Source organism: Chiloscyllium plagiosum, unplaced genomic scaffold (assembly GCF_037043375.1).
Source record: "Chiloscyllium plagiosum isolate Xiang-an unplaced genomic scaffold, Cpla_swu_hap1 HiC_scaffold_13, whole genome shotgun sequence".
Classification (NCBI taxonomy): Eukaryota; Metazoa; Chordata; class Chondrichthyes; order Orectolobiformes; family Hemiscylliidae; genus Chiloscyllium; species Chiloscyllium plagiosum.
The window spans coordinates 86,878,033-86,950,121 of record NW_028270151.1 but is presented as its reverse complement, the minus strand read 5'-3'; the positions used below and the strand labels follow the sequence as shown (position 1 = coordinate 86,950,121).

The window sequence follows — 72,089 nt, the reverse complement described above, 5'->3', positions numbered from 1 at the left end:
TCACAGTGCTACAGGAAGAACCTGGAGTAAGGTCACAGTGTTATAGGAAGACCCAGTAGGGAGAACACAGTGCTATAGGATGGACCAGAAGTGAGGTCAAAGTGCTATAGGATGGGCCAGGAGTGAGATCACAGTGCTATAGGAAGGACCAGGAATGAGGTCACAGTGCTATAGGAAGAACCAGGAGTGAAGTCACAGTGCTATATGAAGAACTAGGTGTGAGTTTACAGAGCGATAGGAAGGATCTGGAGTGAGGTCACAGTGCTATAGGATGGACCAGGAGTGAGGTCAAAGTGCTATAGGATGGACCAGGAGTGAGGTCACAGTGCTTTAGGAAGGACCAGGAATGAGGTCACAGTGCTATAGGAAGAACCTGGAGTAAGGTCACAGTGCTATAGGAAGAACCAGGAGTGAGGTCACAGTGCTATAGGAAGAATCAGGAGTGAGGCCACAGTGCTGTAGGAAGAACCAGGAGTGAGTTCATAATGCTATAGGATGAACCAGGAGTGAGGTCACCATGCTATAGGAAGGACCAGGAGAGAGTTCACAGTGCTATAGGAAGAACCTGGAGTGACGTGACAGTGCTGTGGGAAGGACCAGGAATGAATTCACAGTGCTGTAGGATGAACTAGGAGTGAGGTCACTGTGCTATAAGAAGAACCAGGAGTGAGTTCACAGTGCTAAAGGATGGACCAGGACTGAGGTCACAGTGCTATAGGAAGGACCTGGAGTGAGGTCACAGAGCTGTAGGAAGAACCAGGAGTGAAGTCACAGTGCTAAAGAATGGACCAGGACTGAGGTCACAGTGCTGTAGCAAGAACCTGGAGTGCGGTCACAGTACTATAGGATGGACCTAGAGTTAATTCACAGTGCTATAGGAGGAACGAGGAGTGAGTTCACAGTGCTACAGGAAGAATCAGGAGTGATTTCACAGTGCTATAGGAAGGACCAGGAGTGAGGTTGCAGTGCTATAGGAAGAACCAGGACTGAGGTCTCAGTGATATATAAAGAATCAGGAGTGAGGTCACAGTGCTATAGGAAGGACCAGGAGTGAGGTCACAGTGCGGTAAGAAGGACCAGGAGTGAGTTCACAGTGCTATCAGGAGAACCTGGATTGAGGTGACAGTGCAGGGAAGGACCTGGACTGAGGTCACAGTGTTGTAGGAAGGACATGGAGTGAGGTCACAGTGCTATATGAAGACTGTGGAGTGAGTTCACAGTGCTATAGGAATGACCAGAAGTGAGGTCACAGTGCTATGGGAAGAACCAGGAGTGAGGTCACAGTGCTGTAGGAAGGACCAGGAGTGAGGTCACAGTGCTATAGGATGAACCAGGAGTGAGTTCACAGTGCTATAGGAAGGACCAGGAGTGAGGTCACAGTGCTATAGGAAGGACCAGGAGTGAGATCACAGTGCTATATGAAGAATCAGGAGTGAGGTCACAGTGCTATAGGAAGAACCAGGAGTGAGGTGACAGTGCTTAGGAAGGACCAGGAGTGAGGTCACAGTGTTGTAGGAAGAACCAGGAGTGAGATCACAGTGCTATGGGAAGAACCAGGAGTGAGGTCACAGTGCTGTAGGATGAACCAGGAGTGAGATCACAGTGCTATGGGAAGAACCAGGAGTGAGGTCACAGTGCTTTAGGAATGACCTGGAGTGAGGTCACAGTGCTGTAGGAAGGACCAGAAGTGAGGTCACAATGCTGCAAGAAGGACCAGGAGTGAGGTCACAGTGCTATACAAAGAACCTGGAGTGATTTCACAGTGCTATAGGTTGAACCAGGAGTGAGTTCACAGTGCTATAGGAAGGATCAGGAGTGAGGTCACAGTGCTATAGGAAGGACCAGGAGTGAGGTCACAGTGCTATAGGTTGAACCAGGAGTGAGTTCACAGTGCTATAGGAAGGATCAGGAGTGAGGTCACAGTGCTATAGGAAGGACCAGGAGTGAGGTGACAGTGCTTAGGAAGGATCAGGAGTGAGATCACAGTGCTATGGGAAGAACCAGGAGTGAGGTCACAGTGCTTTAGGAATGACCAGGAGTGAGATCACAGTGCTATGGGAAGAACCAGGAGTGAGGGCACAGTGCTATAGGAAGAACCAGGAGTGAGATCAAAGTGCTATAGGAAGAACCAGGAGTGAGGTCACAGTGCTATAGGAAGGACCAGGAGTGAGGTCAAAGTGCTATAGGAAGAACCAGGAGTGAGGTCACAATGCTATAGGAAGAACCATGGGTGAGGTCACAGTGCTGTAGGAAGGACCAGGAGTGAGGTCACAGTGCTGTGGGATGAACCAGGAGTCAGGTCTCAGTGTTAGAGGAAGGACCAGGATTGAGGTCACAGTGCTATATGAAGAATCAGGAGTGAGGTCACAGTGCTATAGGAAGAACCAGGAGTGATTTCACAGTGCTTAAGGAAGGACCTGGAGTGAGGTCACAGTGCTATAGGAAGAATCAGGAGTGAGGTCACAGAGCTATAGGAAAAACCAGGAGTGAGGTCACAGTGCTGTAGGAAGGACCAGGAGTGAGGTCACAGTGTTGTAGGAAGGACCAGGAGTGAGGTCACGGTGCAGTAGGAAGAACCAGGAGTAAGGTCACAGTGCTGTAGGAAGGACCAGGAGTGAGGTCACAATGCTGTAAGAAGGACCAGGAGTAAGGTCACAGTGCTATAGGAAGAACCAGGAGTGAGGTCACAGTGCTATAGGAAGAACCAAGAGTAATTTCACAGTGCTATGGGAAGGACCTGGAGTGAGGTCACAGTGCTGTGGGATGAACCCAGGAGTGAGGTCACAGTGTTATAGGGAGGACCAGGAGTGAGGTCACAGTGCTATATGAAGAATCAGGAGTGAGGTTACAGTGCTATAGGAAGAACCAGGAGTGATTTCACAGTGCTATAGGAAGGACTTGGAGTGAGATCAAAGTGCTAGAGGAAGGACAAGGAGTGAGTTCACAGTGCTATAGGAAGAACCAGGAGTGAGGTCACAGTGCTGTAGGAAGGACCAGGAGTGAGGTCACAGTGTTGTAGGAATGACCAGGAGTGAGGTCACGGTGCAGTAGGAAGAACCAGGAGTAAGGTCACAGTGCTGTAGGAAGGACCAGGAGTGAGGTCACAATGCTGTAAGAAGGACCAGGAGTGAGGTCACAGTGTTGTAGGAATGACCAGGAGTGAGGTCACGGTGCAGTAGGAAGAACCAGGAGTGAGGTCACAGTGCTATAGGAAGAACCAGCAGTGAGGTCACAGTGCTATAGGAAGTTCCTGGAGTGAGGTCCCAGTGCTGTAGGAAGAACCAGGAGTGAGGTCACAGTGATATATGAACAATCAGGAGTGAGGTCACAGTGCTATAGGAAGGACCAGGAGTGAGTTGACATTGCTGTAGGAAGAACCAGGAGTGAGTTCATTGTGCTGTAGATTAGATTCTCTACAGTGTCGAAACAGGCCCTTCGGCTCAACATGTCCACACCGACCCTCCGAAGAGCAACACACCCAGACCCATTCCCCCACATTCACCCCTGGCTATTGCACCTAACACTACGGGCAATTTAGCTTGGCCATTTCACCTAACCTGCAAATCTTTGGATTGTGGTTGGAAACTAGAGCAACCGGAGGAAACCCATGCAGGCACAGAATGTGCAAACTCCACACAGACAGTTGCCCAAGATGGGAATTGAACCCGGGTTCGTGGCGCTGTGAGGCAGCAATGCTAACCACTGAGCCTCCGTAATGCCTGTTTCCAAACTGTAGGGAATCTAATCTAATCTAAAACAGCATGAATCATCAGATCAGATTGGAACATAATGAAATTTTCAACATTAACTCTTTCAGAAACATTATCTTCCACAGTTCACAGTCTACAAATTAATCAAGAAAATAAAATATGTAAAAGCCTTTATTAGCCATAAAGTACTTTGCTTCAGCTGAAATCTTTTCAAATGAATGCTTCATATTTCAATAGAATCATTTCTGTCATTCTCTTTGTGGGTTCAGCTATGGGAGTGGGAATGAGGTTGGGGGAGAGGTAGGGTATGGTGGAAAGTGATAAACACACCCTTCTGGTTTAACCAATTTCTCAGCCAGTGCTCCTCCCTTCTGCTCTGATGTACAGCTGCCGGTGTTGGACTGGGATAGACAATGTTAAACAAATCCCACAACACCAGGTTAAAGTCCAACAGGTTTATTGGAAAGTACGATTTGCAAATGCAAATTCACCCCATACACTCAAAGGTATGTGTACATGCATGTGTGTGTGTGTCTGAGGGAGAGGAAAAACAAATGCATGTGTGAGAGAGACAGACAGACAGACAGAGTGTGTATGTATGTGGGAGAGAGGGAGAAAGAGAAAAAGAGAGCGTGTGTGTGTGTGCACACGTGTGTGCCTGTGAGAATGTCTGTGTTCATGTGAGTGTGCTTGATAGAGTGTATACGCGATTGTGATGGAGCCTGCAACACACTATCGATGAGGATGAGCACCTCACCAAGCTCTTCCACTACACCTCCACTTCTCATCCTTAAACCACTGCCAAGCCTTAAATAGACCATTGTTCACAGCAAACTGCCCAGCCTCCAGGACAACATCGACCACAACACCGTACAACCTTGTCACGTCAATAACTTCAGAGTGTCCACATGGACACTACCATTACACATGGGGACACCACCCACCACACATATGGTAGATATTCATGTGAATTGGCCAATGTTGTTTATCACATATGCTGCAGGCAAGGATGCCCGGAGACATGGGATATTGGCAAAACCAAGCAGACATTATGACAATGGACGATTGGACATTGCACAACAATCGCTAGACAAGAATGCTCCCTCCCAGTGGGGGAGTACTTCAGCAGTCCAGGACATTCGGCCTCAGGTGACCATCCTGCAAGGCAGAATTCAGTATATGCAACAATGCAGAGTCACTGAGCAGGGGCTGATAGCCAGGTTCAGCATCCATGAGGACAGCCTCAACCAGGATCTTGGGTTTATGACACACTACAGGTGACTCTACCACACTATGTACACACACACACACTTTCAGTCTCCCTCATACACACACACACATAAGTCTATAGGGTGAATTTACATTTATAGATTCGTATTTGCAGATACATTCTATTTTGTTCAAAAAGCACACAATCTATAGGCAGTCGATGTGACATTTTATAAATTCCTACTTTGGAAATAAAATCAGTCTGACTCAAGGTTGGGATACAGACAGACTCTAACCTCACACCTTTAATGCATTGTCTGAGCTGAGATATCACCTTTTTCTATAGACTGATAAAACCTTAAGTTATCTCAGGGCTGTGACTTGAAAGAAATTCAGGGATTTATATATTAATCATCTGAAATCTACATCACCATTCTCAGTGATTTAAGATTTAACATCAATCTAGGGTTTTTTCAATGCATTGCATGACAGTTTGATCTTTTACTATAAATTCTGTGTCCTGTCATCCTGAGCCACTAGCTACCTGCTGAAGGACCAGCACTCCAAAATCTTGTACTTTCCAGTAAACTTGTTGGATATAACCTGGTGTTGTGTGATTTTTAACTTTGCGCTTTAGCTCTATCGGACTCAGCTGCTCACTGGACCTTCAGGGGTCAACTCTCTGTTTTAAACTGAACAATGAGTCTGCTCACTATCACTCACATATCTCACTGTTTATAGCTTGTAAAACACCGTAAGTATGCACTTGAGATAACGTGTTAGCATTGCGGAACTTTTATTATTATTGCATCAAGTTATTTTACACCAGATACTGCATTCTGATAAAAAAACTCAGATTAATACTAGGATGGAACTGAACAAATACATTTCTCCCCTTGATAAGAATATTTACCAAAGGTGTGTATCAAAGGTTCATTATGTTTGTTCCAAGTTGCAAGTCTGGCAGCCTTAGTTACTGCCAGGATCAGTGTAACCCAGCCAGGACAAATGGCAAGAGTGTAATCCATGAGGAAGTTCACTGAAAAGAAAATCACTCAAATCCAAAAAAGGTAATCGACAGGAAGTTGATCGACCCACATTGTGATGATTCCGCCTGATGGGGGAAAAGTTGGAGGTGGAAGGAAGGATCCGAAAAATCTTCCAAATAAATCGTTGTTACTGATTGCATTGAAAGGTGTTTGTGTTGCAATGTGTTGTGTGTCAGTATGTTTCAACATTCAGGATACAGTGGATGTGTGAGGATTGAAACAACGTGATTTTCCCTGGAGCTATGGTCTATAAGGATATAGCAAAAGAAAGCTAGCCAGTAAGAGTAAAATATTGTTGATTGGTCCTTTTGAGAACTTTGTGGGATGTTTCATTGAGGCCAGGAATGTCATGAGTAGAATCAAACAGACAGCTCAATGTAGAATAGTGTGAGCAGCCTTAAGGAAATGTGGGGAATGTGATGATATTTGTAAACCATAGGCATGTGTTATATGATCAGATATTGTGTGGTCAAACCTGCAGGGTAACATGCCATCAGAGTTGTCATGAGCACTGATAACCTCTGATTACCTGCTGCCATGCTGACTTTAATTCCAGTTAGGGTTTTTATTGAGGAACAATCCACCCAAATGCCTGTGGCTGTAAATTCAGAGCCACCTGGAGAGAGAAAGACCCTCAAATGTCAGATCCAATGAGAAGTCAAGGAAACTTCAAAGGGATGGATGTAAACAAGAGAAATTTTGTGACAAAACTGAACTGTGACCTCCTGGGGTCTATCTCAGACTGTGAGCATCATAGGAAAATTAACAGCACTCTTGGCAAGTGACATGATTTGTTTCTCTCCCTTTTCAAGAATGGATAAGAACGGGCAGTAAGAGCCAGACTGACCCTGGTCTGAATGGACAAGTGGAGGAAGATGTGCTTGTGAGATGAAGTTCTTATATAACCAGTGGGTTGAGGTACTCGTATGCTAACCTGGTTTCATAGCACTAGTGTGTTGTGAAGGTCACAGTGAAGGAACTGTCCATAAGTCACCCCTGAATTGCAGGTAATCGTCTCTCTTGCTAACATCCAGTGAGAACGCAAACCAGTTAGGAGGGACCTGGACAGGAAGGTGTCTTTTTCTCTCAGTGCTAGAAGTCATCTTCATCAAATAGAAACAGGACAAAAAGATTTCAACTAATCTGTAAAGCCAAAAATTGACAGTTTCCACTCAGAGGACAGGCTAGGACCAAAGGGCACATCTCAAAGTGAAGGAACGATCCTTTAGTGCTGAAATGAGAAGGAATTTGTTCAGCCCGAGAGTGGTGAATCTGTAGAACTCCTTACTGCAGAAAGCTGTGAAGGCCACATCATTGAGTGTATTGAAGACAGAGGTAAATAGGTGCTTGATTAGTAAAGGGAACAAAGGTTACATAGTGATTACACATTTCTTATTCCATTTTCTTATTGTCTTGCTGGATGAGCCCTCCAAGATACCATTCTCATAGTATAGCTGTGACAGCTCCTTAATCAGTAATGCAACTCCCTCACCCTTTCACATCCCTCAGTATCTTGCCTGTAACATCTGAAAGCTGGAACGTTAAGCTGACAGTCCTATCCTTCTCTAAGACTAACACATGCTTGTTGCATGTAACCTGCAACTTCCCCTCCAAGTCACTCACCATCCTGACTTGGAAATATAACACCAGCTTTGAAGCAGACAACATAGCCACCTGGGCTCTCCCTTTCACTGTTCCCCTCACTATGTTATCCCCTACCACCCCTACATTCCTTCTGACATTCCTCAGTTGAGTGGCTTGCTGTACTACGATGTCATGACCACTGAGCTCATCATCCTGCATTCTTCATTCTCATCCAAACAAGAGGCAAACCTCAAGCAGTTTGGACAATTACAAAAGCTAAGGCTCCTGGGCTCTTGTCCTATGGGGCAATATGTGTTACTCGTGGTCACACTCTCTGTCATTGACCATCCTCCAAATTTGAAGAGCCTGTCCATATGTGTGTGAGAACCTCCTGGAATAAACTGTCCTCCTCCCTGTTGTGCCACAGTGCCTCCAGCTCAGAAATTCTGAACTGAGGTTCCTGCTGCAGCAAGTCCATCCCTCAAATATGTGTGCCCTGGAACAGCCGGATATTCAGAAACAACCCTCATTCAGCAAACATCATCTGACCTACCATCTCTAAGAGGGGAGTGAATTAATTAATAATTGTTAAATTATTTATGATTCATACAGCCTACATCTCCCAAAATGTTTTAGCACAGTCAGGAATCGTTACAATATAGGTGCCGGAAGACTGGAGGTTGGCAAAAGTGGTGCCAGTGTTTAAGAAGGGTGGTAAGGACAAGCCAGGGAACTATAGACCAGTGAGCCTGACCTTGGTGGTGGGCAAGTTGCTGGAGGGAATCCTGAGCGACAGGATGTACATGTATTTGGAAAGGCAAGGACTGATTCGGGAGAGTCAACATGGCTTTGTGCGTGGGAAATCATGTCTCACAAACTTGATTGAGTTTTTTGATGAAGTCATAAAGAAGATTGATGAGGGCAGAGAACTAGATGTGATCTATATGGACTTCAGTAAGGCGTTCGACAAGGTTCCCCATGGGAGACTGATTAGCAAGGTTAGATCTCATGGAATACAGGGAGAACTGGCCATTTGGATACAGAACTGGCTCAAAAGTAGAAGACAGAGGGTGGTGGTGGAGGGTTGTTTTTCAGACTGGAGGCCTATGACCAGTGGAGTGCCACAAGGATCGGTGCTGGATCCTCTACTTTTAGTCATTTACATAAATGATTTGGATGCGAGCATAAGAGGTACAGTTAGTAAGTTTGCAGATGACAGCAAAATTGGAGGTGTAGTGGACAGCGAAGAGGGTTACCTCAGATTACAACAGGATCTTGGCCAGATGGGCCAATGGGCTGAGAAGTGGCAGATGGAGTTTAATTCAGATAAATGAGAGGTGCTGCATTTTGGGAAAGTTAATCTAAGCAGGATTTATACACTTAATGGTAAGGTCCGAGAGAGTGTTGCTGAACAAAGAGACCTTGGAGTGCAGGTTCATAGCTCCTTGAAAGTAGAGTCGCAGGTAGATAGGATAGTGAAGAAGGCGTTTGGTATGCTTTCCTTTATTGGTCAGAGTAGTGAGTATAGGAGTTGGGAGGTCATGTTGCGGCTGTACAGGACATTGGTTAGGCCACTGTTGGAATATTGCGTGTAATTCTGGTCTCCTTCCTATCGGAAAGATGTTGTGAAACTTGAAAGGGTTCAGAAAAGATTTACAAGGATGTTGCCAGGGTTGGAGGATCTGAGCTACAGGGAGAGGCTGAACAGGCTGGGGCTGTTTTCCCTGGAGCATCAGAGGCTGAGGGGTGACCTTACAGAGGTTTACAAAATTATGAGGGGCATGGATAAGATAAATAGGCAAAGTCTTTTCCCTGGGGTCGGGGAGTCCAGAACTAGAGGGCATTGGTTTAAGGTGAGAGGGGAAAGATATAAAAGAGACCTAAGGGGCAACTTTTTCATGCAGAGGGTGGTACGTGTATGGAATGAGCTGCCAGAGGATGTGGTGGAGGCTGGTACAACTGCAACATTTAAGAGGCATCTGAATGGGTATATGAATAGGAAGGGTTTGGAGGGATATGGGCTGGGTGCTGGCAGGTAGGACTAGATTGGGTTGGGATATCTGGTCGGCATGGACGGGTTGGACCGAAGGGTCTGTTTCCATGCTGTACATCTCTATGACTCTATGACTCTATGAGATGTAATGTAATTTGCAATACGTACAATACTGGTAAAACTTACAGTTTGAAATGATAGTTACAGATTTACCTGCTCCTTTTGCTGCAATAATTGGAAAATAAATACTGGAGGCTGAAAAACAATTAGCAGTAAAAGAAATAATTCCTTTCTAGCTTTCACCAAACTCTCCATTCACCACATGTTGCTTCTTTCAGTAATCCTTACTTAAAGCATCACTTTCCCAATAGATTGAACCAAATTCCCAGAGATACATGCTTAGCCAGTCTCTCACTCTGGTGAAGTCTCCCTGCACTGACTGTACTCCTTACTGACTGAGAGTTCTAAAATGCCTTTTCTTATATAAAGCTGTGGTGAGTCACTCTAGCCTAGCTCCCCGCTGACAGATATCAACATCTACTCAGGCTCTAATTTAGTGCTTTATTTGGGTAAGGAGTTTCAAGAGATTGACAGATAGCCGTTACTACTAGCAGCTGCTTGTTTCAAAGCGACATACTCAGATGTAACCAAGTTATTAAATGTGGAACCAAAACAGAAATTGCTGGTGAAGTTCAGCAGGTCTGGCATCATCTGTAGGAAGAAAGCAGAGTTAACAATTGAAATGCAGTGACTCTTCATCAATACTGTATTATTGAATTTGGAGTTCATATACTTGTTATGATTCCTGTAGAAATGATTCAAACTTCCAGTACGATGCATCTCTTCCCAGCAAAACAATCTAAAGCTTCGCCGCACTTGTCTCTAATAATATCAACCCATATTCACTGAAAGGCTGCAGTAATGGTCATGTGACACATTTCAATTTATCTTGAATTTTAAACACACAATTCCCAAAGTTAAAATCTTATCAACATTACTTTCTTTTTTCAAATTGGTGACCAAAAGCAGCTTTTATCATCCACAAATCAAGCAGCTAGCTCTGTACAATTTTTTACCTTCTCATACCATCCAGCCAAGAGTGTGTTGTTGAACATTTCTTTAGGATTCAAGGGCAGGATGATGACATTCTTGAATGAAGAAAGCAGAGGGATGGCTTTGTACTCAGGTTCTCGATATGCAGATACATTCCCAGTAAATGCTTTCATGAAGTAATAAACTGGTTTGTTTGGGTTTAGTCTAGCTGCTGATTCAATGCTGCACATGGCCAATGGTTTAGTTCACTGGAGCTCTGTAAAAACATAATTCCAGGCTCTGTGCTTGGGTGTGGGTGTTTCACAATCACCGTGTTCTCAGCAGTGACCTGCCCAGACATTAGGTCACTGCAGGTTAGTTTGGCCGAGTAGTTTGCTAGTAAGATTGTAAACTCATTTGTTATTAATATTATCTTATTCAAAGAGGGGTTTAAAAATAAATATACAGTGATGGAAAACATTAGTGCTTGGGAAAATAATGAAAAGGTTTAACACATCCTCATTATCGATGTTGCTTGATCAATGATTCCTGTGAAAAGAAAGTAAAAATGCTGTTTTTATCCTCCACATTTTCAGTCTGCAGGAACAGAATGAAATTATTGTCTAGAGTTTACATCAGCTACACTTTAAGTTTGGAAATGAAAAGCAAACCTGAAATGGCATAACAGACAACAGCAAATAGAAATGCTTCCAGCCGGCAGGGAGTTTGCCCCTTGATATACATTGACTCCAGGTGTGTGAGAGCTCCTTGATATTACCATCGGGCGACTCCAGCCTTGACATCAAGGATTGTCACTTCCACCTCACTTCTGCAATTCTGCTTTCAATGTTTGAGCCAATACTTGACTGAATTCAGGAGATGGCAGAACCCAAACTGAGGGGAGTGGCAAGTTCTGGAGCACAAGCTTTCAGTATTGTTGCTGAAGTGTTGTCAGGATCCACAGCCTTTGCAGTAGCCATTGCCTCCAAATGATGGTTGTCATCACATGGAGTGAATCTGATTGGCTGAACACTGACTTCAGGAGGAAGTGAGGACTGCAGATGCTGGAGATCAGAGTCAAAAGGTGTGGCATTGGGAAAGCACAGCAGGTCAGGCAGCATCTGAGGAGCAGGAGTGTCAATGTTTTGGCATAAGCTCTTCAAGAGGATGTTCCTGTGACATCCCTGATGAAGAGCTTATGCCCGAAACGTTGACTATCCTGGTCCTCAGATGCTGCCTGACCTGCTGTGCTTTTCCAATGTCACACCTTTTGAACAATGACATCAGTCATTCTGGGGACCACTGGAGGAGGCCAAGATGGACCATCCACTCATCCACACTCTCTTTAGGTCTTTCCTGAAGAACACGTAGCACCCTAATTGAGTCATCACATCTCATCCTAACATAATCCTTCTTCTTTCTCTTGACAAGAGATTCAACTTCTTTAGTAAACCACGGGTCCCTCACTCAACCACTTCCTCCCTGCCTGACAGGTACATACTTATCAAGGACACGCAGTAGCTGTTGCTTGAATAAGCTCCACATTTCAATTGTGCCCATCCCCTGCAGTTTCCTTCCCCATCCTATGCAGCCTAAATCTTGCCTAATCGCATTGTAATTGCCTTTCCCTAAACTATAGTTTTTGTCCTGCGGTGTATACCAATCCCTTTCCATCACTAATGTAAACATAACCGAATTGTGGTAACTATCACCAAGTGCTCACCTACCTCCAAATCTAACACCTGGCCGGGTTCATTACCCAGTCCTAAATCTAATGTGGCCTCGCCCTTTGTTGGCTTGTCTACTTATTGTGTCAGGAAACCATCTTGCACACATTGGACAAAACTGACCCATCTAAAGTACTCAAGCTATAGTATTCCCAGTCAATATTTGGAAAGTTAAAGTCCCCGATAACAACTACCCTGTCACCCTCGCTCCTATCGAGAGTCATCTTTGCTATCCGACCCTTTACATCTCTGGAACTATTTGGAGACTGATAGAAAACTCCCAATAGGGTGACCTCTCTTTTCCTGTTTCTAACAGCCCATAATACCTCAGTAGACGAGTCCTCAAAAGTCCTTTCTGCCACCGTAACACTGTCCTTGACTAACAATGCCACACCTCTCCCTCTTTTACCATCTTCTCTGTTCTTACTGAAACATCTAAATCCCAGAACCTGCAATATCCATTCCTGTCGCTGCTCTACCCATGTCTCTGAAATAGTCATAACATTGAAATCCCAGGTACAATCCATGCTGCAGGTTCACTCACCATATTCCGGATGCTCCTGGAGTTGAAGTATTCGCACTTCAAACCAATTTCTTGCTCTCTGGTGCCTTCTTGCGATCTTAAAATCTTAGTTCTGCCTTCACTACTCTCAACCTCCTGTATACTCAAACAACAATTTCAGTTCTCAGCCCCTGCTGAATTATTTTAAATCCACCTAAAGAGCATTAGCAAATCCCCCCCTCAGATATTGATACCCTTCTGGTTCAGGTGGAGATTATCCCCAATTATCTAGGAATCCAAAACCCTCCCTCCTGCACCATCCCTGTAGCTACGTGTTCAACTCCTCTGTTGCCCTATTCCTCGCCTCGCTTGCACGTGGCATGGGTAACAAACCAGAGACAACAACTCGGTCTGTTCTAGCACTAAGCTTCCAGCCTACTCCCTAAATTTCTGCCTTAAATCCCAATCTCTCTTCCTACCTATGTCGTTGGTGCCTATGTGGATCATGACCCAAGGATCCTGAAAACTCAGAGACAGCACGAGTCTGGCACCTAGGAGGCAACACACCAACCGTGAGTCTCTCTCGTTCCAACAGAACCTCCTATCAATCCCCCTAACTATGAGTCCCCAATGACTAATGCTTTGCTCCTCTTCCCCCTTCCCTTCTGAGCAACAGAGACAGACCCTGTGCCAGAGACCTGTGCCTCATTCTTTATCCCTGATAAGTCGTCCCTGCCCAACTGCATCCAAAACAGTGTACTTGTTGTTGAAGGGAATGACCACAGGGGTTCCTGCGCTGCCTGCCGGTTCCCTTTCTGTCCCCTGATAGTAACCCATCTACGTTCTTCCTTTATCTGAGGTATGACTAAATCCCTGTAACTCTCTCAATATCACCCTCCGCCTCCCGAATGATCGGAAGTTCATCCAGCTCCAGCTCTAGTTCCCTAACGCGGTTTTCAAGGAGCTGGAGTTGGATGCACTTCCCACAGATGATGTCGGCAGGGGCACTAGCAATGACCCTTACCTCCCACATTCTGCAGGAGGTACATTCAACTGCCGTAACCTCCATTCTAACCATTCTAAATTCCTAATGAGACGACTGAAAAACCTTTAAAAAAAGAAAAATGTCACCTTACCAATCCAGCACACAGGGCGTTTTTATTTGGTCACAGGAGGAGGACAGGTGGGAGACACTACCCGAGTAGTGTTTCGGGTAAAGCAGCCACACAAATAAGAAGCCTCATTTACCCAGCAGTCCCGTGTCCGCTCCTGCTCAGAGTGCGCTCCGCCTATACACAATGTAAGCTTTTAGATCTTTCATATCTTTTAAAATTTACTTTCCCGTCCAGCCTCTGGTCCTCGCTATCGTTCCTCCCACTCCAACTGCTGCTGACAAAATGAAGAGCACTTCTGCCTAAAGATTGTTGTGAGAGTCTCAGGTCTCAGCCTTGACTTTTGCACTGATGTCCTGGGTATTCCTTCCCAGGTAATTCAGAAAGAGCTGCCATGTCTTGTAAACGACTTTCATTTTATGGTGCACCGTGTCTGTGAGGAAATCCAAACACCAACCCAACAGGCCTGGAGAGTTCCTGAAGAAGGGCTTATGCCCGAAACGTCGATTCTCCTGCTCCTTGGATGCTGCCAGACCTGCTGCGCTTTTCCAGCAACATATTATCAGGCCTGGAGAGTTGTCAGACACCCAGCTCATCAAAATGTTCTTCCTCGCGCAGTAAGTGGGAATATTAGATAGCTTTTTTCCCATGTGTGTCTAAGGAAGATAAATTCGACAAGCCCAAGGGAAGAGAGACCGGGTCTACCTTCACTTCCGTCTCCAGGGCCCTCTCTATTATTCCTGCCATAGGGCTCCAGAACCTACAAAGATTGTGGCATAACCACAAACAATGGGTGAGGATACCCGTAAATATTTTGCACTTGGGGCACATTGGAGATGCTCCCTTTTTGAATTTCTCAAGATGATCTGGCGCCAAATGAACCCTATGGAGAAACTTTAACTGCAGGCGTGTGTTCTGTTACAGATCGAGATCTTTCTCGCACTCTCCCAAATGTGCTCCCACGTCTCTGAGAGGATCTCCACTTCCAACTCTTGCTCCCAGACCTCAAATAATCGCTCAATGTTGTTCGAGGTACCATCCCCCAGTAAGTGATAGAGAGTTATTAACCAAGAGAGTGCTTGTGGCATGAAGCACTTTCCTCCCTGTGTCCGACCTATAGAGGTTGGTCAAAATCATTGTCTTTTTTTGGATAAAGTCCCTAACCTGAAAATAACAATAAAGATCCCTGCTGGGCAGCCCATACTTGTGGCTCATTTGGTCAAAGGACATCATGACCTCCCCTTCAAACAGGTCCACAAACAGGAGACTAGCCCACAGTTTAAATCCAGGGTCCAACATCCTTGACCAGAATCCCAACGTACCAACTTTAGGGGTAAGAAACAAAGTTTTAGATAAACCACCCTCACACTGTCACCATGCTTTGGCCATATTAATAATGATTGGATTCTGACAGTATTCCATAACTGTCCTCGTCTTATCCATGAACAACAGACTAGTAAGGGGCACTTTGCCTGGGAGGCCTCGACATCCAACCATATTGACCTCGGTTCCTCACAGGCCCAGTCGCTCACGAAGGACAGAAGGGAGCTTAGTTTGTATCTCTTAATATCCGGAAAGTCAACCCCCACCCCTCCAACCCTCGAGGTAACTGCGATTTGGCAAGCTTGATGAGCAGCCACCTGTGACGCCAAATAGAAGAACTAAACCAACCAGAGAGTCTCTGCAAGGTTGGCCGGGGACACATCAGAGAGAGCATTCGCATAGGACTTAACAGACAAGGAAGTACATTCATTTTGATAAAGGCTATTCAACCTAACCAGGAGATTGGAAGGGCCTCCCATCCTTGAAGATCTTGTCTAATCTTGTCAAGCAAATGAGCAAAGCTAGCCTTAAATAATTGATCCAAAGTGGGAGTAGCAAAAATACCTAAGTAAAGAGAATTCCCACGGCCATTTAAAGGGGAATCGTAATTCACCTTTGATATCACCCACCTAAGGGCATAGCCTCTGACTTTGCAAAATCTCCCGAAAAAGAACCAAATAAGTTAATACATTGTGGTAAATGGGGCACAGAAACTGCCGGTTTGATAAGGAGAGAACATTATCTGCATTTAACGTAACCTTATGCGCTCTTGCTCCGACTGCTGGGTTAGCTATTTTAGGGTCCCTACGGATCGCCTCTGCCAACGGCTCAATCACCGACATAAACAGTACCGATACTGAAGTTACTGACCTTACACCATTGGTGAGAACTGTGGCCACTATATAGAACCTCCACCCATCTGACTATGACCTCACCTAGACCGAATTGTTCCAGAGTATAATAAAGATATGGCCACTTCACCAAGTCTAAAGAGATCATCAAGTCCTGAATGAATCATTGCTGACACGCTTGGGCCATATTCAGTAATCTTCTAGTATTATTGGAGGACCTACAGCCCTTTATAAAACCTGTCTAGTCCTCCTTAACAATGCAGGGTAACACATTCCCCAATCATTTGCAAGTGTCTTGGATAAAATTTTAAAGTCCGAATTTAACAGCGAAATTGGCCTATTTCCTTTCTTGAGAATGAGATAGACGTTAGCCTGTCTCAAGGAGGGTGGGAGGCAGTCATGACTGTACGAATAATTGTACATGTACAACATCCATTCACTCGGGAGATCATCAACGCTGGGTACCTTTCCTCTTTGGAGCTATCTTACTGCCTCCTGTATCTCTTGCACTGTCAAGGAGACATTAAGAAGAGACTCCTGTTCCAAGGTCAAGTCTGGAAGGTCCAGGTTCTTAAAAAAAGACTCCATCTTAGCCCACCGATCCTCGCAGCATTCCGACCAATATAGTTCAGAGTAAAAACACTCCAAAATGCCGCATTGATCATTTTAGAGTCACATGTAAGAATCCCAGTGACTTCTCCAGTTGATGTAATGGATTGGAGGTATGCTTTTTCTTGGCCAGATTTGCCAGGTATTTGCCTGCCTATCGCCATGCTCAAACAGCCTTTGTTTCGTGAAAGAGAGTTCTCTCTTCACTGTCTGAGTGAGCATGGAGTTCAAAGTAACCCGGAGAGCTGTGACCCACTGCAATTTAGTCACTGATGGCCTATCAAAATATGCTTTCGTGACTGCCTTCCAGCATACCTTGTAAGACGTTGATGCTCTCCCTTCTGTCTCTTCCAGCTAGCCGAATAAGGGATAACTACCCACCCCCAGTGTAGGCCTTAGCAGTGTCCCAGAGTATAGAAGGGTTATTAACTGTGTCCAAATTGATAGCCAAGAACGCTTTAAACTCATCAAGAAGTACTTGACAAACTTACTGTCCTTAAGGATAAAAGGATCCATTTGCCAATACTGCGAACCTGTTCCGTTGCCCTTAATCTCAACTTTAAAATTCACTGCCGCATGATCAGAAATGGCTATGTTTCCAATGTTACAGGACATCACCGAATCCATAAAAACCAAGGGTGCTCGCAAAAGGTCAATCCTGGTGTGACACTTCTGTGGATTAGAGAAAGTGGTGAAGTCCCTACCCGTAGGATGGACACATCTCCAGACATCCACCAGCCCCAATTCCATGCATAAGTCAACCAAATGCTTGGATTGTAGAGAGGTATTCGGGGGATCTTTGGGCATTCTATCCACTCTGGGCTCCATGGGGCAATTAAAATCTCCCTCTATGATTGTGTGTCACGTTCCAAGGGCAATCAACTTAGAAAGTGCATCAGTCAGGAATCTGAGAGGGTGTGCCAGGGCACAGTAGACATTTAGAATGCCAAACTCTTCACCATGTATTAAAGCTTTAAGCATTACAAACCACCCAAATTCATCTTTAACTTGATCTAGTCATTTAAATGGGAGACTCTTCTGGACAAGTGAGAAAACACCCGATCAAACCCACCCTGCTGCAACTTAAGGTACTCCAAATCATCACGATGGGTTTCTTGCAACAGCGCAACAATAACCCTCTCCTTCCTGAGACATGAAAGTACTATTTTTCTCTTGACCGGTGAGTGACTCCCCTTAATATTTCCAGTGCACTATTTGAGAATATACTTAGCCATATTCCTCTAAAACAACTCTTGAAGCCCCAAGAGGAAGAACCCTACTCACAATGTGCTGAGGATAATCAAATAAAGATTCATAGAATCTAAAAAAATACACACACTAAAACTACCTTAAAAAAACTTTCAAAAACTACCTCTACTAAAAACCAACAAACTAAACCAATTACAACACAAAAAAAACTTGATAGGAGATTATCCCCACATTACCCGCATACCCCTCTGGAACTCCTTCTAGCTTAAGCTATGCACCAAACTCAGACGAAGGATAAAGAACAAAAATAGGTATTATGGACAATGAAATTCAAAGTGGACACTTCACCCATCCCAACAGAACATTGATCTCAATTATCACTGTAAAAAAAAAACACTTTCTGTCATGTAATAAAATAATAAAGAAAAAGGAGAGGTCGAGTAAAAAAGGGAAAAGGAAATGAGATCATTATTGTTCATGTTCTTTGGACCATCTGGTCTATTTCAAAGTGTCCAAAATGTTCTTTGCTTTTTCTAAGGAGTCAAATACATGCACGGACCCTTCATGATGAAAATGGAGCACTGCTGGGTACCTGATGGAATATCGAAGGCTGAATTCTCCCCTGGTAAGTATGAGAGAAGCTGTTCATACTGGTTTAACACACATTAACAACAGAAATACAACCTGAAAGTGTGCAAATGGTGCATGCACACAGAAAGCTTTTGACAGTTGAGAAGTCAGAGGGTATTTACAGCTGTTGCATGATTTCTTGTGATTTACACGCAATCACAGGAGAAGGTCTTTTCAAGATCATTGTCATCGTGTTTTTGTGAACGAACATTTCAGAGGTTGGGGATGCTATTCCATTACTGGACAAATGGTCAGGCTCACCGTCATAAACCTAAATTTGTGTACAGGAACATTTTTACCAATTTCCTGTCTCCCAACTTCAGGGCCAGGGTGGGGAAGTGTAATCAGGGGGATAGATACTCCTGTCTGTAATTGTGAGCATGAATCATTAAGGATGTGGTTCCTACCCGGAGCCAGGGCTAAGGACATCTCCGCACAACAGGAGAAGATCATAGAGAGGGCCGGGAGGGATCCAATTTGTTGTCACCCACATTGGTGCCAGGGAGAATCATAGAGTGAGAAAGGAGGTTCTGCTGAAAGATTCTGAACAGTTTGGAGTTCAATTAAACAGCAGAACTTCCAAGCTAATAATCTCAGGTTTATTACCTGAGTCATGGGCAAACTGGTAAAGAGTAAATAAAGTTAAGAAGTTATGTGCATGGCTCAAAGATTGGTGTGAGAGGAATGGGTTTCAGATCATGGTGCGCACTGGCACCAGTACGTGGGTAGAATGGAGCTGTTCTGCTGGGATTAGTTTCACATGAACGTGGGAGCAGTGTCCTGGTGATTCATATAACCAGGGCTGTAGAGTGGGCATGAAACGAATTAGAAGGGGTAGTGTTTGGGAGAGAGGCAATGTGGGATTACAAAGGAAGAGGATTTGGCAGTATTACAGAGCAGCTATTTGGGTAACAATATCCAAAGTGGGATAGGAAGGGTCAGCAAACACAAACTAGAGAGGCTGCAGTAAATAGTGTCAATACAAGGGGAAAAAATCAGAAGAAGGTAAACTAATGGCTCTGTACTTGAATGCACATAATCTGTGAAACAAGATAAATGAATGAATGGTACAAATACAGGATAGCTGACATGTTCTTATAATCATTATGAAGACACAGCTACAACAAGATCAAAGCTGGGAAGGAAGTATTCAGGGAGATGCAACTTTATGAAGGGACAGACAGTTGGGAGAGGATGGTTTGAAAGCTTTGTTGGTACAAGATGGAATGCACACAATAGCAAGGGATAACCTTGGATGGTTGGAAATAAGGAATAAAATGATGAAGACACAAGCCGGAGTAGTCTCCAGGCCTGATAACATGAGCTGTTTGGTGGAGCAGAAAATAACTCAAGAGATAATGAAGGTATCTGACAAATCATAGGTGACTTTGATCTTTGTGTAGATTGGGAAAAGCAAATTGGCAGTGATTCGGGTTTGACGACAGAGGAGGGGGCTCCTTGACAGAGTGGGAGGGGGAGTTGAAGTGTTCAGCCACGGGGCGGTGGAGTTGGTGGGTGCAGGTGTTCCAAAGATGTTCTCTGAAACAATCCGCAAGGAGGCATCCTGTCTCCCCGATGTAGAGGAGACCACATCAGGTGGAATGGAAACAGTAGATGACATTGGTGGAGGTACAGGCAAATTTCTGTCGGATGTGGAAGAATCCTTTGGGGCTTTGGATGGAGGTGAGGAGAGTGGTGTGGGTGTAGGTTTTGCATTTTCTAAGATGCAGGGGAAGATACCAGGAGTGGGGTGAGTTCTGGTGGAGGACTTGGATGTGACAAAGGAGTCATGGAGGGAATGGTCTCTCCGAAACACTGATAGGGGTGGGGAGGTAAATATATCCCTAGTGGTAGGGTCTGTTTGTAGGTTCAAGGTTTGGGAGAAGATTTGTAGCTCGGGTGCTGGTTGTTGTAGTTCTGTTCGCCGAGCTGGGAATTTGTGTTGTAGGCATTTCGTCCCCTGTCTAGGTGGCATCCTCAGTGCTTGGGAGCCTCCTGTGAAGCACTTCTGTGATCTTTCCTCCGGCACTTAAATGGGTTTGTATCTGCCGCTTCCGGTTGTCAGTTCCAGCTGTCCGCTGCAGTGGCTGATATATACGTTCCAGGTCGATGTGCTTATTGAGTGAATCTGTGGATGAGTGCCATGCCTCTAGGAATTCCCTGGCTGTCCTCTGTTTGGCTTGTCCTATAATAGTAATGTTGTCCCAGTCGAACTCGTGTTGCTTGTCATCTGAGTGTGTGGCTACTAAGGATAGCTGGTCGTGTCGTTTCATGGCTAGCTGGTGTTCATGGATGCGGATCGTTAGCTGTCTTCCTGTTTGTCCTATGTAGTGTTTTGTGCAGTCCTTGCATGGGATTTTGTACACTACATTGGTTTTGCTCATGCTGGGTATTGGGTCCTTTGTCCTGGTGAGTTGTCTGAGCGTGGCTGTTGGTTTGTGTGCTGCTATGAGTCCTAGTGGTCGCAGTAGTCTGGCTGTCAGTTCAGAAATGTTTTTGATGTATGGTAGCGTGGCTAGTCCTTTGGGTTGTGGCATGTCCTCATTCCGTTGTCTTTCTCTTAGGCATCTGTTGATGAAATTGCGCGGGTATCCGTTTTTGGCGAATATATTGTATAGGTGTTCTTCTTCCTCTTTTTGCAGTTCTGCTGTACTGCAGTGTGTTGTGGCCCTTTTGAATAGTGTCTTGATGCAACTTCTTTTGTGTGTGTTGGGGTGGTTGCTTTCGTAGTTTAGGACTTGGTCTGTGTGTGTGGCTTTCCTGTATACCTTTGTGGGACTCAACTACAACCACAGTGACGCCAAAACAGCAGATTTCCTCGCAGCACTAGAATGCACATTCAGAAACAATGGACTGACAGAAGAGACACAACAAACAGTGAGACAAAGTATCGTACCTCTGATAACAAAGAAAAGACAAACACATAACCTCAACACCAAGGAGAGGGAAGCACTAAAAGCACTAAGAAACGATAAGAACATAATCATACTACCAGCAGACAAAGGCAGAATGACAGTCATCCTGGACAAAGCAGACTACATCCAAAAAGATGTACCTCACAACACACTTCACATTCAACAACCAAATATATGAACAAATCAACGGCACACCCATGGGTTCACCCATCTCTGGACTCATAGCAGAAGCAGTAATGCAAAGATTAGAACAAACAGTCTTACCGCAAATTCAACCGAAACTCTGGGTCAGATATGTAGATGATACCTCTGTAATCATTAAAAACACAGAAATAGAGAACACACACTGGATCATCAAGGCCACACTCACAGGAATCCGATTCACTAGAGAGGAAGAAAAGGACAACCAACTCCCATTCCTAGACGTGATGGTACAGAGAACACCGAACGGAGAATTCACCACAAAGGTACACAGGAAAGCCACACACACAGACCAAGTCCTGAACTACAAAAGCAACCACCCCAACACACACAAAAGAAGTTGCATCAAGACACTATTCAAAAGGGCCACAACACACTGCAGTACACCAGAACTGCAAAAAGAGGAAGAGGAACACCTATACAAGGTATTCGCAAAAAACGGATATCCGCGCAATTTCATCAACAGATGCCTAAGGGAAAGACAACGGAATGAGGACATGCCACAACCCAAAGGACTAGCCACATTACCATACATCAGGAGCATTTCTGAACTGACAGCCAGACTACTGCGACCACTAGGACTTATAACAACACACAAACCAACAGCCACGCTCAGACAACTCACCAAAACTAAGGACCCGATACCCAGCATGAGCAAAACCAATGTAGTGTACAAAATCCCATGCAAGGACTGCACAAAACACTACATAGGACAAACAGCAAGACAGCTAACGATCCACATCCATGAACACCAACTAGCCACGAAACAACATGACCAGCTATCCTTAGTAGCTACACACTCAGATGACAAGCAACATGAGTTCGACTGAGACAACACTACTATTATAGGACAAGCCAAACAGAGAACAGCCAGGGAATTCCTAGAGGTATGGCACTCATCCACAGATTCAATCAATAAGCACATCGACCTGGACCCAATATACCGGCCACTGCAGCGAACAGCTGGAACTGACAACCGGAAGCGGCAGATACAAACCACTACAAATGCCGGAGGAAAGATCACAGAAGCGCTTCACAGGAGGCTCCCAAGCACTGAGGATGTCGCCTAGACAGGGGACGAAACGTCTGCAACACAAATTCCAAGCTGTTTTTAGGTGGCGGATGTGGTGGAGAATGATGCATTGTATATGAAAGTTGGTGGGGTGGAAGGTGAGGACCAGAGTGGTTCTGTCCTTGTTGTATTGGGAGAGGTGGGGTTCAAGGGCAGAGGTGTGTGAATTAGAGGAGATGTATTGGAGAAATTGCAGTCTTTGAAGAAGGAGGCAATCTGCGATTTTCTACGGTGGAATTGGGAATAAGGGATGGCGTTTTTACAGGAGGCATGGTAGGAGGAGATGTAATCCAGGTAGTTGTGGGAGTCTGTGGGTTTGTAGCAGATGTCTGTGGTCAGTCAGTCACCAGAGATGGAGACGAAGAGACCAAAAGAGAAAATGCTGGAAATTCTCAGTAGGTCTGGCAGCATCTGTAAGGAGAGAAAAGAGCTAACGTTTCAAGTCTAACTGACTATTTACTAGAACTTTTTCAGAAGGTGACAAGAGGGTTGATAAAGGGGAAGCAGTAGATGTAATATAACTGGATATTCAGAAGGCATTTGACAAAATACCACACATTAGGTTACTTATGACGATAAGAACCCATGGTGTTGCAAATGGTCTGTTAGCTTGGATAGAGGATTGGGTAATGAATAGAAGGTAGAGAGTTGGGATATGGGGCATTTTCAGGATGGAATCCTCTGAGCAGTGCAGTACCACAGGCCCCAGTGCCCTTGGCACAATTCTTTGCAGGATATATCAATGGATTGTGTGAGCAGTTTTGAACGAACAAAGCCAGGTTTGTGATGACATTATGATAGATGAGAAGACTAGTGGTGAGGAAGGTAGATAGATTCTACAGAGGGATACAGACAAGCTCACAGAGTGGGCAAAAACTTGACAGATGGAATTTAATGTGGAGAAATGTGAGGTTGTGCACTTTAGCAGGAACAACATAGAGCTGTGTATTGTTTATATGGGGAAGGATTCCAAAAAGCTGCATGTGGATGTATTTGCAGGTCCTTGTGTATAGGACAGAAACAGCGAGTGCACAAGTTCAGCAGGTAACAGGAAAGACAAATGGAAAGTTAGCCAATTTAGAAGATAAATTTAATTAAAAGATGTTACTTCAACTTCGGCACAGCTCTGGGCACAAAAACTAAACCAAGACACAAATTAGACTACGCCTAGAATACATTGAACAATTTTGATGCCCTCATTTAAGGATCGACATAGTCACATTGGCAAGAGAGTAGAAATTATTTATCAGCTTGATTTTCTACGAGGAAGCATCAAGTCAGTTGTCCCTGTACTTATTGGAGAAAAATTAGAGGCAACCTTATTGAATATATAAGATTCTGAGGGGAGTTGACAGGGTAGATGGACTGAGGTTTTTCCCCCTATGCAGGAGAGTGTAGGACTAGCTGGAAAGGAGTTTAACAACAAAGATGGTTGAAGAACAATGGCAGATGTTTACGAAAATAGTTTATGACTCACAGCAAAGACATATATATTCCAGTAAGAAAGTAGCAGTTTAGGAAGGGGTAAGCCATCTATGGTTAACCAGCGATATTAAGGTATTAGATTGAACGAAAAAGAATGTACAATATGACAAGGATTAGTGATAAGCAAGGAGATTGGAAGAGTTTTTAAAGTCAATAAAAGGTGACCAAAAAATAATAAAAAGTGAGGAAATAAATTTTGAGTCATTGAGTCATACAGCACAGAAACAGACCGTTTGGTCCAACTTGTCCATGCTGACCAAGTTCCCCAAACTAAACACGTCCCACTTGCCTTCATTTTGCCCATATCCCTGTAAATCTTTCCTATTCATATACCTGTCTAGATATCATTTAAATGCTGTTGCTGTACATGCACCTACCATTTCCTCTGGCAGGTAATTCCATTCAATGTGTGAAAACTTTGCACCTTTAAAATCTTTCACTTCTCACATTAAAAATATACCCTCTAGTTTTAACCATTCCCAGCCTAGAGAAAGGACCTTTGCTACTTACCTTATCTATGCCTTTCATGATTTTATAAACCTCTGTAAGGTTCCCCATCAGCCCTTTATGCTCTAGTGAAAATGACCCATCCAAACAGGCTCTCCTTATAACTCAAACCCTCCACTCACAGCAACATCACGGTAAATCATTTCTAAACCCTCTCCAATTTAATAATATCCTTCCTACAATACGGTGATCAGAACCGTACACAATATTCGAAACGTAGCCTTACAAACGTCTTGTACAACCTTAACATAGTGTCCCAACACCTGTATTCAATGGCTTGAGCAATGAAGGCAAATATGCTATACGCTTTCATAATCACACTGTCTATCTGTGAGGCAACATTAAAAGAACTTCATACCTGAATGCCTCGGTCAGTCTGTCTGACACCTCTACCCAGGGCCATACCACTAACTGTGCAAGCCCTGCCCTTATTCATTTTACCAAAATGTACTACCCTGCATTTATCAAAATTAAACTCCTCAACCCATTGGCCCATTTGATCAAGATTCCTTTGTAATCTTACATAATCTTCTTTACTCTAGACCATGCCACCAATTTTGGTGTCATCTGAAAACTTACAAACCATGCCTCCTAAAATCTCATTCAAATTGTTTTTATAAATGACAAACAACAGTGGACCCAGTACCTACCCTGTACACAGGCCTTCAGTCTGAAAAACAACCCTCCACCACTATCCTCTGTCTCCTATTATCAAGCTATTTTTTTTATCCAATTGTCAAGCTCTCCCTGTGTCCCACGTGATCTAACTTTGCTAATCAGTCTACCATGCAAAACCTTGTCAAAAGTTTCACAAAAGTACATGCCGTTCTGCCCTCATCCATCGTTTTAGTCTTATCTTCAAGTTTGTGAGACACAGTTTCCTATGCACAAAGCTATGCAGATAATCTTTAATTAGATTATGCCTCTCTAAAATCACAGCAATCTCTGTATCCTTCATACAGCTCCCGATGGAGGCAGAGATGGAGAGCAATTTTCTTCTGTCAGAGGGCAATGAATCTGTGCAATTCTTTACCACAAAGCATTGTCAAGGTCTGATTGAAGACAAAACATTGTTACCTCAGATTTCAGCATCCTGCTCTGCTTAATTAATACTTGTCATTCTGCCTGCCAAGGGAACAGCTTCACTCGTTATATGTTATGTTATACTCTGCCAGATTATTGCACACTCATTCAACAGGAACAGACATTTGAAAGCTGATCGGCAATACTTTCAATACCTCTGTAGCATTCTCCTTCAAAACTTGAGAGGAAATGTTATCAGGTTCCTGGGATTTGTCAGTTTTCAGTCCCATTAATTTCTCCAAAACAGCTCACTGACTGGGACTAATTTATTTCAGTTCCTCCCTCTGGCTAGACTCTTGGATAAGTTTATGACTTGTTCTGACTTGTCCAAGAGATGCTTACTTCATATCTTCTTAAAAACTGAAAGAATAAGTCTGAGAAATATAATTACTGCTGTCTCACCTATCAGAACAAATCTGCTTCCCATTATTCAAAGGCAGTCTCCAGTAAGAGGAACGTTACAAATGGGATGGGACTGAGCAAAGATCATTCCCAATTTGGCAAGGGTAGGGATTTAAAAATCGCCATCACCTACTTGTTGGAATACATCCAGGATCCAGGAATCATGAGCTGTGTGTGTGTGATAATGGCTAGATCGGGTGTTATATAGTTTCCCATTCAGTAAATACTGGGGATGTGAGCAGGAGCAAATGTCAATCTCTAGAATGACGACATTAGGCGAGTTTGACATTGTATTTTATGACAGCTAAATACATTGCAAAGGAATGCTAATGGACTGACATCTTGCATGAACATTTCACACAGATGATTGCAAATGTTAAAACACCCACATAACTGAACATGATAAAAACAGATCCAAATATGGAGTGGGACAGACACCTGACATTCGACACCAATGAGATGTGCACATTGCAGCAACAATCGCCATCTCGCTGTAACTCTTTCCCACTGCTGGGGATTTTCAGATTTAGATTAGGTTACATTACAGTGTGGAAACAGGCCCTTCGGCCCAACAAGTCCACACCGACCCGCCGAAGCGCAATCCACCCATACCCCTACATTTACCCCTTACTTACCTAACACTACGGGCAATTTAGCATGGCCAATTCACCTAACCTGCACATCTTTGGACTGTGGGAGGAAACCGGAGCACCCGGAGGAAACCCACGCAGACACGGGGAGAACGTGCAAACTCCACACAGTCAGTCGCCTGAGGCAGGAATTGAACCCGGGTCTCTGGCGCTGTGAGACACCAGTGGGGTGGGGGGAAGGTGCGGGAGAACCATACAAAAGTTACTGACACAGTGTGGGTTTCATTTCTGTCTCTAACCTGTGGAATCAGTCTCAGAGACCATCACCACAATTCTGACAGTGACCAGCCTCAGGAAGCATTCCATATCCAACACAGCCCAGCCATTCTTGAAGATAGTGTGTCTAAGATGTATATACCCAGAGGGGACATGACATTCAGGATGAAGCAATGTGAGTGTCTCCTGAAGGAGAAAGGAGGTGAGGGTATCCTCTCCATTCTGCCTGCAGCACCTTTGCTCATTCTCCCGGCACAGAGGGGCCCAGTTGTACAACTCCCCCATCCCGACTGCAGTTGTCCTGACCTTCCTGCGAAGGTACATACAACATAAAGGAGGCAACATCGATGTAGAAAACCCCTTCAGAATCTGGACCAGCAAGCAGCAGGTCAGGGTGATGCTGAAGGTGGACAATAGTTTGTGATCGGAGGGAGCCGTGACCGCCTGAAGTATGTGGGGCAGCCAAGAGAGTGCCAAACCTGGGGAGGTCAGGGGACATGACGGTGGACTGAAAAGTGACCCTGTGCAGGAACTGCAAACAGGAGGGGTGCCTGACTGAGGACGGCGAGGAGTCCTTGAGTGCAATCTCTATTAGTTTTAAAATAGTGATGGAAAAGGATAGACAGAATCTCTACGTTAAAGTTCTAAATTGGAGGAAGGCTAATTTTGATGGTATTAGACAAGAACTTTAAAGGTTGATTGGGTGCAGATGTTTGCAGGAAAAGGGATAGATGGAAAATGGGAAGCTTTCAAAACTGAGATAATGAGAGTCCAGAGACAGTATGTTCCTGTTAGGATAAAAGGCAAGTCTGGTAGTTGTAGAGAATGCTGGATGACTAGAGAAATTGAGGTTTCGTTCAAGAAAAGAAAGGAAGCATATGTTGGGTATAGACAGCAGAGATCGAGTGAATCCTTAGAAGAGTATAAAGGCAGTAGGAGTATACTGAGGAGGGAAATCAGAACAGCAAAAAGAGGACATGAGATAGCTTTGGCAAATAGGGCTAAGGAGATTCCAGCGGGATTTTATTAAAAACATTAAGGACAAAAGGGTAACTAAGGAGAGAATAGGACCCCTCAAAGATCAGCAATGCGGCCTTTGTGTGGAACCACAGGAGATGGGGAAATACTTGTTATGGATCAGACCAGGCCCCTTTCAAGAAAGTAGCCCAGTCCCCGGCCCTAACTTTCCGAGTTGTTTTAAGTAGTTGTAAGGTGGATATTCCAGGAGAGATGCAGTTGGTCAAAACACTTAGTTTTAAACAAAACAGAATTTATTCATAAGATTACCGAATGAAACACAAACAAAAGGAAACCGAATACTGAATAACTTAACCTATCTGAAAACCCAACAGACTATCACAACCTAATGGTGCTGATCCAAATTCCTGCAGCAAATCACACAACCACCTGATGAAGGAGCGGCGCTCCGAAAGCTAGTGCTTCCGATTAAACCTGTTGGACTATAACCTGGTGTTGTGTGGTTTTTGGTTTTATATGCCCTTCATCAGAGGGAGCTGCGAGATAAATAGGAGGGTGAGATGAGGCTGGGGGCATGGTAACTGGGAAGGCAATAGGTAGATCCAGGTGGAAAGGTCAAAGTGAAGTTGATGAACTGTTGATGAATTGGGGCCACCTCGTGTTCCCACAAGGAGGTTGAACAGTTCATCAACTTCACTAACATCTTCCACACTGACCTTAAGTTCACCTGGACCATCTCAGACACCTCCCTCCCCTTCCTGGACCTCTCCGTCTCCATCTCCGAATACCAACTCAACATGGACATTCATTTCAAACCCACCCACTCCCACAACTACCTGGATTACTCCTCGTTCCACACTCCCTCTTGTAAAAACACAGTCCTTTCTCCCAATTCCTCTGCCTCTGCCATACCTGCTCCCAGGGAGTGCAATTCCACTCCAGGACATCCCATATGGTCTCCTTTTACAACAACCACAATTTCCCTTCCCACGTGGTCAACAAAGCCCTCTACTTCCCGAACCTTCACCTTTGAACCCCACCCCTCCAACCACAACAAGGATAGAACTCCCCTACACCTCACCTTGAACCCCACTAATCTCCAGATACAATGCATCATCCTCTACCATTTCCACCATCTACAGTCAGACCCCTTTACCAGAGATATTTTTCCCACCCCATCTCTATCGGCATTCCGCAGAAACTATTCCCTATGTGACTCCGTCATTGGTCCACGCCATCCACCAAACCACCCTCCATTCCCGGCACCTTCCATTGCCACCACAAGAGGTGTCAAACCTGTGCCCAAACCTCGCCCCTCACCTCCATCCAAGGACCCAAAGGATCTTTTCACATCGGCAGAGATTTTCGTGCACATCCAACACCTCATCTATTGTGTCCGTTGCTCTTGATGTGGTCTCCTCTTCATTGGACGCCAACTCGCTTTTCAGAGAACATCTGTGGGACACACGCACCAAATAACCCCACTGCCCTGTGGCCAACTACTTTGACTCTCCCTCCCACTCTGCAGAGGACATGCAAGTCCTGGGCCCTCTCCACCGCCAAATCCAGACCACCCGACGCCTGGAGGAAGAACACCTCATCTTCCGCCTTGGGACCTTGCAGCCACGTGACATCAACATCAAGTTCATCAGTTTCCTTATCTCCCCTCCCCCCACCTCATTTGAGAACCAACTCTCCAATTCGGCACTGCCATCTTGAAATGTCCTAGCTGTCCACCTTCCTTCCCACCTATTCGCTCCACCCTCCACTCTAACCTGTCACATCATACCCCACCTGCATTTACCTTAGACCTTCCCAGCTACCTCCCCCCACCCCTACCCCCACTATCCTATTTATCTCTCAGGCCTCTTTAACCGCCCCGACATTCTTGATGAAGGGCTTCTGCCCAAAATGTCAACTCTCCTGCTCCTCAAATGTTGCCTGACCTGCTGTGCTTTCCCAGCGCCACACTTTTCAACTGTTAAACAAGAGACCCCAATAGTATTCTGGCAACCTTGATTTGTGTCTTGCCATGGTAATGGTGAAATTTACCTTCAATAAAACTCGAAAATTAAGACTCTAATGATGACCATGAATCCATTATAAATTGTTGAGGGAAAAGCCCATCTGTTTCACTAATATCCCTGAGGGAGAGAAAATGTCATTCTTCCCTGGTCTGGCCTATATGTGACTCCAGACCCACAGAAATGTGGTTGCCTCTTAACTGCCCTCTGGGCAATTAGGGATGAGCAATAAATTCTGGCCTGGTCAGTGCCCCCCTCGTAAATGCAAGCCAGTGATACTCTCATCCCATGAATGAATGAAAGAAATGACCATCACTGCACTACAAAAGTGAAAAAAAACTGTCCAAAGTCCTGCTGTTCCTTTAATCCGAAAAGCTTTTACTACAGAACTTCCTGATATCGTGACACACCTGATGTGAACCTTTCCATCTACACCTACACACCCATTTGGCTCCTGAATGTGGAAGTAATTTATTGCTGATCAGTTTTTTATACAAAACAGCTCATTCTCCAGATCACACATTGGATTCATCCGATAGGTGAGAATGACTTTAAAATTATTCCTCGATCACATCATCAGTATATTCCTGTTATATTGGAAAGGGAATTGTCCCTTTTTATTTTTTATTCAGATTAATAATGGGATCAATATAGATTTGACGCGTTCAGGCAGAGAAAACGTCTTTAGCAATATTGGTGTTATTATTCTTTCAGCCTTTTACTCGGTGTAAATTTTGATGCTGTTAAACTGGTCAGAACCATAAGATCATCATCACACTGATTGTTGAGTCAGTACAATGTCGTGTTAAATGCGTGTGATTTGATAAGAGAAACAGAGAACCGTTTTCAATATTGTTTTCTTTAAAACTAAACAATTAATTTCTGACTGAGATTTCCCTGAAAGTGAATCTGATTTAGGCAGAGTAGGAGGGAACAGCACCGGCTGAGAAACTGCAGAAGATGGGAGAATCTGGCATTTCCAGTCATTGACTGATCACAAAAGAAAAGGAGAATGGAAGGATTCCATTTAAAATTAAAATAAAAAGTGCTGAAGAATCTCAGCAAGTCGGACAGCTTCTCATGACGAGAGACATTGAATCCCATGACTCTTCTTTGGAACTGAAGGGGGCTGAGAAATGATGGGATTCTGTTGTTAACAAAGGGAAGGAGGGGCGAGTAAACCAGGTGCTGAGGGGTCACAGAGTGGGCTTCTCTCCCCTTTGTCAGTAAATTAAATACCAGAGCACTTTCTAGCCCTTTGCAGCTCTGAACAAAGAGTCAGACCGGACTACGAACATTAACTCTGTATCTTCCATGTTGCTGCCTGACCTGCTGAGTTTCTCTGTCACTCCCGGTTTTGATTTACAATCTTCACCATCTGCTGTACTTGACTTATATTTGAGGATTGTATTTGAAAAGCAGCTTTCAGCTGCTGAAGTGAATATTTTATTTTATATCCATTCACCCGTATCAGGAATTGTGATGTTGCTGGAATGACTTTTGATCTTTTGTCTGTTCATTCATGCAATGTGGGTGTCTCTGGTTGGGCCAGCATTAATTGCCTGCTCCTAATTGCCCTTTGAGTGGCTTGTTAGAGCCATTTCAGAGAGCAGGTAAGAGTCAAATACATTGCTATGGCTCTGGAGTTACATACAGGCCAGATCAGGGAAGGGCAGCACTGAAAGACATTAATGAACCAAGTAATCCTTTATGACAATTGACAATGTTTACATGGTTGTCATTTGGCTAGTTTTTAATTCCATTTTTTTTATTGAATTCAAATTTCAGGATCTGCTTTGGTGGGATTCGAACCCATGACCCCAGAACATTAACCTGGGGTTCTGGATTATAAGCCTAGCATCTGTGCTCTTGCCTTATGGTCAGCTGCAGTCTGTGTGCTGGAGGTATACCCAGAGTCCTGGGAGGGAGGGATTCCTGTATTTTGAACCAACAATTTAGAAGGAACAGTGAGGGGTCCAAATTAAAACCAAAAGAACTGTGAATGCTCTCAATCAGAGACAAAAACGGAAGTTGCTGGAAAAGCTCAGCAGGTCTAACATCACATGTGAGGAGAAATCAGAGTTAACGTTTCAGGTGTGGTGACTCTTGCTGAGAACTACCCCAGTCACCGAACCCAAAATGTTAACTTTGATTTCTCTTCACAGATGCTGCCAGTGAGGGTTCCAAGTTGGGACGGTGTAATTGGTGAGAAACGTGCAGCAGGTGGAGTTCCCATGTCCTTTGTGTTGGTTGTGGTCACAGATTTGGAAGCTTTGTATATTTCTGCGGCATTGTCTGTAAATGATCCAGCAGCCATGGCACACCGATATAGGTGTTGTCAGAGAGTTCAAATTGGTACCAGTCAGTTTGTTCTGGATGGCATAGAGCGCCTTGCTGTGGCCAGTGCACTTGGCTGTTTCTCGAGATCCTGTGGAGTGATTGCAAATGGCTGAAGACTGGAAGCTGTGAATCTGAATTCTTCAGGAGGAGGCTGAAATGGATCATTCACTCGAAACCTCAGGCTGTAGATGGTTATGAATGGTTTCACCTTGTCCTGTGCATTGATGTGCTGGGCTCACCCATTATTGACCTTTGTGTTGAGGAGTGGAGATTCCTCCTCGAATTACTTGTTCAACTGGCCACCACCATTCATGGGAGCAATGTGACATTTCAGATAGTTGGCTGTGGGATCGTCCATTCTCTCTCACAGGCTGCTTCCACTGTTTCCTCCTACCAATACTGTCATGGACATCGACAACAGATTGGTTAAACAGAGAAACATGGGAAATAGGAGCAGGAGTAGGCCATTCAGCCCATCAATCCTGCTCTACCATTCACAGCATACAATTCCGTACCCTGTTCCTGCTTTCCATTAATCCCTTTAGTCCTATAAAACTCAGAACTCCGTCTTTGAAACATTCAATGTTTTGACAGCAATATTTGTCTGTAGCAGAGAATTTCACAGGCTCACTGTTCTCTGGGTCAAGAAATATCTCCTCACCTCGGTCCTAAATGGTTTATCCCATAACTTTAGACTATGACCACCACGTCTGCATTCCCTGGTCTTCAGGAACATCCTTCCTTCAATTTCCCTGTCTATTTCTGTTAGCAGTTTTGAGGTTTCAGTGAGATTCCCTGCTCATTTGTCTGAACTTCAGTGAATATATTCCTAACAATCCTCATCCATCAATCCTGCCATCTCTGTTTGCCTGTTTCTGATTCTCTGTGTCTGTCTCTCTCTTTCACTCTCCCTCTATCTGTCTGACTCTCTTTCTCTTTGCGTCTTTGATTCTGTCTCTCTCTCTGTCTCTGACTTTCTGTCTGGCTCTCTGAATATCTGTCTGGTTCTCTGACTCTCTCTCTCTGTTTATGACTCTCTGTCTGGTTCTCTGACTCTCTCTCTGGCTCTCTGACTCTCTCTCTGGCTCTCTGACTCTCTCTCTGTCTCTGACTCTCTGTCTGGTTCTCTGGCTCTCTCTCTGGCTCTCTGACTCTCTCTCTGTCTCTGATTCTCTGGCTGGTTCTCTGGCTTTCTGTCTGTCTCTGACTCTCTGTCTGTCTCTGACTCTCTGTCTGGTTCTCTGACTCTCTCTCTGTCTGTGACTCTCCCTCTGCCTCTGACTCTCTCTCTGTCTCTGACTCTCTCTCTCTGTCTCTGACTCTCTCTCTGGTTCTCTGACTCTCTGTCTGTGACTCTGTCTGGTTCTCCGACTCTCCCTCTGCCTCTGACTCTCCCTCTGCCTCTGACTCTCTCTCTGTCTCTGACTCTCTCTCTCTGTCTCTGACTCTCTCTCTCTGGTTCTCTGACTCTCTGTCTGTGACTCTGTCTGGTTCTCCGACTCTCTCTCTATCTCTGACTCTCTCTCTATCTCTGACTCTCTCTCTGTCTCTGACTCTCTGTCTGGTTCTCTGACTCTCTCTCTGTCTATCTCTGACTGTCTCTCTGCCTCTGATTCTCTCTCTGTCTCTGACTCTCTGTCTGGTTCTCTGACTCTCTGTCTGTGACTCTGTCTGGCTCTCTGACTCTCTCTCTGTCTCTGACTCTCTCTCTGTCTATCTCTGACTCTCTGTCTGACTCTCTCTCTGTCTCTGACTCTCTCTCTGTCTATCTCTGACTCTGTCTGGTTCTCTGACTCTCTCTCTGTCTGTGACTCTGTCTCGCTCTCTGACTCTCTCTCTGTCTCTGACTCTCTCTCTGTCTATCTCTGACTCTCTCTCTGACTCTGATTCTCTCTCTGTCTCTGACTCTCTGTCTGGTTCTCTGACTCTCTGTCTGTGACTCTGTCTGGTTCTCTGACTCTCTCTCTGTCTATCTCTGACTCTCTCTCTGCCTCTGATTCTCTCTCTGTCTCTGACTCTCTGTCTGTGACTCTGTCTGGTTCTCTGACTCTCTCTCTGTCTCTGACTCTCTGTCTCGCTCTCTGACTCTCTGAATTCTGTTGGATTCTCTCTCTATCCCAAGCTCATTTTGTTTCAATCTCTCTTTGTCTTTGACTTTCTCTCACATTTTCTCTGTTTTTCTGTCTTAGACTATCTCTGCCTGTCTTTCTCTTCTCTCTGTCCATCCATCTCTCTGCCTCTGACTCTCTTTGTCTCTGTCTCTGACCTGCCTCTCTGACTCTCTCTCGCTCTCTCTCTCTCTCTCTTTGTCTCTGTCTCACAAGAACTTTCTTCCCAATCTCAATTGCCTACCCAAGCATTTCTGGTTATAACCTTCCCTCATATTATCTTCCAAACTGGTCAATTTTCATTTTTCCTCATTACAACTTTTTTGAAGGATTTGCAACATTAGCTGTAATTCTGGAATGTAAGAGTGTGATTTCTCATCATAGGCACCTGCGTCTGCTTTGTCAATCCCTTTGCATTTCCAACAATTCATGAAGATTGGTCTCCCTGTTTATATTTACATTATGATTGACCTTTAGGTGTTCTGTTGGACATTGCTGTTTGCTTCATTGCTCACAGATCCTGTGTATCCTGAATGTGGAACCAAACAACACCTAACCCAGCCATCTTTACTCACTGCGTACAACCTTGGATCACAGATCTGTTCTCACAGGAGAGTTGACAACAATGTATAAAATCCAACCCAAACGTTAGGATCTTTTCTTCCCATTTCAGCTTTTCCCGCATTACTCTGGATGGTGACAATGTGGGTTGAAGAACGTTATATCAGTCGTCAGGTTTGGATTTAGTCACAAACTGAAAAAAAAATAGAAACTGTTGGAAAAACTCAGCAGCTCCAGCAACATCCATGGAGAGAAATCAGAGTTAATGTTTCATGTCCAGTGATCCTTCTTTGGAACTGATGGTAGCTTGATGGTAGGTTGGTATTTGTACAGAAGATTGGGTGGGGAGGTGAGGAGATGAGGGAGAGAGGTGAGAGAGAGAGAGAGGGAGAGAGTCTCAAATAGACTGTGTGTGGGAGCAAACCCTGATGACAAGGCTGGGTGAGTGTGCGTGTGCGTGTGTGTGTATATACGTGTGTGTCTATATACGTGTGTGTGTGTGTGCGTACGTGTGCGTACGTGTGTGTGTACGTGTTTGTGTGCATACATGAGTTTGTGCATGTGTATATACGTGTCTGTACATGTGTGTGTGCGCGTACGTGTGTGTACATGTGTGTACATGTGTATACGTGTGTGTCTGTGTGTTGGGGGTGTCAGGGGGGTTGGAGGAGATGGATTAGGAGATGTGGGAGTAAGGACATGGCCTCAAAAGGTTTGAACTTGGTATTAAGTCCAGAAGGCTTCAATGTCCCCAAGCACAAAATGAGGTGCTGTTCTTCCAGCCTGCGCTGAATTTCACTGGAGCGCTGTAGCAAGCCTGACAGAGATGTTGGCCAAGGAACACGATGGTTGTTGAAGTGACAGGCAACTGGAAGCTCAGGGGCAATTTTGCAGCAGAACATAGGTGTTCTGTGAAGTCGTCACCCAGTCTATGCTTTGTCTACTCAAAGTACAGAAGACTACACTGTGAACAGTGAATGCGGGAGACTAGATTGTGTGAACTACAGGAAGGTGTGTTTGGGCCCTTGGATAGTGAGGAGGGAGCACGTAAACAGGAAGTTGTTATACCTTCTGTAGTTGCAGGGATAGCTGCCATGAGGTTGTAGGGGATAGTTGGGAGTAAATGAGGAGTGGACCAGGGTGTCCCAGGGGGAACAGTCTCTGCAAAAGGCTAACAAGGGAGCGGAGGTTGGATGTGAGCATAAGAGGTACAGTTAGTAAGTTTGCAGGTGACAGCAAAATTGGAGGTGTAGTGGTGAGCGAAGAGGGTTACCTCAGATTACAACAGGATCATGATCAGATGGGCCAATGGGCTGAGAAGTGTGAGATGGAGTTTAATTCAGATAAATGCGAGGTGCTGCATTTTGGGAAAGCAAATCTTAGCAGGACTTATACACTTAATGGTAAGGTCTGGGGGAGTATTGCTGAACAAAGAGACCTTGGAGTGCAGGTTCATAGCTCCTTGAAAGTGGAGTCGGAGGTAGACAGGATAGTGAAGAAGGCGTTTGGTATGCTTTCTTTTACTGGTCAGAGTATTGAGTACAGATGTTGGGAGGTCATGTTGCGGCTGTACAGGACATTGGTTAGGCCACTGTTGGAATATTTCATGCAATTCTGGTCTCCTTCCTATCGGAAAGATGTTGTGAAACTTGAAAGGGTTCAGAAAAGATTTACAAGGATGTTGCTAGAGTTGGAGGATTTGAGCTATAGGGAGAGGCTGAACAGGTTGGAGCTGTTTTCCCTGGAGTGTCAGAGGCTGAGGCATGACCTTATAGAGATTTACAAAATCATGAGGGGCATGGATAGGGTCGGGGAGTCCAGAACTAGAGGGCATAGGTTCAGGGTGAGAGGGGGAAGATATAAAAGAGACCTAAGGCGCAGCCTTTTCACACAGAGGGTGGTACGTGTATGGAATGAGCTGCCAGAGGAAGTGATAGAGGCTGGTACAATTACAACATCTGGCATCTGGATGGGTATATGAATAGGAAGGGTTTGGAGGAATATGGGCCGAGTACTGGCAGGTAAGACTGGATTGGGTTGGGCTATCATGTCGACATTGACGAGTTGGAGCGAAAAGTCTACTTCTGTGCTGTACATCTATGACTCTCTGATTCTATATCAGAAGCCCTCCCTCATACACCAGCCCTGTAGCCACGTGTTCAACTGCACTCGATCTCTGTTCCTAGCCTCACAGATGAAATGTGCGGACAAAAGGGAGCATATCGCTATTGTGTGGGAGGGAAGAGGGGGTGAAGGCCGAAGTACAGGCCGAGTGTGGGACCCAGCTGAGGGCCCTGTCAATGACAGTGCGATGAATCCTCAGTTGAGGGAGATGTTGGATATTTCAGAGGCTCCCCTGTCGAAGTTGGCACTATCAGGACAGGAGACAGAGGACCTGGGAGAATGGAAGAGAGTCTTTACAGGAAACATGGTGTGAGGATAGGATAATCCCAGTAATTTTGGGTGTTGTTGGGTTTGTAGTGGATATTGATGGCCAGTCTATCCCCTGAAATGGAAACACAGATGTCAAGGAAGAGAAGGGAGGAGTCAGGGTGAAGGTGAGAGCAGGTGGAAATTGGAACTGGAATTGATAAACTTTTCCAATTCAGGATGAGAGAAGGTGGCAGCACCGATGATGTCATCGATATACTTAAGAAGCAGGAGTACGACTGGATCAAGGAATGTTCCACATTCCCCACAAAGCGACAGTCAAACCTGGGGCCCATATGTATACCCATGGTGACACCTTGGACCTGAAGAAAGTGAAAGGATTTAAAGAGAAGTTGCTCAGAGTGAGGATGAGCTCAGCACCGTAGTTGACAGGGCCCTCAGCCAGGTCCAACCCAACTCACGCACTTCAGCCCTCACACCATTTCCCCCCCTCCCACAACACAGAGAGGGACACACATCCCCGGTCCTCACCTACCATCAGCCACATCCAGAGAAGCAGTAGCTGCCATTTCCACACCTCCAACAGGATGCTCCCAGGAAGTGCATATTCTCCTCCCCTTCCTCAATGGGAATGGTTGATGATTAGTGGTGAAATGATACATTATCTTGAGAGAGTGGATGTTGTGCCAATTCTTCTTTTATTATATTTTAACTGGATCCTAAGGTTAAAGCTTAGTGTTGGACCAATATAATCATATCTGGAATTTGCCTGTTAATACAATATAAAAGTTAGGGCCAAGACTATCTCCATAAAATACTTTAGGGTTTTGGTCTGTTCCACAGGTCATGTTCAGTCAGAGGAAAATGTGTTCACACCCTTTATCGTAGTTATTAAACTTGTTCTTTCAGTGTTTTAAAAGACGGAGTGTTTCTGTAGGTTCATGTGAAAATGTGAATGTATGTCTGGAAAATGGTACGAGAAGAGGGCTTTAGATTTCTGGAGCTTTGGCACCAGTTCCAGGCCAGCTGGGCTCAGGTTTCCCTTGAACAAACCTGGCTGGTTCTGGTTTGCTCTTGAGGGGAGCTGCTTCTGCTGTTGACTGGGTTTGAATGTGGTCATCAGAGGAATCTGAGAGGAAATTCAGGAATGAGAAAAACCACGCTGGTGACAGAAAGTAGAAAAGCTGGAAATGAAAGTAGAAAAGCAGCAGAAACAACATGACCAGGGTCAAATTACAAGAAAGTGTTAGAAAATCTCTAGCTGAATACACACAGCAATTGCGACAAGGTGGGTGAATTGACAGTGCTGGAGAGGAAAAGAGTGGATTTAATTGTGGTGATGGAGACTTGACCAAGACTGAGACATAGAGGGAAAATAGACAAAAGGAAAAAGAGATGTGACACTGCTGATAATAAAGGATGGTATAAGTGTATTAGTGAGAGAGAAGCTCTCAATGGAAGACCATGATATAGCATTTGTTCAGATGGAGAAACAACAAGGGGCATCAAGCATTGACCAGTGTGATTTTTATAGGTCTCCAAATATTAGTGATAATGTAGGGTATGGAATAAATAAGGAAATTAAAGGTGCATGTAACCAGGGCATTGCAGTAATTATGGATGATTTCAGCCCACATAATGACTGGGAAAACCTACTGAGCATCAATGTTGTGAAGGAAAATCTCCAGATATGTGCTCAAGCTAATTTTCTGCACCGTTATGTTGAGGAACCAACACGGGCCCATACCACATCCAGGTTTCTGTAACAGAAAAGGATGAATCAACATCATTTTAAAATTAACCTTCATGATAACATTTTCCATTCAATTTAAAAAAGATGGAATTTAATCTGAAACAAGGATGTTAAATCTAAACAAAGACAATTATGAAGATGAGGAGAAAGCTGGAGTAGCTACTATTTAAATGTTTGGATTTAAAGGAACACCCATCATCTGTAAGGCAGAAATGCCCAACATGAAAAGTGAGAGAACCAAAGCTAACAAGGGAAGTTAGAGAGGTTTAGCGTAAAAGAGAAGGTTGGTAAAGTTGCTAAAACGTGTAAGCTGAAGAATTGTTAGAATTTCAGAGATCAATAAAATAGTATTGAAAGAGTGCAACCAATGAGAGTGTGCAAATGTTGGGAGTTGAGCTAAGTGTGGGAATTCATGTAAGTGGCAGAGGGAGGCATTGCTGTGACTAGTTCCGGCCCCATCTTTGCAAAGAACTGCTTTGTACTCGTGGTGCTAGTGGCTAGATCAAAGACCGAGCCGAGGTGAATATCAAGCTTTGATAAAAGGGCAAGCAGCAGCAAGGTAAGGGTAAGACCTGTTTTTTTCCCTAAGTCCAGTAGTTATTCAAGGTGCCCAGGTGGCAGTCAGTGGAATGGAATGCTCCTCCCATTGAATGTGAGTGATCAAGGGGTATGTCGACTGTCCCTGGTGACTGCATCTGCAGGTCATGTGCCTGGCTGCAGATCCTCTCAGACTGCATGGATCAGTTGGAGGGAGAGTTGGATGCACTGAGGAGCATAAAGGAGACAGCGACTATGATAAATAGTAGTTTCAGGTAAGTGCATCACAGGTACAGTCAGATAGATGGGTGACTGCTAGTACAGGCAGGTAGTGCAGGAGTCTGTTGTGGCTATCCCCCTCTCAAACAAGTAAACCAATTTGGATATGTTGGGGGAGGGAGTGGGAGTCTCAGGAGAAATAGCAGAAGCAGCCAAGTCTGTGGCACCGTGACTGGCTTAGCTGTAAAACAGGGTATGGCAAAGTCCAAGTGAGCCATTGTGATAGAGAACTTCCTAGTCAAGGGCACAGACAGGTATTTCTACGGTCGTGAGTGAGTATCTATGATGGAATGTTACCTCCCTGGTGCCAGAATCAAGGATGTCTCAGAGTGATTGCATCAAATTCTCAAAGGGGTGCATGAGCAACCATAGGTCATTGTGCACATTGGTACCAATGACATAGGAAGGAAAAGGGATAAGGTCCTGAAGAGTGAACATGGGGAGTTAGGCAGGAGTTTAAAAAGCAGGACCTCAGGGTGGTAATCTCTGGATTACTCCTGGTGCCATGTATTAGTGAGAGTAGGAATAGGAGGATAGGACACATGAATATGTGTCTGAGGAGCTGGTGCAGGGGACTGGGATTCAGATCTTTGGATCATTGGGATTCCTGCTGGGCCAGAGGTGTACAAGGGGATGGTTTATACCAGAACAGGATGGGGACCAAAATCCTGAGAGGAAGATTTTCCAGAGCTACTTTGGACAGTTCAAACTAAACTAGCAGGGGAGTGGGAGTTTAAGCAATACTTAGACAAGAGAGAAGGTTGAGGCTGTGCAGAAGTTAAAGACAGCAAGTTAAGTAGATGAGGCAGGCAAGAGGACAGTAAGGAACGAGGAAAAACTGACAAATACATCAATTTATTTCAATGCAAGACAGGTGAGGTAGATGAACTCTGGGCATGGATGTGAACACAGGACTATGACATTATAAGTACTAGAGATACATGGCTGAGGGAGGGACAGGATTGGAAGCTCAATGTTCCAGGGGACAGATGCTGAAGGAAGGCTAGAAGGGGATGCAAGAGAGGAGTGAGCATGGTGTTTTTGATCAGAGAAAATATCACAGCAGTACTTCGAGACGGTATTCCTATGGGATTATCTAGTGTGGCTGTATGGGTGGACGTGAAAAATAAGGAGGTATTGTACTATAACCACCCCAATAGATGAGAAAGGAAATTGAGAAGTAAACCTCTTGTGAGATCACGACATCTGTAAGAATAATAGAGTTTGAACAGTTGGTGATGTTAGCTTGACAAACATTGACTGGCACTGCCATAGGTTAAGTGTTTTCAAGAAAATATCCTCAATGAATATGTAGGTTGCCCTGCCAGAGAAGGGGCAAAACTCAATCTCCTCTTGGGAAATAAGGCAGGGCAAGCGACTGAGGTGTTAATGGTGGAGCACCTTAGGACCAGTGACAACAATTCTATTTGTTTTAAAATGTTTATGGAAAAGGAAAAGGCTGGTCTGTAAGTAAAAATGTTCCAAACTGGGGAAAGGCCAATTAAGATAGTACTTTTAAAAGTTGACTTGGGGAGACTGTTTGTAGGAAAAGGGTTGTCTGGCAAGTGGGGGGCTTTCATAATGATAATGGTCAGTATATTCCTATCAGTGTGAAGGACAAAACTGGCAGGAATAAGGAACACTGGATGACTAAAGATATCGAGAATCTGGTCAAGAAAAAAGAAGAAGGCATATATCAGGTATAGATAGCTGGGATCAAGTGAATCCCTTGAGGAGTAGGAGAAGGTACGAGTAGACTGAGAGGGAAATCAGGAGGGCAAAATGGGGACATGAGATAACTTTGGCAAATAAGATTAAGGAAAATCCAAAGCGATTCTATAAGTTTGTTAAGGGCAACAGAGTAACTAGGGAGAGAATAGGGCCCCTTAAAGGTCAATGAGGCCACCTATGCGTGGAACTATAGGTGAGATCCCAAATGATTATTTTGCATTAGTATTTACTGTGGTGACAGACATGGACGCTAGGTGACTATATTATAGAAGAGGAGATGCAGGAGGTCTTAAAGGTAGATAAATCCCCAGGACCTGATGATTCTGGGTAATCCAAGATGGAGGACAGGAAAAATTTCTGTCTGTAACAGCTGCTCCTTTTTTTTGAGGTATTTTAGGTGTTGGAGGTGATTTCCTCGAAGTCCAGGAGCAGCAATTACTGTTTTATATGCTGTTGCATTGCTTTGGAACTTTGGAAAAAAAAGTCAAAACCAACAGCAGTTTTAAAAGGGAGAAGAGCAGACAAAGGAAGCACATGGTGAGGACAGTGCAGGGGGGAGAGAGAGAAAACCTGCACAGTTCCCGCCTTTGCTGTTTTTGAAATCATGTGTCGCTGGATATCGGAGTGTGTCTGGGAAAATTAACAAACAGTGAAATTCACAACTAATCTTGGAGGAACCGGTTTGGGTGAAGTTCACAGCACAGAATCAGATAAGTTAATTGTTGTTTTAAGTCGGTCCAAGAGAAAGGCTGTATTAGTGAGTACAGTGGGTTCTTTCTTGATTATATGTTTTCGGAGATAGGTCTCTTGATTAAACTTAAAATATAAGCCATAGCTATTAATTTAACCTGGTGCAGTGTTTTGTAGAGGAATAAGACGATGTTATTTTCTGGGTCTGTAGATTGTGAAGGAGCAAAAATGGCCTTTGCAGTGATATGTACTTCTTGTCAGATGTGGGAGTTTAAAGAGAGTTTAAGGGTTACTGCGGATTATATCTGCCATAAATGCTGTTCGATGCGAATCTTATCAGATCGAGTGGATCGGTTGGAGAGACAGATAGAAGCGATGAGGAATTTGCAACAGCAACAGAATGTGATGGATGGCAGTTATAGGAAGGGGGGAATGTCTCACATACAGTCACATAGATGGGTTAACTCCAGGAAGGGTAAGAGAGGTAGGTAGCTAGTGCAGGAGTCTTTTGTGGATATACCCATTTCCAACAGGTATGCTGTTTTGGAAAATGTAGGGGGTGATGGATTCTCAGGGGAACATAGCACAAACAGCCAAGTTTCTGGTATTGAGACTGGCTCTAATGCAATGAGGGGTACGTCGGCTTCCAAGAGATCAATTGTGTTAGGGGATTCTGTAGTCAGAGGTACAGACAGACGTTCCTATGGCCTCCAGAGAAAAAGCAGAATGGTGTGTTGTTTCCCTGGTGCCAGGATCAAGGATGTCTCAGAGAGGGTGCAGAATGTTCTCACGGGGGAGAGGTCATTGTCCACATTGGAACCAATGATTAAAGAAGGGAAAAGGTTGAGATTCTGAAGGGAGATTACAGAGTTAGGCAGAAATTTAAAAAGGAGGTCCTCAAGGGTAGTAATATCTGGATTACTCCCAGTGCTATGAGCTAGTGAGGGCAGGAATAGGAAGATAGAGCAGATGAATGCATGGCTGAGGAGCTGGTGTATGGGAGAAGGATTCACATTTTTAGATCATTGGAATCTCTTTTGGGGTAGAAGAGACCTGTACAAGAAGGACGGATTGCTGGCAGGGGACTAATATACTGGCAGGGAAATTTGCTAGAACTGCTTGGTAGGATTTAAATTAATAATATGGGGTGGGGGGGGGGGCGGGGGGGAGGTGGAGGGGGAGGTGAAACCCAGGGAGATAGCGAGGAAAGAGATCAATTTGAGATGGGTGCAGCTGAGAACAGAAGTGAGTCAAACAGTCAGGGCAGGCAGGGACAAGGTAGGACTAATAAATTAAACTGCATTTATTTCAAAGCAAGGGGCCTAACAGGGAAGGCAGATGAACTCAGGGCATGGTTAGGAACATTGGACTGGGATATCATAGCAATTACAGAAACATGGCTCAGGGATGGACAGGTAAAAACAATGACTGCAGATGCTGGAAACCAGATTCTGGATTAGTGGTGCTAGAAGAGCACCTGCTCTTTGGATGCTGCCTGAACTGCTGTGCTCTTCCAGCACCACTCTAATCCAGAATCAGGGATGGACAGGACTGGCAGCTTAATGTTCCAGGATACAAATGCTACAGGAAGGATAGAAAGGGAGGCAAGAGAGGAGGGGATGTGGCATTTTTGATAAGGGATAGCATTACAGCTGTGCTGAGGGAGGATATTCCCAGAAATACATCCAGAGAAGGCTTTTGGGTGGAACTGAGAAATAAGAAAGGGATGATCACCTTATTGGGATTGTATTATGGAGCCCCTAATAGTCAGAGGGAAATTGAGAAACAAACTTGTAAGGAGATCTCAGCTATCTGTAAGAATAATAGTGCGGTTATGGCAGGGGATTTTAACTTTCCAAACATCGACTGGGACTACCATAATGTTAAAGGTTTAGATGGAGAGGAATTCCTTAAGTGCGTACAAGACAATTTTCTGATTCAGTATGTGGATGTACCTACTAGAGAAGGTGCACAACTTGATTTATTCTTGGGAAATAAGTCACAGCAAGTGACTGAGGTGTCAGTGGGGAAGCACTTTGGGGCCAGCGACCATAATTCTATTCATTTTAAAATAGTGATGGAAAAGGATAGACCAGATCTAAAAGTTGAAGTTCTAAATTGGACAAAGGCCAATTTTTGATGGTATTAGGCAAGAACTTTCGAAAGCTGATTGGAGACAGATGTTCGCAGATAAAGGACAGCTGGAAAATGGGAAGCTTTCAGAAATGAGATAACAAGAATCCAGAGAAAGTATATTCCTGTCAGGGTGAAAGGGAAGGCTGGTAGGTATAGGAATGCTGGATGACTAAAGAAATTGAGGGTTTGGTTAAGAAAAAGAAGGAAGTATATGTCAAGTATAGACAGGATAGATCGAGTGAATCCTTAGAAGAGGATAAAGGAAGTAGGAGTATACTTAAGAGGGAAATCAGGAGGGCAAAAAGGGGACATGAGATAGCTTTGGCAAATAGAATTAAGGAGAATCCAAAGGGTTTTTAAAAATATATTAAGGACAAAAGGGTAACTAAGGACAGAATAGGGCCCCTCAAAGATCAGCAAGGCGGCCTTTGTGTGGAGCCACAGAAAATGGGGGAGATACTAAATTAATATTTTGCATCAGTATTTACTGTGCAAAAGGACATGGAAGATATAGACTGTAGGGAAATAGGTGTTGACATCTTGCAAAATGTCCAGATTACAGAGGAGGAAGTGCTGGATGTCTTGAAGCAGTTAAAGGTGGATAAATCCCCAGGACCTGATTAAGTGTACCCGAGAACTCTGTGGGAAGCTAGAGAAGTGATTGCTGGGTCTCTTGCTGAGATATTTGTATCATCAATAGTCACAGGTGAGGTTGGCAAACATGGTGCCAGTGTTTAAGAAGGGTGGTAAAGACAAGCCAGGGAACTATAGACTAGTGAGCCTGACCTCGGTGGTGGGCAAGTTGTTGGAGGGAATCCTGAGGGACAGGATGTACATGTGTTTGGAAAGGCAATAACTGATTAGGGATAGTCAACATGGCTTTGTGCATGGGAAATCATGTCACACGAACTTGATTGAGTTTTTTGAAGAAGTCACAAAGAAAATTGATGAGGGCAAAGCAGTAAATGTGATCTATACGGACTTCAGTAAGGCGTTTGACAAGGTTCCCATGGGAGACTGATTAGCAAGATTAGATCTCATGGAATATAGTGAGAACTAGCCATTTGGATACAGAACTGGCTCAAAGGTAGAGGACAGAGGGTGGTGGTGGAGGGTTGCTTTTCAGACTGGAGGCCTGTGACCAGTGGAGTGCCACAAGGATCGGTGCTGGGTCCTCTACGTTTTGTCATTTACATGAATGATTTGGATGCGAGCATAAGAGGTACGGTTTGTAAGTTTGCAGATGACACCAAAATTGGAGGTGTAGTGGACAGCGAAGAGGGTTACCTCAGATTACAACAGGATCTGGACCAGATGGGCCAATGGGCTGAGAATTGGCAGATGGAGTTTAATTCAGATAAATGCGAGGTGCTGATTTTGGGACAGCAAAGCTTAGCAGGACTTATACACTTAATGATAAGGTCCGAGGGAGTGTTGCTGAACAAAGAGACTCCTTGAAAGGTTCATAGCTCCTTGAAAGTGAAGTCACAGGTAAATAGGATATTGGAGAAGGCGTTTGGTATGCTTTCCTTTATTGGTCAGAGTATTGAGTACAGGAGTTGGGAGGTCATGTAGCAGCTGTACAGGACATTGGTTAGGCCACTATTGGAATATTGCGTGTAATTCTTGTCTCCTTGCTGTCAGAAAGAATTTGTGAAACTTGAAAGGGTTCAGAAAAGATTTACAAGGATGTTGCCAGGGTTGGAGGATTTGAGCTATAGGGAGAGGCTGAACAGGCTGGGGCTGTTTTCCCTGGAGCGTTGGAAGCTGAGGGGTGACCATATAGAGGTTTACAAAATCATGAGGGGCATGGATAGGATAAATAGACAAAGTCTTTTCCCTGGGGTCAGGGAGTCCAGAACTAGAGGGCATAGGTTTAGAGTGAGAGGGGAAAGATATAAAGAGACCTAAGGGGCAACCTTTTCACGCAGAGGGTGGTACGCGTATGGAATGAGCTGCCAGAGGATGTGGTTGAGGCTGGTACAATTGCAACATTTAAGAGGCATTTGGATGAGTATATGAATAGGAAGAGTTTGCAGGGATATGGGCCGGGTGCTGGCAGGTGGGACTAGATTGGGTTGGGATATCTGGTCGGCATGGACAGGTTGGACCAAAGGGTCTGTTTACGTGCTGTACATCTCTATGACTCTATGACTCTAAGTGTATCTGAGGACATTGTGTGAGGCTAAGGAAGAAATTGTGGGGTGAGATATCAAGCAGAGATATTTGTAATATCCACAGCCACGGGTGTGATGCAGGAAGACTGAAGGGGAGCTGATTTTGTGCCATTTATAAGAAAGACTGGATGGAAAAGCTGTGGAACCAGAGACCAGTGAGCCTGATGTCAATGATGGGCAGGTTGTTGGAGGGGATTCTCAGAGACAGGACCTACATGCATTTGGAAAGGGAAGGGCTTTTTAGGGATAGTCTGCATAGCTTTGTATATGGGAAATCATCTCACAAATTTGATCAAGTTTTTTGAAGAGTTAACCAAGAAGACAGATAGAGGTAGAATAGTAGACGTTGTCTCCGTGAACTTTCACAAGGCCTTCCACAGGGTTGTGCATGGTAGACTGTTCAGTAAGGTTAGGTCACATCGGATCCAGAGCGAGCTTGTCAATTGAATACAAAAAATGGCTTTCGGTAGGAGACAGAGGGTTGTGGTAGAGGGTTGTTCTTCTAACTGGAGGCCTGTGACCAATGGTGTGCCGTAAGGATTAGAGCAGGGAGCAATGTTGCTCATCATTTATATAGATGATTTAAATGAGAATATAAGAGGTATGATCAGTAAGTTTACAAATGACACAAACATTGATCGTACAGTGGATAGTGAAGAAGGTTAACTAAGAGTACAGTGCAGCTTTGATCAACTGGGCCAGTGTGCCAAGGAATGACAGGTGGAGTTTAATTTCAATAAAAGCTAGGTGTTGCATTTTGGGAAGACTGACCAGGGCAGGACTTAAACAATTAATGGTAGTGCTCTGTGGAATGTTGTTGAACAGAGAGAGATCTAGGGGTGCAGGTATATAATTCTTGGAAATTGGCATCGCAGGTAGACAGGGTGGTGACAAAGGCATTTTTAAAAATCACGCAACACCAAGTTATAGTACAACAGGTCTATTTGGAAGCATAAGATTTTGGAGCGCTGCTCCTTCATCAAGTAGCTGTGGAGCAGGATCATAACATACAGAAGATAGAGCAAAAGATTATAGTGTCAAGCAACTGAAACAATTTGTTTGTCAATATATCATTTCAGCTGCGTAACACTAATCTTTTTTAGAAATTCTGTGTCTGAGGATCCTGCTCCACAACCATCTGATGAAGGAGCAGCACTCTGAAAGCTAGTGCTTCCAAATAAACCCGTTGGACTATTACCTGGTGTTGTGTGATTTTTAACTTTGTCCACCTCAGTCTAACACCAGCATCTCCAAATCAAGAAGGCATTTGGCACACTTGCCTTCATCGATCAGAACATTGTACAGGGTTGGGATGTCATATTACAGCAGTACAAGGCATTGGTGAGACCACATTTGGAGTTCTGTGTACAATTCTGGTCACCCTGCAATAGAAGGATGTCATTAAACTGGAAAGGGTGCAAACAGATTGACAAGAATGTCACCAAGACTGAAAGGGTTGACTTACAAGGAGAAGTTGGATAGGCTAAGGAGGCTAAGGGGTGACCTTATACAGATTTACAAAATCATGACATGCGGAGAAAAAGCAAATAGCCATAGTCTTTGCCCGGGGTAGAGGAGTTCAAAACTCAGGGGGTTTGGTTTAAGATAAGAGGGGAAAGATTGAATAGGAACCTGAGGGGCAACATTTTCACACGGAGGGTGGGGCACATATGGAAAGAGCTGCCAGAGGAAGTGGTGGAGCCAAGTACAATTACAACATTTTAAAGACATTTGGACAGGTAGATTGGGAGGAAAGGTTCAGAGAGATTTGGGCCAAAAGCAGGAAAATGGGATTAGCTAAGTTTGGGAAACCTGGTCAGAATTGAGGACTTGGACTGAGAGGTCTGACTTGGTGACTCTAGGACTCCAGTATGAATACATTGATAAAGAAAAAGAATGTAATATGAATTTAAAATAGCAAGTAACATAAAAAGTAGATTATACAGGTAGAAGATCTTTTATCCGAAATGCTCGGGACCAGCTGTTTTTCAGAATTCTGAATTTTTCGGTTTTCAAAATACTGACAGTTTGATGGTGACATTTTTTAAAATCTTACCAGAGAAGCAGACTTCTAACTAAGAACATGTTTGGCCACGCCCCCCATGTCGCATGTGAGTGACACGCATCAAGTGGCTGTCGACTTAGGCTAACTGTTTGCTCGCCAAACAACCTTGTTAATGAAAAGAAACTTCACAAAAAACCTTCGGATTTCAGAGCTTTTTGGTTTTTAGATGTTCGGATAAAGGATCTTCTACCTGTAACAGCTTTTGTAGTATGTTAAACAAGGAGGAGATGAGCAGGGTTGAATGTGGTTCCATCTTTCAGATGCAGGAGAGTTCAGAATAGGAAATCAAACATAGAACAGTACAGTACAGCACAGTACAGGCCCTTCAGTCCTCAATGTTGTGCTGATCCCTTATCCACTCTATGATCAGACTAACCAACATATCCTTCATTTTACTATCTTCCATGCACCTATGTCACTTAAGTTTCCCTCAAGTATCTGACTCTACTACCACTGCTGGCAGTGCATTCCATGCACCCACCACTCTCAGTGTAAAGAACTTACCTCTGATATTTCCCCTAAACCTTCCTCCAATCACCTTAAAGTTATGCCCCCTCATGATAGGCATTTCTATCTGCTCTGGCTATCTGTTCTCTGGCTATCTCAGCTATCTCTGGCTATCTACTCTATCAATGCCTCTCATCATCTTGTACACCTCTATCAAGTCACCGCAAATTCTACCTCACACCAATGAGAAAAGCCCTCGCTCCCTCAGCTTTCCTTCAGAAGAAACTCCAGTCCAGGCAGCACCCTGGTAATCTTCTCTGCACCTTCTCTGAAGCTTCCAAATCTTTCCTATAATGAGAGGATCTGAACTGAACACAATATTCCAAGTGTGGTCTACCCAGGGCCCCATAGAGCTGCAGCATAACCTCACAACTCTTAAATGCAATCTGCCTGCTAATGAGAGCCAACACACCATACGCCTTCTTACCAAACCTATCAACTTGGGTGACAAATTTGAGGGATCTATGGACATGGACCACAAGATCCCTCTGTTCCTCCACACTGCCAAGAAACCTGTATTCTGCATTTAAGTTTGAACTTCCAAAGTGAAACACCTCACACTTTTCCAGATTGAACTCAATCTGCCACTTCTCAGCCCAATTCCGCATCTTATCAATGTCCAGTTGCAATCTACAAAAGTGGTCCACATTATCCACTACTCCACCAATCTTCATGTCAGCCGAAAACTTACTAACCCACCCTTCTACTTCTTCATCCAAGTCATTTCTAAAATCACAAAGAGCAGAGGTCCCAGAACCGATCCCTATGGAATACCACTGATCATCAAGCTCCAGACTGAATATCTTCCATCTAATACTACTCCCAGTCTTCTATGAGCCAGCCAATTCTGTATCCAGACAGCCAGATGTCTCTGTACCCCATGCCTCCATACTTTCTGAATGAGCCTACCATGGAGTACCTTATCAAATGCCTTGCTAAAATCCATGTCTACCACATCCACTGCTCTACCCTCATCAATGTGTTTTGTCATATCCTCAAAGAGTTCAATTAGGTTTGTGAGGCATGACCTGCCCTGAACAAAAACATGCTAACTATCTCTAATCAAACTGTGGTTTTTCCAAGTAACCATAAATCCTGTCTCTCAGAATCCTCTCCAATACTTTGCCCACTACAGATGTAAGACTGACTGGTCTTTAATCCCCAGGATTATCCCTAATCTCTTTCTTGAAACAGGGATTAACATTTGCCACCCTCCAATCATCTGGCACTACTCCAGCATTCAGTGACGATGCGAAGATCATTGCCAAAGGCACCTCAATCTCTTCCCTAGTAATAAAGGTTAGGGCTAGGGTTAGGCTAGGGTTAGGGTTAGGGTTAGGGTTAGAGTTCCATGTGGAGTGTCATTCCCATGTGTATTACTTGTTCCTGTGGCAGCTTTTGGTTCTCCATTTCTTGTTGGTTTATTGTGGGCCTTGGAGCCTGTTGGTTGATCTGTGGACTGTGCCGATGGTGACTTCATATCTCCCTGATTGGCCACATCCAGTTGAGACCAGTTTCTCCAGTAGTGCAGATGTGACAGTGTATCGAGTTGTTGAATCCCATTATTTCATCATCTTGGTGACAACTGGTCCATAAAGTCCCAAAGTGCCATTTGGGCTGACTCTTGTTGAGCGTGCTCAGTGTTTGTTCCCTGACTGACTGTCCGATGCTCAGTTCCGGCAGTGCTCACATCAAAATGAAATGTGATTTTCTGCCATTTCATCGTGGTTTTGTCACTACGTCTGAGTTCACTCGTCCTTTTGCTATTGGGAGAGTTGTTTGTACATGAATGATATCAGTCTTTGTACTGGGCTATTCTCCATGCTTCAATAGTTTTGTTTCTCCATTCGAGAAATACCATGTGTGTATCTGCTGGATTTGTTCCTTTGTTGGTGAGGCCTCTTCTAGAGTACTGCATCCAGTTCTAGTTGCCCTGTTATAGGAAGGATATTATTAAGCTGGAGAGGGCACAGGAGAGACTTATCAGGATTTTTCTGGGAACAGAGTTTTTCCGTTCTGATGACAGGCTGGGTAATTCCATAAAAAATTTGCCTTGCCCCAGTTTAGAACTTGAACCTGTGGACCGGTTTTGTCCCTCTCCATAACTATTTTAAAATTAACTCAACTATGGTCACTGGTCCCAAGTGCTCCTCCACTGTCACCTCCATCCCCTGTCCTGCATTATTTCTCAAGGGTAGGTCGAGTTCTATGGTGTGGAAGTAACGCCAGGGGACTAGTAATTGAAAAGCACATGGATACAGCTCAAATCTTACCACAATACCTGGTGGAATTTAAATTCAATGACTAAAGTGTGGAATTGAAAATTAATCTCCGTCTTCTTGACCATGAAATGAAAACTGATTGTTGTAAAACTCACTGGTTCACTGGTGTCACTAAGGAAGGCAGCTCAGCCTGATTGCCTGGTCTGGCTGACATGTGACTTGAGATCTACTGGAATGATTCCTGATGAAGGGATCCTGCCCGAAATGTCGATCTTCCTGCTCCTCAGATGCTGCCTGACCTGTTGTCCTTTTCCATCACCACTCTGATCTTGACTCTGATCTCTAGCATCTGCAGTCCTCACTTTCTCTCAACTGTAATGTTGTTAATTCTTAAATGGCTGCTGGAATGATCCAACAGCCCCTCAGTTCAAGGCATTTAGCGATGGGCAAAAACTGCTGGCATCGCCAATGCTGCCCACATCCCACAGGAGAACCAAAGGAGAAGAGCATTGCTTTCCCCAGGCTGGGCATGTTTACATTTCTTTCTTGTGGTGTTCTCCACAATAATTTTTATACCCTACACTCTGGCCTCAATCAGTTAGTGATCGTTTTTGAACACATTTCTTCCTTTCCTCCACGATATTGTTCTTGCTTGGCTTATACAAAGTTAAAACTCACACTACACCAGGTTATAGTCCAACAGGTTTATTTGAAAGCACTAGCTTTCGGAGTGCTGCTCCAACAACCTGATGGAGGACGGGAAACATTTCTGGTTGTAACAGCTGCTTCTTTTTTGAGGAATTTTATGTGTTGGAGATGATTTCCTCAAATTCCAGAAACAGCAATTATTGTTTTATATGCTGTTGCATTGTTTTGGAACATTGGAGAAAAAAAAGTCAAAACAACAGCACTTTTAAAAGGGAGACGAACAGACAAAGGCAGCACATGGTGAGGTCAGTGCAGGAGAGAGAGAGAGAGAGAGAGAGAGAGAGACAGAACCCATATTGCTGACTGACAGGCAGTGAACCTGCACAGTTGCTGTTGGATTCATGTATCGCTAGACATCGGAGCGCATCTGGGAATATTGGCAAACAGTGAAATTCAAAACTGATCTTGGAGGAACCTGTTTGGGAGAGGTCATAGCACAGAAACAGATAAGTGGATATTTTAAGCCTGGCCTTGCAGTAAGTCTGCAGTAGTGAGTAAAGTGGTTCATTCTTGATTATATGTTTTATTGAGATATGTCTCTTGATTAAACCTTAAAAATAAGCCATAAGCATTAATTTAACCTGGAGCAGTATTTTGTAGAGGAATAAGACCGTACTATTTCCTAGGTCTGTAGACTGAAAGAAACAAAAATAGCCTTTAGTCGAGTGATATGCTCTTCTTGTCCGATGTGGGAGTTTAGGGAGAGGATTATATCTGTAATAAATGCCATTGGTTGCGAATCCTATCATATCAAATGGATCAGTTGGAGAGAGAGTTAGAGGCAATGAGGTAGTTACAAGAATAAGGAGATGTGATGGATGTCAGTTATAAGAAGGGGGATACAGTCACAGAGATGGGTTAACTCCAGGAAAGGTAAGAGAGGTAGACAGTTCATGCAGGAGTCTTCTGTGGCTATCCCCATTTCAAACAATTATGCTGTTTGGAAAATGTGGGGGGTGATGGATTTTCAGGTGATCGTAGCTCGAACAGCCAGGTTTCTGGTATTGAGACTGCTTCTAATGCAATGAGGCATACATCCTGTTTCATGAGATCGATTGTGTTAGGGGACTCTCTAGTCCAAGGCACAGACAGATGTTTGTGGCCAGCAGCGAAAAATCAGAATGGTGTGTTGCTTCCCTGGTGCCAGGATCAAGGATAACTCAGAGAGGGTGCAGAATATTCTCAAGAGGGAGAGGCGCCAGCATGAGGTCATGGTACAAATTGGAACCAATGACACACAGGAAGAGAAAGGTTGAGGTTCTGAGGGAGATTACAGAGTTAAACAGAAACTGAAAAAGGATGTCCTCAAGAGTAGTAATATCTGGATTACTCCCAGTGCTACGAGCTAGTGAGGGTAAAAATAGGAGGATAGAGCAGATGAATGCATGGCTGAGGAGCTGGTGTATGGGAGAAGGATTCACATTTTTGGATCATTGGAAGCTCTTTTGGGGTAGAAGTGACCTGTTCAAGAAGGATGGATTGCACCTAAATTGGAAGGGAACTAATATACTGGCAGGGAGATTTGCTAGAGCTGCTCGGGAGGATTTAAACTAGTGAGGTGGGGTTACCCAGGAAGATAGTGAGGAAAGATTTCAATCTGAGATTGGTACAGTCGAGAACAAAGGCCAGTCAAACAGTCAGGGCAAGCAGGGACAAAGCAGAGAACAAGGTAGGACTAATAAATTAAACTGCATTTATTTCAATGCAAGGGGCCTAACAGGGAAGGCAGATGAACTCAGGGCATGGTTAGGAACATGGGACTGGGATATCATAGCAATTACAGAAACATGGCTCAGGGATGGACAGGACTGGCAGCTTAATGTTCCAGGATACAAACACTACAGGAAGGATAGAAAGGGAGGCAAGAGAGGAGGGTGGTGTGGTGTTTTTGATAAGGGATAGCTTTACAGTTGTACTGAGGGGGGATATTCCCGAAATACATCCAGGGAAGTTATTTGGGTGGAACTGAGAAATAAGAAAGGGACGATCATAGAACATAGAACATAGAACATAGAACAATACAGCACAGAACAGGCCCTTCGGCCCACGATGTTGTGCCGAACATTTGTCCTAGCTTAAGCACCCATCCATGTACCTATCTAATTGCCCCTTAAAGGTCACCAAAGATTCTGACTCTACCACTCCCACAGGCAGCGCATTCCATGCCCCCACCACTCTCTGGGTAAAGTACCCACCCCTGACATCTCCCCATACCTTCCACCTTTCACCTTAAATTTATGTTCCCTTGTAACACTCTGTTGTACCCGGGGAAAAAGTTTCTGACTGTCTACTCTATCTATTCCTCTGATCATCTTATAAACCTCTATCAAGTCACCCCTCATCCTTCGCCGTTCCAATGAGAAAAGGCCTAGCACTCTCAACCTATCCTCGTACGACCTATTCTCCATTCCAGGCAACATCCTGGTAAATCTTCTCTGCACCCTCTCCAAAGCTTCCACATCTTTCCTAAAGTGAGGCGACCAGAACTGCACACAGTACTCCAAATGTGGCCTAAGCAAAGTCCTGTACAGTTGCAACATCACTTCACGACTCTTGAATTCAATCCCTCTGCTAATGAACGCTAATACACCATAGGCCTTCTTACAAGCTCTATCCACCTGAGTGGCAACTTTCAAAGATCTATGAACATAGACCCCAAGATCCCTCTGTTCCTCCACCTCACTAAGAACCCTACCGTTAACCCTGTATTCCTCATTCTTATTTGTCTTTCCAAAATGGACAACCTCACACTTGGCAGGGTTGAACTCCATCTGCCTCATCTCAGCCCATCTCTGCATCATATCTAAGTCCCTTTGCAGCCGACAACAGCCCTCCTCACTATCCACAACTCCAATCTTCGTATCATCTGCAAATTTACTGACCCACCCTTCGACTCCCTCATCCAAGTCATTAATAAAAATTACAAACAGCAGAGGACCCAGAACCGATCCCTGCGGAACTCCACTTGTAACTGGGCTCCAGGCTGAATATTTACCATCTACCACCACTCTCTGACTTCGACCGGTTAGCCAGTTTTCTATCCAATTGGCCAAATTTCCCTCTATCCCATGCCTCCTGACTTTCCGCATAAGCCTACCATGGGGAACCTTATCAAATGCCTTACTAAAATCCATGTATACTACATCCACTGCTCTACCCTCATTCACATGCTTGGTCACCTCCTCAAAGAATTCAATAAGACTTGTAAGGCAAGACCTACCCTTCACAAATTCATGCTGGCTGTCCCTAATCAAGCAGTGTCTTTCCAGATACTCATAAATCCTATCCCTCAGTACCCTTTCCATTACTTTGCCGACCACTGAAGTAAGACTAACTGGCCTGTAATTCCCGGGGTTATCCCTTTTCCCTTTTTTGAACAGGGGCACAACATTCGCCATTCTCCAGTCCCCTGGTACCACCCCCGTTGACAGTGAAGACGAAAAGATCATTGCCAACGGAACTGCAATTTCCTCTCTTGCTTCCCACATAATCCTAGGATATATCCCATCAGGTCCGGGGGACTTGTCTATCCTCAAGTTGTTCAAAATGTCCAACACATCTTCCTTCCTAACCTCTCCTCTAGCTTACCAGTCCGTTTCACACTCTCCTCTTCAACAATACGGTCCTCTCGTTCGTAAATACTGAAGAAAAGTACTCATTCAGCTTATTGGGATTGTATTATAGACTCCCAAACAGTCAGAGGGAAATTGAGAAACAAATTTGTTAAGGAGATATCAGTTATCTGTAAGAATAATAAGGTGGTTATGACAGAGGATTTTAACTTTCCAAACATTGACTGGGATTTCCATAGTGTTAAGGGTTTAGATGGAGAGGAATTTGTTAAGTGTGTACAAGAAAATGTTCTGATTCAGTATGTGGATGTACCTACTGGAGAAGGTGCAAACCCTAATCTACTCTTGGGAAATAAGAGTGACAGAGCAAGTGACTGAGGTGTCAGTGGGGGAGCACTTTGGGACCAGCGACCATAATTGTATTAGTTTTAAAATAGTGATGGAAAAGGATAGACCAGATCTAAAAGTTGAAGTTCTAAATTAGAGAAAAGCCAATTTTGACGGTATTAGGCAAGAACTTTCAAAAGCTGATTGTGGGCAGATGTTGCATGCAAAGGAAAATGGAAGCCTTCAGAAATGAGATAATGAGAGTCCAGAGACAGTATATTCCTGTCAGGGTGAAAGGAAAGGCTGGTAGGTATAGGGAATGCTGGATGAGAGTTTAAGAAAAATAAGGAAGCATATGTCAGGTATAGACAGGATAAGTCGAGTGAATACTTTGACGAGTATAAAGGCATTAGGACGATACTAAAGAGAGAAATCAGGAGGGCAATGAGACAGCTTTGGCAAATAGAATTAAAGAGAATCCAAAGGGTTTTTACAAATATATTAAGGACAAAAGGGTAACTAGGGAGAGAATAGGGCCCCTCAAAGATCAGCAAAGCGGCCTTTCTGTGGAGCCGCAGGAGACAGGGAGATACGAAATGAATATTTTGCATCAGTATTTACTGTGGAAAAAGGATATGGAAAATAGAGAATGTAGGGAAATAGATGGTGACATCTTGAAAAATGTCCAGATTACAGAGGAGGAAGTGCTTGTCTTGAAACGCATAAAAGTGGATAAATCCCCAGGACCTGATCAGATGTACCCGAGAACTCTGTGGAAGCTAGGCAAGTGATTGCTGGGCCTCTTACTGAGATATTTGTATCATCGATAGTCACAGGTGAGGTGCCGGAAGACTGGTGGTTGGTTAACATGGTGCCACTGTTTAAGAAAAGCGATAAGGACAAGCCAGGGAACTATAGACCAGTGAGCCTGACCTCAGTGGTGGGCAAGTTGTTGGAGGGAATCATGAGGGACAGGATGTACATGTATTTGGAAAGGCAAGGAGTGATTAGGGATAGTCAACATGACTTTGTGCATGGGAAATCATGTCTCACAAACATGATTAAGTTTTCGAAGAAGTAACAAAGAAGATTGATGAGGGCAGAGCAGTAGATGTGACTTCAGTAAGGCATTCAACAAGGTTCCCCATGGGAGACTGGTAAGCAAGGTTAGATCTCATGGAATACAGAGAGAACTAGCCATTTGGATCCAGAATTAGCTCAAAGGTAGAAGACAGAGGGTGGTGGTGGAGGGTTGTTTTCCAGACTGGAGGCCTGTGACCAGTGGAGTGCCACAAGGATTGGTGCTGGGTCCACTACTTTTTGTCATTTATATAAATGATTTTGATGTGAGCAAAAGAGTATAGTTAGTAAATTTGCAGATAACACCAAATTTGGAGGTATAGTGGACAGCAAAGAAGGTTATCTCAGATTACAACAGGATCTTGATCAGATGGGCCAATGGGTTGAGAAGTGGCAGATGGTGTCTAATTTAGATAAATGTGAGGTGGTGCATTTTGGGAAAGCAAATCTTAACAGGACTCGTACACTTAATGGGAAAGTCCTAGGGTGTGTTGCTGAACAAAGAGACCTTGGAGTGCAGGTTCATAGCTCCATAAAAGTGAAGTTGTAGGTTGACAGGATAATGAACGAGACATTTGGTATGTTTTCCTTTATTGGTCGGAGTATTGAGAACAGGAGTCATGTTGCAGCTGTACAGGACATTGGTTAGGCCACTGTTGGAATATTCTGGTCTCATTCATATTGGAAAGATATTGTCAAACTTGAAGGGTTCAGAAAAGATTACAAGGATGTTACCAGGGTTGGAGGATTTGAGCTATTGGAAAAGTTAAATAGGCTAGGGCTGTTTTCCCTGGAGTGTCGGAGGCTGAGGTGTGACCTTATACAGGTTTATAAAATTGTGAGGGGCATGGATAGGGTAAATAGACAAAGTCATTTCCCTGAGTGGGGAATCCAGAACTAGAGGGCATTGGTTTAGAGTGAGAGGGGAAAGATATAAAAGAGACCTCAGGGCAACCTTTTCATACAGGGGGTAGTATGTGTATGGAATTAGCTGTCAGAGGAAGTGGTGGAGGCTACTTAAGTGCAACATTTAAAAGGCATTTGGATGGGTATATGAATAGGAAGGGCTTGGAGCAATATGGGCTGGGTGCTGGCAGGTGGGACTATATTGGGTTGGGATATCTGGTCGACATGGACGAGTTTGACCGACTGTTCCATGCTGTACATCTCTATGACTCCAACTCTATGACATCAGTTTATCTTTAGTCTGAATTTTATGTTCCTCTGTGAGCTCTTGGTTGCAGTGTTACTTGTAACTCTTACCACGGTGATGTCAACAGCAGAGTTGCTCCTGTCATTGTTCGGGTTTTCTGCTTCGCCTTGTGGATACTTCATAATTTTGCCACTGAGACTGAATTCTTTTGCTTATCACCTTTCATCTCGATGACAACAGTGACTGGCACATTCAAAGCCATCCTGTCTCAGCCAGTGGTGTAAAGTTGCAGACTGTATTCCTCCTTATTCCTTGCTGTTTCTTACAGCAGCTGTCTCTCTTGCAGTTCTCAGAATCCACATCATTTCAGTTGTGCACATCGAACACCGTGTGAAGGGCTTATGCCTGAAACGTTGATTCTCCTGCTCCTTGGATGCTGCCTGACCTGCTGTGCGTTTCCAGCACCACACTCTTCACTGTATTTCATGTGTAGCTTTTAATGGTGACAATGTCAAAAACAAAGCATTTACACCAGAGGTCATATGACTATGAGAAGTCAATGACATTATGAATGCATTTCTCCACACAGAGGGCAAAATCGCCAAGGCCTAATGCAGTGTTTCCCAGGTCTTTGTGGGAGGTTCAAGAGGAAATTGCAGGGCCCCTAGTGGAGGAATTTGTATCACGACAGCCATGTGTGACATACTTGAAGATTAGAGGATGGCTAATGTTGTGCCATTATTTAAGAAAGGCTACAGGGAAATACTTGGGAACGAAAGACCAGTGAGTCTAACATCTTGGGGGTAAGTTGTTAGAGGGGATTCTGAGAGACAGGATCTACAGGCATTTGAAGAGGCAAGGATTCATTTCAAATTGTCAGCATGTCTTTGTGCTTAGGAAATCATGTCTCATGAATTTGATTGAGTTTTTGAAGGTGTGACCAAGGCAGTAAAAGAGGGCATTAAACATTATCCACAAAGCTAGGTACCACATGGTAGGTTGTTAAGTAAGGTTAAATCTCACAGGATCCAAGGAGAGCTAACCAGTTGGATAAAAAAAATTGGCTTGACAGTAGAGGACAGTGGGTGGTGGGAGAGGGTTGTTTTTCAGACTGGAGGCCTGTGACCAGCGGTATGCCACAGGGATCAGTGATTGGTCCAACTGTTTCTTGTCATTTATGTAAATGACTTAGATGAGAATTTAAGAGGCATGGTTAGTAAGTTTGTGGATGACACCAAGATTGGTGGTCTTGTGGGCAGTGAAGAAGGTTATCTGGGAATACAGTGAGCTCTTGATCAACTGGACCAATGTGCTGAGGAACAGCAGATGGAGTTTAATTTAGATAGTTGCGAGGTGTTGAATTTTGGCAAGGCAAACCAAGGCAGGACTTACACAGTCAATGGTAAGGCCCTGGGGAATGTTATAGAACAAAAGATCTCGGGATACAGGTTCTAGATTCATAGCTCCATGAAAGGGGAGTCACAGATGGGCAACACGGTGTAGAAGGCTTTTGACATGCTGGCTTCCAACCATCAGAGCACTGAGTATAGGCGATGGGACATCTTGTTGCAGCTGTACAAGATGTTGGTAAGCCACATTGGGAGTACTGTGTACAATTCCAGCTGCCCTATAGAGAAAGTGTTCTGAAGCTGTGGATGTACTGTACCTTTAAGAGAGTTAAAAGCTGGTACAGCTACCTGACAGCACCAAGTGTTCTCAATAAGGTAACAATGTAACACTTGATTGAAGCCAAATTATCTGGTTGCCTGAAAACGACAAAAGAGATTCAAATTAGGCCAATCAGTTTAAATTATACCCTGAAAAATACCAAACTCCAATCCAGTTTGAATTTAGTATATTGACAATCTTAAAAACCAATGACACAATCCGATGCTCTGGGGGTATAAGGCTGGGGGAAATTTAACAGTTGAGAGGAGAACTGCCAAGCTACCAGCATGTAAAAAGACTGCATGAGAAATAGCCCTCTTAAAGGTACCTTTATCGATCAGTAACCTGTGAAGCAGAAGAAGAAACGACCAAAATACAGAGGAGAAGCTAAAGCTGCCTGGTTTTGAGATAAGAAGTGTTGTTTTTAAATTGTAATTGGGACTTTTATTGGACTAATCTTGCAGAAGGGAAGGTAAATGATAGGTTAGAGGAAGGAGTTGTAAATAGCTGTTAATTAATTATTCTCTGTTATACTTTAAGAAGTAAAGCTGGTAATTTTTCTTAAACTAGCTCTTGCCCTATCGAATGTTCACAAATTATTGTACAGGAGAAGTCTTTTCTGTGTTGCAAGTTTTAAATTAGATAGGAGAGTTTACTTTGTATTGTAACAAAAGGATATTAATAAACTCGAAAGAGTGCAAAAAAGGTTTACCAGGATTGGAAGGTTTGAGAGGTTAGATACACTGGGACTTTTTCCTTGAAGCTGAGGAGACTGAGGGGTCACCTTATAGGAGTCTATAAAATCATGAGAGGCATAAATAAGGTAGATAGCCATCAGCCTTTCCCTGTGGTTTGGGAGTCTAAAACAAGAAGCCATTGATTTAAGGTGACAGAGGGTCCAGAGAGGCAACTTATCACACAGAGCTTGGTGAGTGTCTGGAACAGGCTGACAGAGGTAGTGAAGGAAGTGAAACCAATTTTGTAATTTAAGAAGCATTTGGACATGTACATGGATGGGATAGGTATGGAGGGACACAGACCAAATGCAGGCAAATGGGACAAGATTAATTATGAAAACTGGACAACATGTATAAGTTGGATCGAAGGGCCTTTTCTCATGCTGTTGACCTCTGTGACACTGTGGCTCAGAGTGGGTGTGGCTCTCAGACTGACACTCCCCTCCATTCCACCTCCCCCCACCATCCCAACCCAACCCTTTTCTATGTCCAATCTGACCACAAATGAGTGTAGACCAAGGGTACAGCGCACAACTGAAAGTTTGATTACATTGATCTTCCCATTAAGTGTCTTCTCCTGCAACTGAGAGAATTGCAGCCCAGTTGGGAATAGGCCATGAAGTGTTCTCATGGTAGTTATTAATTTGCCAATTTGAGGGGGTCAACTGAGTGGCAAAGATGAGCTTAGGCCTTACCTCCCAGATTGTCAGTGGTGGAGACGAGAGGTGATGGGTTTCTGATGCACCATAACCTTGTCTAATGGATGTTCCACCCATTAGCTCTGCCTGTCCCTCCACTGATGCTACCAGACCTGCTGAGTAGTTCCAGCATTTTCTATTATTATTTCAATTTCCAGTGACTAATGCTTGGCATTTGACCTCATAATTGGTGTTGGCACAGGTATAGTTGTAAATAATATAAAGGGACTGTTCTATTTTCACGTTAATCATCCTTTCTTTTCATAGGAATCATCAAACAACAATCTTCAGTCATGATGAGGAGTCACAAAACATTCATAATTTTCCTTATTTCAGTAACTGTCATTGTCACCCACACTTTGTTAAATTCTTCTTTGAATAAAAGATACTTCAACTTACCTGATTTTAGAAAAAAGTGGCAAATCTATGCCGGCCAACTGAAATGGGTGCTATCTGGCCAGGTCTCCCCTGCAAACACAATGATTATGAAAGGCCCACACCCAACCACAGAGCCTGGAATTATTTTTTTACAGACCTCCACTGAACTAAACCCTTCCCCATTGGTCATGTGCAGCATCGAATCAGCAGCTAGACTAAACCCAAACAAACCTGTTTATTTCTTCATGAAAGCATTCACTGGGAACGTATCTGCGTATCGGGAACCTGAGTACAAAGGCATCCCTCTGCTTTCTTCATTCAAGAATGTCATCATCTTGCCCTTGAATCCTGAAGAATTGTTCAACAACACGCCCTTGGCTGGATGGTATGAGAAGGTAAGGAACTGTGTATGGTTAAACTTGCTTTTCGACATCAATCTGACAAATGAAACAATTAACTTTACTGACAAGCTGAATCCCAGTTTCGATGTGTATACAATGACAGATCGTGCTGAATTGGAAGTCCTGTGGGTTTTGGATTGAAGTTCAGTTTCGGGTCCAGACAAATCATTTGCAGAATCCGAAAGAAAACCGGAATTAGTTTCTTCTTCAAAATCAGAATTTATCTCAATTATTCAGTCTGCACTTTATTCATTTGTGAATGGGGATATTAATTTGGAAACTTCCCAGTGAATATTAATTCAATCCTTATCCAGCAAAACTTAGATTAACATTTTGCTTTGTGTTTCTTGCATGTTATTTTGAGAAAATGGGGATTGTCTGTAAATACCAGTTAATTTCACACCTGTACAATGTTGAAATGATTTCATGCATTTAAGCCCAGAGGGTGAGGCTTAGACTGGAGATGTCAAGAAACCATTCCCAGGAGGCTGGCAGCAGTTTTATTTGGTGACTTCACTAGTTAATCTCTGTTACAGAGCTGGAGGATAACCATGAACAAATCTTTTCTTTATCAGTTGAACACAGAGTCAAAGTCTGCAGTCAGTTCATGATTGAGAGAGGGCTTGAGACTCTGTCAGTTCAGTGAATACAAATTGGCAAAAACAAATACCATTTGGGTGCCAGATGTGGCTGCAAGAAACATTGCCTCTTGTACAATCAGAATTTCTATTTAACTCTGTCTGTAGAGACTGTTTCCCATCTGGCTATACCACAATGCAGTGACTTTCCCCATGATCTTCCTTGTGGAAGTTACCACTGCTATCTCCATTATTGATATCTTTCCCTGTAAAACCATCAGGATTATTTCGGACATCTCAGGAGGTTCCTGCTCTGCCTCCATTGAATTCCATCCCATTTGTCTGGTTTATCTCTCAGCCTCACTCTTTCTCCCTGGGAACACAATGACCATGTCCTAAGATGAGCTCTGATGCCACTTCCCTTTCCCATGTAATATGGAGCATTTCCAACAGTTCCTCAAGCTTGGCAGGTTTACACCTGGAAGATGTTCACCTGGAGATAGCCCTCCTGCTGCGAGTGATACTGCGGATAGACGATTGACTCCAGACTCTCTCAGCTTCTGTAAATCTGACAAAACACTGGCTTCTTACCCCCTGCTGTAAAACGTGAGAGGCTTGGAAATGCAGCCAGGAGCAATTTCACACCATTGGCCGATCCCTAGGATATTGATAGTAGGGGATTCAGCGATGGTAACACCACTGCATATCAAGGGATGGTGGTTAGATTGTCTCTTATTGGAGATGGTCATTGGCAAACATTTGTGTGGTGTGAATGTTGCTTTCAACAAAAGACTGAATATTGTCCAGGTCTTGCAGCTTTTGACCATGGATTTCTTCATTATCTGAGGTGTTATGAATTGTTCTGAACACAATGCAATCATTGATGAACATTCCCATTACTGACCTTATGATTTTGAGAATGTCATTGATGAAGCAGCTGAAAATGCTTGGGCCCAGGACATTACCCTGAAAAACTGCTAAAGAGTTGCCCTGGAACTGAGACAAGTGACTTCAAACAACCATAACCATCTTCCTGTGTTCCAGGTATGACTCTGACCAGTGGGGAGGTAGGGGTGTAGTCCCTGATTCCCATTGATCCCTGTTTTGGTTGGGTTCCTTGAGGCCACACTCAGTGGAATTCCACCTTGATGTCAGGGACTGTCACTCCCACTGCACCTCTGGAAATGAGCTCTGTTGTCCATGTTTCAAAAAAAGGGTGTGATGAAGTCAGGAGCTGAGTGACCCTGGTGGAACCCAAACGGGCTGTCACCGAGCAGGATATTGCTGAGCAGATGCTGTTTAATAGCACTGTTACTGACACCTGCCATCACTTTGGAGACAGTGAAGTCTGCAAATGCTGGAGATCAGAGTTGAGAATATGTTGCTGGAAAAGTACAGCAGGTCAGGCAACATCCGAGGAGCAAGAAAATCGCGTTTTGGGCCAGAGCCCTTCATGAGGAATTTTCCTGCTCCTCGGATGCTGCCTGACCTACGGTGCTTTTCCAGCAACACACCTGACATCACTTTACTGAAGGTCGAGAATAGACTGATGGAGTAGGTTTGACCAGGTTGGATTTGTCCTGTTTTTGTTAATGATCCTACCTGGGCAATTTTCCACATTGTCAGGTAAATACCAATGTTGCAGCTGGACTGGACAGCTTAGCTCAGGGAGCAACAAATTCTGGAGCACAGGTCTTCAGTACTATTGTGGGAATGTTGTCAGTGCCCATAACCATTACAGCATCCCGTACCTCCTGCTGCTTCTTAATATCACGTGGAGTGAATCGGATTGGTTGAATATCTGTGAAGCAAGGGGCCACTGGAGGAGGCCAAAATGGATCATCCCCTTGGAATTTCTGGTTGAATTTAGCTGAAGATCGCTGAAGTTTGTTTCAAATGCTTCAGTATTTTCTTTTACACTGAGTTGCTAGGCTCCTCCATCATTGGGGATAGGGATATTTGTGGAACCACCTCCTCCAGTGAGTTAGAACATAGAACATGGACGAATACAGCGCAGTACAGGCCCTTCGGCCCTCGATGTTGCGCTGATCCAAGCCCACCTAACCTACACTAGCCCACTATCCTCCATATGCCTATCCAATGCCCGCTTAAATGCCCATAATGAGGGAGAGTCCACCACTGCTACTGGCAGGGCATTCCATGAACTCACGACTCGCTGAGTAAAGAACCTACCCCTAACATCTGTCCTATACCTACTGTCACTTAGCTTCAGCTAGAGGGTGGCTCTCTGGGGCAAAAATGAAAATCTCACTGGGAAAAATAGTTCTCATCTTTAATGTTACCAGTCTTGGAAAAGAAATGAACAAAAATCAGCTGCTTTGGGAACTAAGAATAATTTTGGTTTGATATTGGAATATTGAAAGTCTGGATGTAGGTTTGTTCACTGAGCTGGAAGATTTTGTTTCAGATGTTTCATCACCATACTAGGTAACACCATCAGTGAGCCACCGTATGAAGCAGTGGTGGTGTAGCCCACTTTCTATTTCCATGTTTGGGTATCCTTCGGTTGGTATTGTCATTTCCTGTGGTGACATAATTTCCTATGGTGAAGTTAATTCCTGTTCTTTTTCTCAGGAGGTGGTCAATGGGATCATGATGCCACGAGTTCTGAGTAGTCTGGCAGTCATTTCCGAGATGTCATTGATGTAGGGGAGCGTGGCTAGGGTTTCTGGACATGTTTTGTCTGCTTATTTGCATTAGAACATTATTTCAATGAGCCGCCAGACAATGCAGCACAGAGGAACTACATAGAACAGAGGAAAATCACTTCTACATTGTATTCAAAAAGAACGGGTACCTAATGAACATAGTCCACCAATTTCTCAGCAACAAACCCCAAAAAGCAGGCAAAACACGCCCAGAAACCCTAGCCACTCTCCCCTACATCAAAGATATCTTTGAAATGACTGCCAGACTACTCAGACCCCTTGGCATCATGGTAGCCCACAAACCCACCAACACACTAAAACAGCAGCAAACAAACTTGAAAGACCCTATACAGACAACAAGCAAAACTAATGTCATCTACAAAATACCTTGCAAGAACTGTAACAAACAGGCCAAAAACTAGCCACCAGGATACATGACCACATGACCCACTCTCACTAGTATCCTTACATATAGATGAGAAAGGACACCCCTTTTAGTGGGACAACACATCCCCATCCGAGGACAAGCCAAACAGAGACACGTATGAGAATTCTAGAAGCATGGCATTCCAACCAGAACTCTATCAACAAACACATTGAATTGGATCCTATTTACCACCCCCCTGAGAAAAAGAACAGGAAATGACATCACTGTCAGAAATGATGTCACCACAGGAAATGACATCACCAAACCATGGAAACCCAAACACGTAAATAGAAAGCGGGCTACATCACCAGTGCTTCATTCGAAGACTCACTGACGATGTTACCTAGTATGTTGAAGAAATGTCTGAAAACGAACCTTCCAGCTCAGCGAGCAAACCGACATCCAGAACCTCAATCTGAGCTACAAATCTCCTCAAAACTCACTAATCTTTAAAATCTGCACACAAAGGACAATGGGTAGTTTTATTTTCCGTTGGGTCAAGGAAATGAAGAGATACTATTCTATTCTGTGTTTTTAAAGTATAATTTGTCATCAAAGATTTGTTCCATGAATAGTACTTCCAATTATTTGTTACAGTAAGTGTCTTACAATATGAAAGCTTGATCCTTTCAGTTTGAATATTGTTTTCCAAGCATTGGTCTCCATGGGAAACTCCAAACTTTATAGTTATAAAACTATCAGTTTGTACCTGAACATCTCTGTTGTCTCTTGTGACTTACGATATATCCCCAAGGTAGACAGATGCATGAAAGCAGGCTGAGTGATTGAGCATGTGACATACAACTCATCCAGTGACTCAGTCTTGTGATCACTCACATTTCAATTTCAAACAGATCTGTACTTCTTTTGCACGTCAATATTTCAGCACGAGCCACAGAACAGTGTAAGGAATGTATTCAGAAATAATCTCTCGAGTTGAAGACACGAAGGGTTGTTTTTGAGTATGTTTCAATGCTTCATTTGACGTGTGGCTGTGGTGTAGTTCCCAGGACTCTGGCTCTTGTGGTTGAAGTTGGAGACTGTGCTGGGGGCAATGGGGAAAGAGGCTGCAGCTTTTCTCCATTGAAAGAGTGTGCAGCTTTAAGAGTGAACCAGCCCAGGTTCCTGTCTCCTCAAGACCCACCTTGCAGCCCATTACAAAGTGCTCTCAGGAATTAGTGCTCAACCAATGAGTATTGTGTGGAGGGAGCGGACTGCATTTGGAGAGAAGGATCATTTAAAATATCAAAAGATATAAGTGATAAACCTTTTATTCTGTTACAGGTAGATCCCAGCAAGGAAGAATATTGGATTCATGTGCTCTCTGATGGCTGTCGGCTAGCCTTGCTGTGGAAGTATGGAGGCATCTATCTGGACACAGATACCATTTCACTCAAACCCTTGGAGTTCCAAAACTTCATTGTTGCACAGTCAGCAAACTATGCGAGTAACGGAATTTTGGGATTTAACCGTTCTCATCCCTTTTTGGAGAACTGCCTGACTGATTTTGTTGAGAAATATAATGGAGCAGTTTGGGGCCAACAGGGTCCGACACTGATAACCAAAAACTTGCAGAAGTGGTGTGGGACTGATCTTCTCGATCAATTTCTTAACAAAGAATGCAAAGGGATTGGGTACGTGCCCAACTACTTGTTCTACCCAATCCCACACACAGATTGGAAACAGTATTTTGAAAAATACAGATGGAACAATAATAATGATGCTGTCGAAAAGGAATTCTCAAAGTCAAATGCAGTCCATGTCTGGAATTTTCTGAGTGGTCGTCAGAAATATGATATTAAAGGAAGCCAATCATTAATAGAATATTTCTACCAGAAATATTGTCCAAGCACATATGGAACTCTGTCAAATTAACGTTTATTTGAGTGATGATGTGTAAAATTTCTATTGAAAATTAATAATGGCAAAATTATTGTTAATCAAACTGATCATTGGCTGGTACCAAATGGTCCCAGTTGGCTCCACCTCATTGTACCTTTCCCTGTATCTTTCTGCTCTCTGTGAGGCAGCTGGGTCATGGTGAGGAACGGGTTTCCATGCAACTAGCTGTCCTATAGGAAGGTGGGAGAGATGTAGGGGGAAAATTGGGAACTGGGATTACTGCATTCGGATCAGGGATAATTAATCATTCATCCTCCATATTTTAAGATCCTAGGGATATTTCTGGAATCTTTTTTCTTTCTCTCAATCATTGTGTTCCCCATCACCCTGTCTCTGGTTAGTGAGGGTTTTAATGTTAGTGATGCTGCCTATATGCACAATAATTTTATAGCTGACACTGAAAACGGAATCTGAAAGTCACTTTGATCTGATATATTCTTTGTAAGATATTTTTTGTAAGTATATTTTAATCATGTATATCTTGATCGTTTATTTTTGTTGAAATCATTCACAGTTTATTTCTGTTTCCTGATGGATCATAAAACTGATGTAAAAGTTTGATTCCTCCTTATGTACTTTGATTAATCTGTTAGAACAAGATAGATCTATTTTTAAATCGCTGCAGGGTTTCAATATTCTAGATGGAGTGTGTACATAAAAATCTCTGCTGATGATTTTGACAGAGTAACCTGGTTTGGAAAGGGTTGAATTTGTTGTTGATTTTATTCACCTCTGTGCTGGATTAAGTGAGCAGGTTCAAGCTGAAAGTTAATATTTCCCACATGTTTTTCTTAAAGGGCAGTTCTCTGATGCAGCAATCACTGGGTGTTTCCCAGGGACCTTATGTTCCTGTCTGTCCCCTTCACTCCCAAACCACCACCAATCACACAATCTGGAAGATTTGGACTGAACACAGGACGTTCCTGCAGAGCTCTTGGGGGCCAGGGTCTGACTAATGTTCCTTGACTCTCCTCCATTACCCACTGAACTGGCGTTAAGGTGAAAAATACCAAAATAAGACAAGACAAACAACAACAACTTGCATTTATGGAGAGATTCAACCAAATTAAAAACTGCACGAGGTTCTTCACTGGAGCAAAATCAAACAAACCTTGACACCAAACCCCATAAGGAGATATTAAGACCAGTCCAGAAAGAAATAGATTTAAACAAGTGTCTTCAAGGACCAGAGCCAGTAAGAGTGACAGTGAGGAATACTGCAGGAATTCCAGAGCAGCTAAAGGCTTGGTCTCCACTGGCAGGGCAGTTCCAATCAGAGACGTGGAAGAGGTCAGAAAGGATAAGCACGGATTCCCCGGAAGGTTTCGGTGCAGCAGGAGGTTGTAGTGGTACGGAGAGCAAAGCCATAGGGGAGTGAAAACAGAAGAAGTTCATTTTTAGGGGGTGCTGGACAAGAGACAGTGTAGGTCATTGAGCATGAGATTAGTGGGGGTGACAGTGACCTGACTGGGCCCTGGACCCCACTGTATCCATGTCCTTGTAATGATGTCCTGCAAGGAGGGGTAAGTAATCAAACACACTGTCTGTCCTATATCCATGGATACATCAGCCTGGAGGAGTGGGAAGGGGATTACCATAGGGGACATTTCAACACTCTCAGCTTTGGAGGGACATATTGTCTGAGAAGACCAACTCTTCAGACAGAGCTGGGACCACTCACGTGTGATTGGACAGTGTCCAGGCCAACACCAGAACGTGGTGTCAGCAGTGCTCAATGGGAGAACTCCTGTCTCTGGATAATGATTATAGGCTTGAGCCCCTATCCCAGGGAATGAGTGTGTATTCCTGGCAGATGCTCCACATGGCCCTGAGGGGGTGCAGCACTGTCAGAGATGCTGTCTTTTGGAAGAGATGTTAAACCACAGCACCAAGTATCGTCCCAGGTAGATGGCAAAGTTCCCCTGGAGCCATCTTGAAGAATGACAGGAGAGTTTCCCTTTGAAGCTTTGGTCAATGTTTGTTAGTGTAGGTAAATAGATATAGGAGGAGGAGCCGGCCATTTGACCCCTTGACCCAAATCCTTCACATACCTCATTCATAAGTGAGTTTCCATCACATCTCACTTCTCCTGCATCCTTTCCCCTTTTCTATATCCCTTGATCTCTTTAATATGCAGAAATCCATTGAATTCTGCCTTGAATAGACACAATAACTGAGCTCGCAGGCAGGAAGTACCTGAAAGGATTAACTGACACCATGAGAAATGATTTACCCATCTCGTTATAAGGACCAGATCTTGGGTGGAGCGAACCATTTTTGTGCTATATTTCAGTTTCTGTTCAATGCGAAGCAATGTACTTGCATGTTCTGGATCAGTTCCAGTCCAGTGCTAAACAATGTAGTGAAGTGTAAAGAAAACAAAATACTGTGGGTATGAAAGATCTGAAATAAAATCAGACTGTGCTGGAGAAACTTCTCCCCATCCGAAGAAAGCACATGCAATGTGCTTTAGTGATTTGTTTAGATTCCCTACAGTGTGGAACCAGGCCCTTCGGCCCAACCAGTCCGCACAGACCCTCTGAAGAGTAACCCACCCAGACCCATTCCCATACCCTGACTCATGTACCTAACCTACAGGTCACTGAACACTTGCCAAATCACCTAACCTGCACATCTTTGGACTGTGGGATGAAACTGGTGCACCCAGAGCAAACCCACACAGACACGGGGAGAATGTGCAAACTCCACACAGACAGTCGCCCGAGGCCGGAATGGAACCCAGGTCCTTGGTGCTGTGAGGCAGCAGTGCTAACCACAGAGCCACCGTGCCGTCCCAGTGGCTCTGACCTCAATAAACATGACGTGCTTCGAGGGGCTGGTCATGGCGCACATCAACTCCAGTCTCCCAGCCTGCCTCTATCCCCTACAATTCGCTTCCCGGTATAACAGGTCCACAGTGGATGCTACATCCCTAAACCTGCACTCATCCCTGGAACATTTGGACAACAAGGACATCTACATCAGACTCCTGCTCATTGACTGCAACTCTACCTTCAAGACCATTATCCCTTTCAGATTGATCTCAAAACTCTGAGACATTGGTCTGGGCTCTGCCTTTTGCAACTGGATCCTCAGCTTCCCCTCCCACAGACCACAATCAGTGAAGATAGACAACTGCACCTCGTCCAAACTAACACTCTGCACTGGAGTCCTCCAAGGATGTGTTCTCAGCCCCCTACTGTGCCCCCTGTCCACCCATGACTGTGTTGCCAAATTCTAAATGAATGCCACCTACACATTTACTGAAGACACCACCACAGAGGGAAGGATATCTAACAATGTCAAGTCAAAATACTGAAGGGAGATAGGGGCTAGGTGTCATGGTACAATGAGAACAATCTCTGTCTCAACATCGGCAAAACTAAAGAAGTGATCATTGACTTCAGAAAGAAAGGAGAAGAACATGCCCCCATCAACATCGACAGGACTGAGGGTGAGAGAGTGAAGAGTGTCATGTTCCTCAGAGTGACAATAACCAACAACCTGTCCTGGCTTTCCCACATAGATGTGGCCGTCAAGAAGGCCCAACAACACCTCTTCTTCCTCAGAGGGTCAGCAGATTTGGCCTGTCCATAAGGACCCTCACCAACATCTCCCGATGCACCATTGAAAGCATACTGTCCAAGTGTGTAGGGGCCTGGTGTGGCAACTGCTCTGCCCAGGACTATAAGAAACTACAGAAGTTTGTGTGCACAGACCAGACCATCACGGAAACCAACTTTCCATCCATGGACTCCATTTATACAGCTCGCTGCTGCAGAAAGGCTGCCAACATCATCAAAGACCCATCGCACCCCAGTAATGATCTCCCACAGCTCCTTCCATTAGGCAGATGGTGTAGAGACTGAACACACACACCAGCAGGTTCAGGATCAGCTGCTTCCTGGCTGTTATTAAACTGGTGAATGGATTCTCTGGCCTCAGGTGTCTCTGTATCATAGCAGGTGCCAGTCGTGCCAGCTGTGTGCCCTGAGAAACATTTCTTTTTGGCTCCCCTTCCACTATATGCCCAGTGAAAGGTGGCTTCTGATACCAGGACATGACTGGGTACATGGCTCGACTTAAAAATAGCACAAGGATTGTGAATGAATTTGACCCGTAGCCTTTTATGCTCCGATATTTCAAGTGTCCATCTAAATAGTGCAGAAATGGCTTCAGAGTCCTGCTTCTACCATCACTTTAAGCAGGGAGTTCCACTCT

At 44.1% G+C, this 72,089-nt stretch overlaps 1 protein-coding gene across 1 annotated transcript; it reads left to right on the top strand.

Annotated features, from left to right (window-relative positions):
* Window positions 1–30,448: 30,448 nt before the first annotated feature.
* LOC122555684 (lactosylceramide 4-alpha-galactosyltransferase-like) lies at window positions 30,449–68,476 on the top strand. The gene is made up of 3 exons (XM_087993266.1): window positions 30,449–30,612; window positions 61,781–62,286; window positions 67,251–68,476. The coding sequence occupies exons 2-3, from the start codon at window positions 61,807–61,809 to the stop codon at window positions 67,839–67,841; spliced, it is 1,071 nt and encodes a 356-aa protein (XP_087849392.1). The 5' UTR covers window positions 30,449–30,612; window positions 61,781–61,806; the 3' UTR covers window positions 67,842–68,476.
* The last annotated feature ends 3,613 nt before the right edge of the window (window positions 68,477–72,089 follow it).

What these genes read in the sequence shown, in the direction of transcription:
- LOC122555684 (XM_087993266.1), top strand. Translation starts at nt 61,807, where the DNA reads ATGATGAGGAGTCACAAAACATTCATAATTTTCCTTATTTCAGTAACT. An exon ending in TGGCTGGATGGTATGAGAAG is followed by an intron (nt 62,287 to 67,250) that starts GTAAGGAACTGT and finishes ATTCTGTTACAG; the next exon opens with GTAGATCCCAGCAAGGAAGA.